At 39.2% G+C, this 60948-nt stretch overlaps 1 protein-coding gene and 1 long non-coding RNA gene across 2 annotated transcripts; one reads left to right on the top strand and one right to left on the bottom strand.

The window, feature by feature from the left end:
* Window positions 1-11784: 11784 nt before the first annotated feature.
* Gm31758 lies at window positions 11785-52806 on the bottom strand. Its single transcript, XR_385461.3, has 2 exons — window positions 52618-52806; window positions 11785-12980 (listed from the first exon to the last, which is right to left on the bottom strand). It is a non-coding gene; the product is annotated as a predicted gene, 31758 (long non-coding RNA).
* Window positions 31319-60202, top strand: Zfp820 (zinc finger protein 820). Its single transcript, NM_029281.2, has 5 exons — window positions 31319-31434; window positions 36364-36454; window positions 53187-53234; window positions 55882-56008; window positions 56890-60202. Exons 3-5 carry the CDS (start codon window positions 53205-53207, stop codon window positions 58380-58382), a joined length of 1650 nt encoding a protein of 549 aa, NP_083557.2. The 5' UTR covers window positions 31319-31434; window positions 36364-36454; window positions 53187-53204; the 3' UTR covers window positions 58383-60202.
* The last annotated feature ends 746 nt before the right edge of the window (window positions 60203-60948 follow it).

The raw sequence follows: 60948 nt of genomic DNA, 5'->3' as shown, positions 1-60948 counted from the left end.
GCTTGCAGATGGGAGCCTAGCATAATTTTTCTCTGAGAGACTCTATCCAGCAGCTGTCTGTAACAGATGCAGATACACAGCCAAACAGTGGACGTTTGTTTTATGCAAAAGTTGGGGGGAAGAATTGAGGGACCCAAAGAAGACAGAGATTCTACAAGAATACCAACGCAATTAACCTGGACCATTGTGGGTTCCCAGGAAGTGAACCACCAACCAAAGAATGAGCCCAGGCTGGACCTAGGTCCCCGCAAATATGTAGCAGATGCATAGCTTGGTCTTCATGCAGGTCCCCCATGGGGTTGTCCCTGCCTACAGGATCCAACCATAACTGTCCTCTGAGAGGCGCTACCCAGCAGCCAATGGAAAGAGATTCAGAGACCCACAGATAAACATTAGATGGAGTTCGGGAACTCTTATGGACAACTGGGTGAGGATTGAAGGTTATGGAAACTGACAGGAAGACTAACAAAGTCAAATAACCTGAACCCTTTGTGGCTCCTAGAGACTGAGCCACCAACCAAAGAGCTAACATGGGCTGGACCTAGGCCCCCTGACATATGTAACAGATGTGCAGCTTGGTCCAACAACTGGTGTTCCTGAATCTGTTGACTGCCTGACTGTTTGTCCCATTCCTCTAAATGGGCCTGCCTTGTCTGTCCTTAATGGGAGAGGATGTGCCTATTGGGTTTAGGAAAGCAGTGACTGGAAGTGCGGGTGTGGGGTGGGGGGGTAGGGGGTGGGGGGTGGCGCATAATGAGTATGTGAGTGAGAAGGGATGAAAGGAGGACAGATCTGTGTTAGGAGTTACTAGGAGGAGTAGGTTTCTAATATTGGGATGTAACATTAATATATACATCAAAAAATAATAATATTACAGAAAAATATTTTGGCAAGATTTTTTTTTGCTATTTCAAAGCTCTGTGAGTTTATTTTCATCCCTACTTTCTAATGCCTCTGTTCTACCTCTTGTATTTTCAAGAGAAAATGTCTTTTTCAAATGGAGCTTTCCAGAGACCTTGAACCATTTCACACCCATCATTCTCTGTCCAATCTCTGGGTCTCCAGATTTTATTCCACCTCTTGTTTCATGTATGTTTTGGGGTTGGTTTTGTGTGGTTGACCAGGCTGTCATGTATTCATGATTCAAAATGCAATATAAATGACATTATGGTTTACCAAAATTAACTCCAAATCCTGTAGCTTTCATATTTTCCCAACTCTTCAGTAATGTTTCCCACGATTCAGATGTTTTAATTGAATTTTCCCATTCGGTCATTTGCTATTTCTATCTTCTTGATGGAGAAAACACATACTGCAATGTTGAGCATAGCCATAGTGTGTAGCTAACACTTTCACACCATAGAATTTGAATCTACTGCAGGGCACTTTTAACTCTTTCCTAACTATATGAGTCCTTCAATTTTTCTTGTTATCTTTACTATTGTAAAAGTAAGCATCAAGTGCTTACTCTTCAATACTACAGCACAGATAACAAATCACCAATATTTCAACAATGAACATGTGACTTATATGGTGAGGTATTTGATGGATAGAAGGTGATATGCCTTTCATTGTACACCACTTTACAAATTTCCCAAGCCTTTGGAAATCTGTGAGTAGTTAGATAATGATATAAATGTCATCAAGCAGAAGGGATTGTGTTCATAAAATACCTAACACTGACATCACCAGTCTGTCCTAGTGCTTGCATTCTCAGTATTGTTAAGAGAAAGTCTACAAACTGAAGTTTCCACTGTCTTCTAATTTAGGTTCATTAGCCCAGATAGAGTAGCAATCGATGCCACAAAACTGTCATCAAATCCTGAAATTAAATGTATGTGTATGAGCCAGCATATAGATTCACTGCCTTAATCACTGCATTCAGGAGGCTGAGGCAGACAAATCCACTGTAAGATCAGGTTTCACCTTTATGGTGACTTCTGTGCTAGACAGGGCAACAGAGTGATACAGTTATCTAACAAAATAAAACCAAGACCAAACAATAACATTGAGCCAATTTGGCCATTCATTTATGAGAACAGTGCTTTTGTTGGAGCAAGATGAGAAAAGATAATTAGAGTCTTTGATTCCCATATAGTTGAGTGATATTATTTAATAGATGATTTCTAATTTAGTTCTCATTGATAGAAAATTCCTAACTGTAAAAATGTGTCACGATATCCTCCCACAACATGCATACATTCTGTGCTATTTCAGATGCTAAGGTGTAACACAAAGAAGTCAGAAAATTTGTAAATATAAGAAAAGATAAGAAATAGCAACTTTCTCACATTGTATTATATCCATAGCTTTCAAATTCAATATGAATTCCTACCTATGCATGCCATAAATATTTAACAAATAAAGGTTTTCCCACAAAGAAAAAAATAAATAAACATAAGTCATCATGTAAATCCAAATATGGTAATACATGCTTTTAATCCCACTACTTGGAAGTCGGAGGCAGGTGAATCTCTGGGACTTTGTGTCCAGACCAGAGTTACAGTGAGACCCTGTCTTAAAAAAGAAATAAATGGATGAATGAATGAATGAATGAATAAATAAATAAATAAATAAGTATCAAAAGAATGCAACATATAATGACACATTTCAGAATGCTGTGTTTACATTATCGAGGGCACTTGTTATGATAGAATATTAATACGCAAAGTTACTTTGCAAATATTATTGTTAAAAACAATTACTGTGTATTGAATAATGTGTATTTTCTGAATCATTTATATCTGCACTAATTCCTCATAGGACTAGTTTCCTAACAGCTCTCTGGGAATGCCCAGTCCTAAAGGCAAAGGCACTTTCTTGATTATTTTGGTGATGGAATATAGGTAAAAGGCACACACTTATTTATTTGTTCAAAGTTTCTTGATACAGTGGGTTAGAAATTGAACCAGGCTTGGTTTCATGGGGTAATAGCAAGACTGAGTCTATGACAATTTTATTGAGAACAATCAAACTTTTTATACCCTTATCAGAAATGGAATATAGTGGCAAATGCCAGGATCAATATAGTTGTAGGTACCAGGATGCAGTGATATTTACAAAGTTTAAAGGGTACAAAAGGTAATGTCTGCACAAACTGTTTTGTCAAGGTTTCACACTTTGACTTCTAAAAGAACATACAGAGGAACCCAAAATGTTCTGAAGGCTTCCCTTCCTGAGGAACTACCACAGTTTCTCAGGAACTTTAAGACACACAGTGTCCCAGGAGCCCAAAACTCTAACCTGAAAAAACAGTGATGCATATTCTGGAGGCAGGGAAGCCACGCCAACACCACAGTTCCATGCACAGGGTGGTTAATATGCATGTATGAATTTAAAATGTAGATGTTTGTAATTGCATCAATAGCATGAGGACCATCATTGCAAACAATCCATAATATCAATCCTCTAGCAGATGATTCTTCTTGGTACCCATACAATGAACAAAACAACAACAAAATACTCTGATTATTTCCAGTTCATATATTCTCAAGTTCATCAGATTTCTAATGGGTAAATACAAGAGCATATGAGGTGTGTCTCTCTTCAAAGGAACAGAACAATTAATTGTTCCAATGTTATGGTTCAATAAGCCTGTTTCTCATCCCTACACATCAGGTGAGACCATTGCACTACTGACTAGGTACTATTCAAAGACTGCCCCCGCAGTCATACTGATGTTTCTCATGGCTACTAGATATCATCACTCTCCTCTCTTTGGTTTTGAATAAAATTACTGGAGAGGTCTCATGGACCATCATGCCCTGGTCCCAGGTAACCTGACTCCTGTAATTCATCTTTCATCATGTTCAAAAATCAAAGCCATCAATAGCTGCTTGTTTATTATACATATGGATCCCAGAACTCAGGACAAGTAGAAAAGATAAACAGGACCCTAAAAGAGACCTTAACTATATTGACCTAGGAGACTGGTGATGACTGAGTAACTCTCCTCTTTGCTCTCTACCAGGTATGAAGGTTGTGGGTCCCTTGTTCACTCTGCCACAGGGCACAGCCACTCAGGGAGGCGGGACATGGGAGTTGACCATGCTTACCCCACACTATCACCATAGTGAAGCACCACTCTAAGGGTGGGAAGATGTAGTCTGATGTGCTGGACAGTTAGCGCTGGTTTAGGGGTCCCTGGGTCTGCAAGGAAGCTGGGGTCCTCTGGTTCTCAGGCTCTAACTTCACAGGGCTGCCACTGGAAGCTGCAGAACAGCTAAGAATGGAGTGGGGGCCTGCAGGCTAGATCTAGATTGAGCCTGGAAGGGGGGCGCCACTCTGGCTGTGGTAATAGTCCTTGGCTTGATAGCAGCAGGCTTGGGCTTGGGCTTAGTGACAATCGTGACTGAGAGTCTAGAGATGCCCTCTATGGAGATTAGAAAGCAGCTTTGTAGGCAAAAGCTGTCTCCATGACTCCCCACGGCAGATCTCGATGAAAAGAGGCAGTCCATGGTTCCAAATCGTGTATTGTTATGACAGAAAGTTGATGTGTAAAACCATACCTCTCCTCTCAGGGTGGGCCTGAAGTTTTGCAGGGAGGAATGTCTGGGAGGGAAAGTTTATTGGCTAAGCCCTGCAGGCCTTTAGGTACCTCATTAAAATTGAGATATGCCTTGAGCCTAAGTGACCATAGGTCACATTCTCTACAACAGGAGGGGCTTGGGGCATTGCCCTTACATGACTGATGGCCATAATTCCATCAGTGGGGGGGGATGTGGCTATTTACAGGGGCCTGGTACCTGGGAGCAAGAAAATCTCCTACAATCTCTTGAGGGTCTCTAGGGCTTTTAGCCTTAGCTCAACCAAGGACTGTGGTACCTTTCGAGGTCCCACAGGACTCACCCTTTTTAAAATCATGTTCAGGATACTTCCTCCCGCATTGTTATTAACATACAGGCAGAGGTCATTGCTGAGTTCGAATATTGTCAATTGCTATATGATCTCAAAGGTGTTCAATGGACTCCTAAACATGTTTGGCTTAAACCTCTTGTTCTCTATGAAAAAGGTTCCCCTCCAGCCAGGGGTCATTAGAGCCTCAATCAAAAGTTCTCCATGTTATCATCTTGACCACATCCACCAACCTGAAGGTTGACAGGGTTGCAGCATGAATCCACCCCATACCCACTTGCAGTTGAAGAAGACCCCAGGAGGAAACTCAGTCTCCCACCTGTCTTCCATTGATGAGACCCCCTACCCATGACTCAGGGATACCATGAGGACTGGATGATGATAAACTTGACCCCCTCTAGAATATAAGTCCAGTCCTTTCAGGTCACCAATATATTCAGGTTTAAATTAACTGAGTCATAAAGACATAGCTCTGTTACTAGCTGTTTTCATGGGATTAGTTACTGACACCTAGATAACTTCCATGGTGTTACAAAGGAAACATTAAAATATACTGGGAGAAACAATACACACTGATATAAAAGGACTTAAGGCTATTCAGCTTATGATAATTAAAAGTCACTAACAGTCCCTTCATAACAAAGGTTATGAGCTTCAGGAAGTCCCATGATTGGGCCTTCTAGTTACCAGAAAAAAAGGGGTATGAGAGGCCACACCTACTCTATTTTGGGAATGGACTCCATCTTAAAAAAAAAAATCCTGAGAATTTGACCTGCAGCTGAACCCAAGTCACACCCAAGTACCAGAAAGGACCCGATGACTCACCCTTGCCCTATATCCCAGAGTTATTTCCTAGCTACTTCCAAGCAACAGTCAATCAAAGATTAGTCTGACTATTTCAGATAAACTTTCAGACCATTTGTGATAGTTCATGGTCTTGTTTCAGAGCACCCACCAGTTGTCTTACAGGAGTCATTCTATTAGATGCTTGCCAGACTGGACATCCCTTCACTTGCTCCCATTTCCTATAAAACCTTGTCCCAAAGAGGGTTCGGGGGTTTCTTCACCAAACTGTCCTGTGTGTCAGTTTCAGCAGTGAGTAAGTCAAAATTTGAGATCATAATAAAGAGACCCTAATTTGATTAAATCAAAGTAGACTCCTGGTTAGTCTCTCAGGGCTTGTGAACAGATGCAACACTTCTAATGCTGCTGAAATTCCAACCAGAAATAGTTTCTGCTTTTTGATTTCATGACTCCTTTGATAAGGAGATTGTCTAGGTCCAATGATACCCATTCATCTCACTCTGTTTTCCTTCCAAACAGCTCGTTTTCAGGCAGCCCCTGGACTGATCCACATTACTTTCCCCTCCCTTCTGCCCCACATAGTTGTTACAATCCTAGACAGGAACTGTGTTTAGAAATGGTGATAGAATGTTGGGTGAAGGTAATATGCCTTTTCATTGTATATCACTTAACAATTTTTCCAAGTCATTTGAAATGTGTGATGAGTAGATAAAGATAGAAAGATCATCAAGCAGAGGGGGTTCAGTTTTTTATGAACTGAATACCTAAAATTGGCATTACCAGTATGTCCAACTGCTTGCATTCTCAATATTGTTAAGATGCAGTCTAAGAACTGAAGTTTCCACTGTTTTCTCGTTTAGGTACACTGGCCCTGATATAATAGAAATTAATGCAATTAATCACATGATCATTGGGCCAAAAGAATCAAAATTTATTCTTGATTGTAGTAAGTAATTGAGTTTGTCTACCTTCTTGCACTGCCATCCATGGAACATTTATGTAAATGTATGTGTTTGTTCACTGTAAAATACTGCCCAACTTCCTATCCAAAATATTCTAATAATGTGCTTAGCGTTCAGAGACATGCAGCAACACATCCCAGTGTGCATGATGACTCTGACAGCTTTGTAGTTCTATTTTCTTTGTCCCCGTCCAAAAATCTCACTGTCTTTGTTTAATGCAAAGAAGAGAACAGGAGGCTGGTTCGTGGTTTGAACAGCATTGCTCCCTACTGGCTCATGCATTTAAAATCTAAGTCTCCAGGAGTTCAAAATGTTTTGTGAAAAGTAGTTGCTGGAGAATCAGTGGGGAAAATGTGTCACTGGTGCAGAATCTGAAAAAAAGGGCCTCAAGACAGCTTAGTTCGATGTTTCTACCATAGTTGAGAATCTTATCTCTCAGCTTTCTGTTCCACCATGGTTGTTGCTGTCAAGGCTCTCTCCCATGATGTTATCTTCACCACTTGGAACCATTGGTCAATGCAGTCTACTTCTTTTTAAATTACTGCAGTCATGGAGCATTATGAAAAGAACAGACAAGTAACAATTGCACTAAAACATTTTATGACTGAATTTAAGGCCTCTTTTTTATTAGATATGTTCTTTATTAACATTTCAAATGTTATCCTCTTTCCTGGTTTCCCCTTTGAAAACCATCATCCCTTCCCTCCTCCCCCTGCTCACCAACCCACCCACTCCCACTTCCTGGCCTTGGCATTCCCCTACCCTGGGTCTTCTTTTTTGAGGAGAGAATTTATGTTACATTCTGAAAACAGGTGAATAACATGTAGTATGGTTATTGTGGTAGTCTGAATAGATTTGCCCCCTGAGGAGTGGCACTATTAGGATGTGGGGCTTTTTGGGGGGAAGTGTTTCATTAGGTGGGGGTGGGGGGATTGAGGTCTCTTAGTGCTCAAGTTCTACCCAGGATGGAAGACAGTGTCCTCCTGGCTGACTCCAGATCAAAATGTAGCATCAAGCATCAAGTCTGCCTGCACAGTGCCATGTTTGCCACCATGACAATAATGCTCTGAACCTCTGTAACTATAAGCCAGCCACCATGAAATGTTTGCCTGTATAAAACTTACCCAAGTCATATTGTCCCAGCAATGAGACACTAAGTGAGTAGGTCATGAGCACTATAAGGGAACACACTATTGTAATTTGCCTACAAAGTCTTGATGATCAACATACTTGAAAATAATTGCTTGCATTCAGAGTAAAGTGTTGTGCTCAGGCACCATCCCTAAATCTTATTGCTGATGGTATCAGTCATAAGGAAAGAATAATGGGGTAAATGATATATTAAAAGCTACCATATTCCCCTATGATAAGTAGAATATCTATATCATCCTGCACTCCAACGATCAAGGAATTGTTATGTCTAGAGCAATCTGAAGCTTTCCTGAGGCCCTAATGTATGGAGGGGAAAAGTGATTGCCATGAATATTCTTGGCAGTTTCAAGAATGGTCTGAGCCAAGAGACATTGAGAATGTGGCTTCTAACTTGGAGAACCAAATGCTCTGTACCATAATGAACTGTGAATAACTGTACCAAAATTGCTCTGTGCTTTTTTTCTGATGGTATTGAGATATCCTGTGAACCCGTTTAATTCATTTCATTTTCCTGACATATCCCATTTTCACTTCCAGAAAATGTTTATAAGATGTTATACTTCTTAATAAACTTGCTTGGTAAGATACAGTTTGTATAAGATCTCTGTATCCTAACTTTTCTATCGTTTTTACTCTGAGCCTCAGGAGAGCTTCCAACTCAGGAGCCTGTCACAGAGGATTGTCCTGCTGGTCTAGGACAAAGGAATGCCATAGATGAAATAGTAAAAAGAATGGTAGAATAATAATAACTAGAACATGAGAAAGAATGCATGGAAAAAATTGTACCAGATGTGCCACTCTTGAACAATGCCTAATGAAATCGGGACTATCAATATTTCATTATGGCTAAGAGAGGGATTGTAAAAATAATTTTTTCTTTCTGGTGTAATTGTTGTCTTGGAAGCTTTTGCCTCTGCTAACTTAGGCCTCGACCTGACCTGGAAGCTTTTAGACTTCCTTCAATCTCATCTAGGCACAGAATATCTTCACCCTTCCTGGAAATATTTGAGACTTACTGCTGAATGAGCCCATCCCTTCCCAGTTGTTTATGATTTCTGGTTGGCTGATTCAACTCTGCTGTTCTGCCTCAAACTCCTCAACAAGCTGACTGACTCGATCAGGCTTCTCTCAGCTTCTCCTGATTGCTCTGCTTGGCCTGATACTACCTTGGTCAGTCAGTCTGTCCTAATAGAACAGCTACTAAGTCCTTTCTGATGTCAAAACTGCAATGAGAACTCTGCCAGTCTTCAAGTGTCACTGGTTAATTGTTTCTGAGATAGAAAACAAGCATTTACAACTTACAACACATTCTAAGAGGTTGTAAAACAATCAATGGTCATAAAAAGGAAATAAACAATTTATTACATGCAAGTACAGAAGATGACATATTGACTGGGTTTATTCTGTCATAAAATAATACATGAAATAAACTGTTAGAGCATTTGAATTATCTGTTGTTTGCAAACAGGGTTCCCTTTGCTGTTTTTGTAATTCCAGTACTCCTGGAATTTACATTGATCCATGCTTTCTAACTCCCCATTTTCCCAGTTTCCTATTCAAGACAGTGGCCTTTCCCTTGGGACTAGGCATCCACAGATAGCTTTGTAGATGACAATTATTTATGAAATCAGTAGAGATACAATTAAATCAGAAAATATATTTTATCATGTGCCACAGATATGGTTGTATAATCATTAACAATAAAAGGTTTACTCAATAAACCTTTAATGCCCTATTAATTTTCCATCTGAAATATATGCACTGTGTAATGTAAAGACAGAAAATTAGAAATGTTTCTTCATGTGCTGAGTTCTTATTTTACACTTTAGTTCTATGCAAGTGCACTATCCATCCTGTGAGAGAGCATATCAGGCCATACTATTTCATAGCAAACTCACTTTAGGTTGAAACAAAATTAGAAAATATCCTTTGAATAATTGTGATCAGTCACCTGTACCAGAAAAAAATGCCTCCTTGATTCAAAAGAAGCACTCTTCCAATGCCCTCCTTGGCCAAACTGTTCACCTCCCCTAAACCTCCTGCCAGCGTTTATTGACATTCAGTGCTGTGACTTGGACTTGTAGGAGGACTAGGATTGCCTAGACCCTGTTGGCAGTGGTTTGTTCAGAGATCTCCTATTGGAGAAGGACAATCTCATTTATGAACCTATTTTCATGTGGGAAGCAGGTATGGCTGCATTGGCCGAGATGGCGCCCTGGCCCATTACCAGGCCCTATAAAACCCACATGTTTACTGCCTTGCCCGAACAACTGCATGCATAAGCTGCCTGCCAAGTTAGATTATTCCTTTTGACCCAGATCTCTCAGCCTATCTGTGACTGACCTGAGCTCGTGCCTGGAGCATGTGTGATTTTGATTGGATGAGGTGGTGTGGAGGGACATGAGGTCAGTTGCCACTACTGTATAAATATATCCCTGGCCCTAAGTAAAATAAGCTGCAAGTAAAGTGGAAGCTGCGTGAACCAGTCTTGGTGTCCGTGTCGTTCTTGTCTCTGCAGATCGGTGACTGTGGCATTTTCATACCAATATTAAATAGTTGTATTACTATAATTTTAGTGTAGTATTTTCCTAAAATCATTGATGCTTCTTGGTTTTTGTTGCTCTCAGTGTTTTTTGAGCACTTTGTTGTTCCTTTAGGTTCTGTATCTTTCAGGGTTAATGTTTCCATTTTCTAAAACAATAGCAGGAGGGTTTTGGTAAGTTTTGATTAACATCTCCGGAGAATATTAAACTCCATCTACATTGTATTCTACTTGATATGCCCTTTCATCTTTCTTTGTACCATCACTCCAAGATTTCCATCACTATAACTTTTCTATATTTTTAAATCACCTCTGGTATTATCCTTCTTTCAAAACTTTTGAAGTCTTTATAGTTTCTCACAATTTTATAAATTTAAGGAAGATTTTTCTTCTATTAAAATGACTGGAAATTCTTGGTACAAATTACTTAGAATCTTTACAGAACACAAATATCCTTTTATGTTTCTTCCTGCTTGAATGAGAACGTGTTAGTTGTGAGTCCATATTCATGTCTCATTTATGTAGTTTGTTTTCTATCTTCTGTTGATATGAGGATTTCATTTCAGAGACACTTTTAAAATTTTGACGTGTTCTATTTTTAAGACATGATCAAACTGGAGATTGCTGGTTGAAGTTTGAGAATATTGGGATTATGCTGTTGTGTGCATGTTTCTCTGGAGGCCTGCTAGGCATTATTCATGTTCATCTTTCTTGTTCATGGCCATCTTTCTCAATGGTGGGTGTGATAGTTTGTATATGCTTGGCCCAAGGAGTGGGACCATTAGAAGTTGTGGCCCTGTTGGAGTATGTGTGTCCCTGTGGGTGTGGGCTTTAAGACCCTCATTCAAGCTGCCTGGAATCAAGTATTCTGCTAGCAACCTTCAGATAAAAATGTGGAACTCTCAACCTAAATGTTATTTTTGACATTCTTACCAGCCATAGACCAGAGGCCAATAAAGGACCCAGAAAAAGAGCAGGATGTGGAGCCGAAATGTACATACTGTTTATTAATTTTTTTCAGCCTGGGAAAGCCTATGAACTCTGGGCTTTGGTGGCCCTGCCCTCCATTCTTATGCCAGTGGCAGTTAACTCCCCATACTACCCTGTTCTCTCCTCTTTCAATGTGAGTTTGGGTTGCCATTCATGGACTTAGTCACTACTACATGAGGATTAGAAGGCATCTGGCCCATGGAGGATGAGGGAACCTGATGAAGGAACCAGTTACCATTTGGATAAGTGTGGTAAATACCACCATCTTTCATGCTGGCACTCTGATGACCCAGACTCACTTATAACCCCTACACAGGGAAAGGGATTTTGGTATTACAGCTGTCATCATTGTGGCCATCATTACAAGCATTGCCAGGGTGACAACAGCTCCTGTTGCCTTGACGCAGACAGCCACTATGGTGGAGACTGTCAATGCTGTTGTAGTCTCTAAGTCAGCTGAGGCACCACAGGTGCAGGAGGTACTAAATCAACATCTTTATTAATCCATCCACAATTTACAACAACAGATTGACTTACTGGCAGAAGAGTTGGACCTTGTTAGGAACATGTCTCTATTGGCATGGGAACCATTTCACTTAATTTGCCTAGGTCATTACCAGGTACGTTACACCACTTAAGCCCAACAACAGTTGGCTCAATATCTTGAAGGTACCTGGCCAGACAAATCCCTTAATGATTCTGTACCCTTAAGGGAGCATATAGTCAACCTCAATGCAACTAGGGTATCTGTGCTTTCCCTAGTTGTGGTATTCTTGGGGAAAGTGTGGAGCAATATTAAGAGGCTATTTTGCTCCTTATAACCGGGAAACCTCTTAAGATATGATGGGAGGAATTGTCACCCTAATAATTATTTTCTTGAAGTGTCTTGCACAACATAACTCTAGGCAGCACTTCATAAATGGGATGACCTTCCAGGTGCTGATGGCTCTCAAAAGTCCTTATTATACCCCCTCCCAAGGAAGTGATCAAAGCTTGGATGGCAGAGATCCATGAGACCACCATGTAAGCTGTTCCTAATCCTCTTGTATGACATGCTTCCAGAGTGATATCTCTTTGAGGACTGGTAGTCAATGACAGGTAAGATCCTGGAAGACAGGACAACTGACAGCACAGTCCAGTATAGTGGGGATCATCCAGGGTGGGGTCAACAATCTTGAGGCAATGGCAGCACCCTGGCTGGAACTAGATTGCCAAAATCAAAAAACAAAAGGATTTCCAATGTAGCAGGAACTGGAGGGCCAACTGTATATAAAGGCCAGGGGGCGTGCAGCTGTAAAGAATCTCCTATAGAAGGACCTAATTGAGGACTGCCTGAGAGACCAAGGATTGCTGGCCCAGACAATATCAGTCCACCTGGAATTGCAGTTTAGAAGAGATGCTTTCTTGGGACCAGTGGAACACTGTGTAAGTGTATTAATGGAGCTTGCTGCAGCATTCAGATGAGCTTGCTGCAGCATTTCTCACCTGCTTGCAGAGTCTGTGTTGTTGCTTCTGAGCCACCTCACTTTCAACCTAAGTGCAGGTAGGGTCAGGCAGCAAGTAGTCCAGGGCACAGGCAGCACAACAGGACATGAAGAACACCTCTAGTTTGGCTGGCTTCAAGACCCTCCAGATTGGTAGTCCTCTATGTCAGGGGGAACTTCTGGGCCAACACTCTGAAATGTAGTACCAGGAAAATGTTAGTGATCCTGACAAAAAACAAAAAACAAAAACCAAAAACAACCAAACAGGAGCCTATCAGATACAACTCATATCAGGGTCTTATTCTATTCAATATTGCTCACGCCACCCAAAGCACACTGCTGTCATGCAGGACAGTTTTGCAGTTAGGGGAGACCCAAATATCTATCGGACCAAGGCTTTATAGTAAGCAGCAAGATGATGATAAGTGTGCAGGCATCTAATTGGAAGCTACTGTGGCCTTTAACATAATTGGCTGGTGCTGACAGTCATATTACAAACTTAATTTCTGCTCCCCTCTGCATTGGTTGTTGTTAAGCAGGTTGTTAGCTTGTAATGTGAGGGTTCCGGTTTGTTGAGAGAATACATGGAGACACTTGGTCTTGTTGAGGATGTAACCTGGAAATGCTGGTGTTCTTGGGGATTAGCCTAGAGACTGGAGTTAGGCTCAGGTTTTGTTGGGGGTAGGGGTTTGGAAACTAATGTTAGGTACCAGCCTGTTAGTTTACCTGAGTTCAAACTTAGGTCAGGTTCTCTAAAATGGAGTCTGTCTTTAAAGATTTGGCCTCTCAAGAAATAATGTATGAAATTAAATTCCAGGATCTTTGCAATTGCCACTGTGTCCAAGAGAACCGTGTTTTCAAACAAGAGATGAGGCAAATCCTCTACTATATCATTCTCATGTAAAGCTGAGCATCCTATAAACAGTTATCATAGCTGATCTGGTTTCCATACCTGTCACACGAATGCCATTACAGAACTAATTCCATCAAAGCTGTGCCTGCACGCAAAAGCCCTGTACAAAATTAACTCAGTTCAAAACCCAGCATAGGAGAAACCCAGCATAGGGGTTGTCTGACCACTACATGTTATTAGCAGCTCTTGGCCTTGGAAGAAGGACAGGAAGTTCTTTTCAGAGATGTACTCATGCACATCCACCAAGTATGTTGATTTAGTACTTTAAAAATTGTGAATATGGAGATGTGAAGAAGCATTATGGGAGTGGGTATATGGAGCTGAGGAAGATGCAGTGCATTTGATCAAAGGCAGGGTATATAAATAAACGAGATTCCACAGACCATAAAAACCAATACTTAGCACTGACTTGACATTTATTTCTTCAGTTTGGCCTCTTGAAATCACTTATCCAGACTTCACACTTACCCTCACACTAGCAGAGATACCTTCAAATTCTTCCTTGTACTGTTACCTTTAATCACTATGTATCCTTCCCACTCTGTCTCAGGCTGCCCTGGATCCTCTCTGCACAGCCTCCCCACATACTCTTTGCCAGCCTAGACCATAAACAGATCAAATAGGATGCTGTTCCCTCATGTCTGACCCCATCCTGTGTTCTAAACCCTTCAAATAAAGGTTATCTAGACTATATTTTCACATTGGTATGCCAGCACACACCCCCTCCCCCACCCCCCACCCCTGCTTGCCTGCAATCTCCTTTCCCCTGTGCTAAAAACACACAAAAAGGAGCAAATATCTTAAAATGTCATGCTCAGAACCCATTGCACTCCCCACCCCCAGAAAAAAAACCCTAAAACTAAGAAAATAATTTCACTCAAAGAACAAACTTCATCTGTATCTCCTAAGAAGAGAAATTTAAGTAATTCCCAATGTATGGAACTACAAAACCAGAGACATGTTCCAGAAGGTCAAAGCTCCTATAGTATGTGAATCGACTCAAAAAAGATGGAAACAAAATAATTCGGGACAAAAAACAAAACAAAACAATACCAAATACCTGACAGAAATGGAACAATGTAGGATATGAAAGTTAGGATTCATGAATAGAGACACAGAAAAAAATTGAAATTAATAGAAAAGAGAATAAAAATGCAATAATCCTAATAATCATAACTCAAAGAGATTAGGTTGCAGACAGACTATCAGGCTGGAAGACTAGGTAGAGGAGCTGGTTGGCTCAAAGAAAATGATGACTGAGTATGTTTATTATATTCATATTTTTCATATTACAAATTATAAATACAATAAATTGCTCCATGAAAGTAGCACTACTTAAATGTACAAGTGAAATTCCAGCTGCGCTTTTACATTTACATAAAATATTCTACATTTTGACACTGTAACTTACCCTGGAAAACTTTCTTTTAAGCTTGATAACCACATCTATCACTGGGAAAGTAGAGTTACACTAATAATCCATCTTTACCCTTCCCTAGGAGATGTTCACCACTGCCAAGGAGATAATCTGAAATTACACTGTCAGAAATATTGATTTGGGGCAAGACATTTCAGGAACTCATAATTTTGAAAGGAAATCAATGTTTCAGGAAGTCAGAGTTAATGAACATGTTAGTGGTATTATCAGTCCTAACTCTTCCAAAGTTAGCATGAGGGTGTCAGCTGTCCTGATACATATCCAGGCTCACCTTTACTCTCATAGTAGGAAGGACTCCTCTATGTTCATTCCTGTACTGCCTCTATGTTCTTTCCTGTACTATTTCTTGAATCCTTATGGAATATCTTCAGATCATTTATAGTGGTGTTTTAAATAAATTTTCTATTTTAATTTTATTTGGAGGGGTATCTTTGCCTTTATGTAGGCCTGTGCATTTCATGCATGCAGATCCTACAGCAGATCCAAAAGAGGCCAAAAGATCCTCTGGAACCTAAGTTCTGGGCAGATATAAAGTCCCAAGGCAGGTACAGGAAATTGAACCTGAAAACTGCAAGAACAGGGAGTCCTCTTAACAGCCAAGCCATGTGTCCTGCCCTTTAATTGTTCCTTAACGAACTACTGTGGACACTTATATCAATGATCAGACAGACAGAATTCATGGAGCAACAAGGTCATGTTCTTACAGTGTCAGGGTGAGTGCCAGATCAGGAAAGACAATCAAACAGAATTGGAGTGACAAAGATATACTGAGACATTTGGAAGCAGGAGACACTTAATGTGAAAATATTTACCAATCATTATGACAATGACGTCAGTGTTTCCTTATGCACTGCTGTAGAAAGTGGTACAAAAATAAATTGGGATTGATAAAGATATGAGTCAGAAAGCAAGTGGAGCTTGTGGGGGAAAATACTCATATCAGACCCTTCACAAGGTCCTCAAGTATCTACTCTCTGATGATAGAATTCATTGTGTCCAAAACTGCTATGTAGACCTTGACCGGCAGAGGGATTATCAACATCCATACCCATATTGGATACTGTGTGGTATAATGAGGGGCAAGACATTGCCACTGCTCTCATACTGGCAAGACTATTTTGTGGGTAACAAAGCCAGTTAGGCTGGGGAAAGAAAACAAACAAAACAACAGCAACAACAAAAACCCAAGCAAACAAATACAAAACAAAGAAACAAAAACCATATCTTTCACTGGGAATTTTTCAAAGCCAATGATAAGGAAGGTCACAATACTTAGAAGGGTATCCACTTGTGACATTTGCTACATACTCAATTGGTTCTTTTCATACCCCATGGTGCTGCTTTCAGTTAGGGTCAGTGATACTTTGTTTTCAATGGACAGGAGTTACTTTAGAGAGTCAAAATTAATCAAATACTGAGAACAACTGACTGCTTGCTGCAGTGCCTTAAGTGGGAAAGCAATATCACCACATCTGCTATTATTCTCAGTGACACTTTCCGAAATCAACATTGAAACAGACTCTGGCAAAACCAATTCCTTGTCCTCTTTCTACTGTCACATGAGCGCCTCCCCATCCCTTGCTTAATCCCTCTAATAGCATATCTAAACCCTTTTTTTTAAAAGATTTTATTTATTTATTTATTTATTTATTTATTATATGTAAGCACACTGTCGCTGTCTTCAGACACTCCAGAAGAGGGAGTCAGATTTCGTTACGGATGGTTGTGAGCCACCATGTGGTTGCTGGGATTTGAACTCTGGACCTTCAGAAGAGCAGTCGGGTGCTCTTACCCACTGAGCCATCTCACCAGCCCCCTCTAAACCCTTTTTAACAGTCTCCTGTCTTCACTATCCAAGGCTCTTGAAAGGAGTGAATTGGCCTGAGAAAGGCTGACTCCATGACTGGATTCAAATTAGCAGTTGAGGAAAACACTTCAGTTTCCAGAACTGGGCAAGTCAGTCAAAACCACAGGATTATGTAAAACAGACCCCCCCCCCCCCGCCCCAGCTTGTTAGCCAAACTTCTGGCCAAGAGGTCAAGAGATACCCCCTTACCAGCTAATAAACCAAAATCAAAACAAAAACCAAACAAAAAAACCCAGATAGCCAAGCTTGCTACTCCTTGATATGAAGCAAGAATGATTAGTCTGAATCATAGTATCACCCACACTCCCAGATATAGAATCCATCAATCAGGATATCACATACCCCCTCCCTAATGTTCCTCTGTTTGTCTTTAAAACTGAATCAGTGAATTCAGTTAAGTTCTTTCCATGCTGTTGGGATTGGGCCTCTGCATGCAGGAATTTGTTCAATACCTGCTCCTTGCTTTTGCATATTGTTTGAATCCTGGGTATTATTCTTCAGCAAATCATGTCGTTGACACTCTTAGTTCTGATTCACAGGTGAGCAGATCTGGTTGACCAGTGGGAGACTTGCTGGTCAGGAGATTTTTCAGAAAGCACCTAGAACACTTCAGGGGACAAAAATGAAAGATGCTCACACCTACCAAAAGGAAAGAGAAATTATTTCAAATCAATCTCTCTCTGTCTCTCTCTGTCTCTCTGTCTTTCTCTCTGTCTGTCTCTCTCTCACAGTCTCTGATTTAGAGCTTTATTGTAGAAAAGCAGAGAAAGAGAGAAGTAAGACCAGCCATAGCCATGTGCGGGGGTGTGGGGGGTGACAAATATCTCTTTTTCTCTGAAGATTTCACTTTTCTCTATGAGATGTGAGACTCATTCACACGCAGTTCACACACACATGCAAAGTCGTTTTCCCAGGATCACTGATGAGGAGCAAGGAAGACTACAAGAAAACTATTCTGACCTACACAGTCTAGACTTCTCCAGCAGGAGATCTCTAAAAAAACAAACAAACAAAACAAAAACAAACAAACAAACCCTGACTACAGGGTCTAGGCATTCCCACACCTGCAAAAATTCCACAGTCACAGAAACTACTAACAACAAACTACAAAATAAAAATCAACAGTTTGGTCACATGCACATGGACACAGTGCTTTTCTTGAATAAAGAAGACATTTTCCATCTTCCTTCTAAGCCCAGCAGTGGCTGCTGAGGGCTCCAGAGTGCTCTCCATGCCGCAGGACCTCGGGATTACCTTGGGATCATGGGTGAGTGGAACGCAACATCAGCTCCAAAGAATCATGGAGGGTCTTGTGCCAGCAGGAACAGGGACAAAGGAACCCTGCCCAGAGGCTGGGATCCATTCTGGTCGGAGACACCCCTGCCATCCTCCTTCTGAGCTGTGGCCCCTGCCATCCTCCTTCTGAGCTAAGCAGAGGCCGCTAAGGGCTCCAGAGTGCTTTCCACATCTCAGAACCTCGGGATCACCTCAAGATCACAGGTGAGTGGAACGCAACATCAGCTCCAAGAATCACAGAGGGTCTTGTGCCAGCAGGAACAAGGACAAGGGAACCCCGCCTGACCAGAGGCTGGGATCCATTCAGGTCCGGACCAGCCCTGCCATCTTCTGTGTGAACCCTGCCGAGGCATCTAGAAGCAACATAGCTTCTTGGTCAGGGTCCTATCCGGCCTTCATCCTCAGCCAGGAGGCAGAGCTGAGACCCAGACCCCTGGGCACATTCCTTGCCAGAGGAGAGTCAGCCTACAGGGAGGTTTCTGACCCCAGAACTCAGAAGGTGGATCAGAGCCCCAGACTGCTCGACTCCTGCCCTACAAGAGGAGAACTTGCCTGCAGAGAGTGCTTTGACAACTGGAACTCAGGTGAGAGTTGGACTCCCAGGAGTGCTGACAGAGGCTAACAGAATCACAGAGGATCAAGCTCCAACCAGAGACAGCTTGATCATTAATACCAGAGATTTCCAGATGGTGAAAGACAAACGTAAAAATCCTACTAACAGAAACCAAGAACACTGGGCATCATCAGAACCCAGTATGCCCACTACAACGAGTCCTGGATACCCCAGCACACCCGAAAAGCAAGACGTGGATTTAAAATCATATCTCATGATGGTGGTAGAAGATTTAAAGAAGGGCATTAATAAGTCACTTAAAGAAATACAGGAGAACAGTGCTAAAGAGGTAGAAGCCCTTAAAGAGGAAGCACAAAAATCCCTCAAGGAATTGCAGGAGAACACTGCTAAACAAGTATAAGCCCTTAAAGAACTACAGCAAACACTGATAAACTGGTAGAAGAAACACAAAAATCCCTTAAAGAATTATAGGAAAACACAACCAAACAGGCGATAGAACTGAACAAAACCATCCAAGATCTAAAAAATGGAAGTAGAAACAATGAAGAAAACCCAAAGGGAGACAACTCTGGAGATAGAAACCCTAGGAAAGAAACCTGGAACCATAGATGTGAGCATCAGCAACAGAATACAAGAGATAGGAGAGAGGATCTCAGGTGTAGAAGACTCCATAGGCAACATGGACACAACTATCAAAGAAAATGCAAAATGCAAAAAGATCCTAACTCAAAACATCCAGGAAACCCAGGACACAATGAGAAGACCAAACCTACGGATAATAGGAGTAGATGAGAATGAAGATTTTTCAACTTAAAGGACCAGCAAATGTCTTCAACAAAATAATAGAACAAAACTTCCCAAACCTAAAGAAAGAGATGTCCATGAACATACAAGAAGCCTACAGAACTACAGATAGACTGGACCAGAAAAGAAATTCCTCCTGACACATAATAATCAGAACAACAAATGCACTAAATAAAGACATAATTTTTAAAACAGTAAGGGAAAAAGGTCAAGTAACATATAAAGGCAGGATTATTAGAATTACTCCAGACTTCTCACCAGAGACTATGGGACACAATGAAAGCAGTCCTAAGAGGAAAACTCATAGCCCTGTGTGCCTACAAAAAGAAACTAGAGAGAGCATACACGAAGAGTCTGACAGCACACCTAGAAGCTCTAGAATGAAAGGAAGCAAATTCAGCCAAGAGGAGTAGACGGCAGAAAATAATCAAACTTAGGGCTGAAATCAACCAAGTGGAAACAAGAAGAACTATTCAAAGAATCAACCAAACCAGGAGCTGGTTCTTTGAGAAAATCAACAAGATAGATAAACCCTGAGCCAGACTAACTAGAGAGCACAGGGACAGTATCCTAATTAACAAAATCAAAAATGAAAAAGGAGACATAACAACAGAACCTGAGGAAATCCACAACATCACCAGATTCTACTACAAAAGGCTATACTCAACAAAACTAGAAAACCTGGATGAAATGGACAACTTCCTAGACAGATACTAGGTACCAAAGTTAAATCAGGATCAGATTAACGAATTTAACAGTCCCATTTCCTCTAAAGAAATAGAAGCAGTCATTAATAGTCTCCCAATCAAAAAAAGCCCAGGACCAGATGGGTTTAGTGCAGAGTTCTATCAGACCTTCAAAGAAGACCTAATTCCCACTCTCCTCAAACTATTCCACAAAATAGAAACAGAAGTTACTCTATCCAATTCGTTCTATGAAGCCACAATTACTCTGATACCTAAACCACAGAAAGATCCAACAAAGAAAGAGAACTTCAGACCAATTTCCCTTATGTATATCAATGCAAAATTACTCAATAAAATCCTGGCAAACTGAATCCAAGAACACATCAAAACAATCATCCATCATGACCAAGTAGGCTTCATCCCAGGGATGCAGAGATGGTTTAATATATGGAAATCCATCAACGTAATCCAGTATATAAACAAACTCAACGACAAAAAAACCATGATCATCTCGTTAGATGCTGAGAAAGCATTTGTCAAAATCCAACACCCCTTCATGATAAAAGTCATGGAAAGATCAGGAATTCAAGGCTCATACCTAAACATAATAAAAGCAAGATACACCAAACCAGTAGCCAACATCAAAGTAAATGGAGAGAAGCTGGAAGCAATCCCACTAAAATCAGGGACTAGACAAGGCTGCCCACTTTCTCCGTACCTATTCAATATAATACTTGAAGTCCTAGCCAGAGCAATTTGACAACAAAAGGAGATCAAGGGGATACAAATTGGAAAGGAAGAAGTCAAAATATCACTATTTGCAGATGATATGATAGTACATATAAGTGATCCTAGAAATTCCACCAGAGAACTCCTAAACTTGATAAACAGCTTCAGCGCAGTAGCTGGATATAAAATTAACTCAAACAAATCAGTGGCCTTTCTCTACACAAAGAATAAGCAGGATGAGAAAGAAATTAGGGAAACAACACCCTTCACAATAGTCACAAACAATATAAAATACCTTGGTGTGACTCTAACTAAGGAAGTGAAAGATCTGTATGACAAGAACTTCAAGTCTCTGAAGAAAGAAATTGAAGATCTCAGAAGATGGAAAGATCTCCCATGCTCATGGATTGACAGGATTGATATAGTAAAAATGGCTACCTTGCCAAAAGCCATCTACAGAAACAATGCAATCCCCATCAAAATTCCAACTCAATTCTTCACTGAGTTACGAAGGGCAATTTGCAAATTCATCTGGAATAACAAAAAAACTAGGATAGCAAAAGCTATTCTCAAGGATAAAAGAACCTCTGGTGGAATCACCATGCCTGACCTCAAGCTGTACTACAGAGCAATTGTGATTAAAAAAAACAAAACAAAACAACAACAACAAAAAAAAACAAACAAAAAAAACCTGCATGGTACTGGTACAACGACAGACAAGTAGATCAATGGAATAGAATTGAAGACCCGGAAATGAATCCACACACCTATGGTCACTTGATCTTTGACAAGGGAGCTAAAACTATCCATTGGAAAAAAGACAGCATTTTCAACAAATGGTGTTGGCACAACTGGCACTTATGTAGAAGAATGCAAATTGATCCATTCTTATATCCTTGTACAAAGCTCAAGTCTAAGTGGATCAAAGACCTCCACATAAAACCAGAGACACTGAAATTTATAGGGGAGAAAGTAGGGAAAACCCTCGAAGATATGGGCACAGGGAAAAATTCCTAAATAGAACAGCAATGGCCTGTGCTATAAGATCAATAATTGACAAATGGGACCTCATAAAATTGCAAAGCTTCTGTGGGGCAAGAGATATTATCAATAAGGCAAAAAGGCTACCAACAAATTGGGAAAGAATTTTTCCATCCTAAATCTGATAGGGGACTAATATCCAATATGTACAAAGAGCTCAAGAAACTGAAGTCCAGAAATTCAAATAACCCCATTAAAAATGGAGTACAGAGCTAAATAAAGAATTCTCAACCGAGGAATACTGAAGGGCTGAGAAGCACTTGAAAAAATGTTCAACATCCTTAATCATCAGGGAAATGCAAATCAAAACAACCCTGAGATTCCACCTCTCACCAGTCAGAATGGCTAGGATCAAAAATTCAGATGACAGCAGATGCTGGAGAGGATGTGGAGAAAGAGGAACACTCCTCCATTGCTGGTGGGATTGCAAGCTTGTACAACTGCCGCAGACCTACTGGGTCCCTGTGTCTGCGTGGAACGGGGTCTCTCGACACGGGTGGGCAAAGCGTGGATGAATGACAGACAGACACACACACAGGAGAGTTCGTGTGGAATCTGAGTGTAATTTTACAACTCGAGCATCAGACTTTTTATGCAGAGGACAATAAGGAAGTTGGGTGACATATTCGCAAGGTACAATTGAGGTAACCGGAATCTTACATAAAACAGAGGAATGCAAACACAAAAGGTCTAAAGGGAACCACCCAGGATAGAATACATTGATAACAGCTGGGATCAACAAGGGCTCCACCTAAAATTCACTAATCTTAGAAGCCAGGGTCAAGGGCTTCGCGTCCTTGCCACAGTTCCTATTTTAGTCTCTTGTATAGTCCACCTTCCCCTTAGGCCATTGTAAATACGTGTGTATGGGTGTAACTCTGCTATAGTATCTATTCTGGTTTCTCCTTTGGTCTGATACTTCCTTCTTCCTAAGTGATGGTAAATTCCTGTGTAAGAGAGTGACTTAGCTTTTACAATCTTGCTGAATTCTAAACCCTTGATCTTGGTCAAGGACGCCCTTAGACTGTTGGAACACTGGCGGAAGGCTTTAGCCATGTTAGAGCACTTATAATAGGAAAATACTGAAAGAGAGCACATGTATCCATACTCTAGACTAGCACGGTAATGGAACTTGGGAATGAAAAATTAATGTATGGGTAGAGAACACTAGACTCCAGGAGGAGAGCTTCCTTGAAACTCTTTTGCCTCATGAGTGACTTTTAAGCCTTTCGGCTTGTCCAGTTGACTTGACCAGAGAGCGTAACATACAACCACTCTGGAAATTAGTCTGGCGGTTCCTCAGAAAACTGGACATAGTACTACCGCTAGATCCAGCAATACCACTCCTGGGCATATACCCAGAAGATATTCCAACTGGTAATAAGGACACATGTTCCAGTATGTTCATAGCAGCCCTATTTATAATAGCCAGAAGCTGGAAAGAACCCAGATGTCCCTCAACAGAGGAATGGATACAGAAAATGTGGTACATTTACACAATGGAATACTACTCAGCTTTTAAAAACAACGAATTTATGAAATTCTTGGACAAATGGATGTATCTGGAGGATATCATCCTGAGTGAGGTAACCCAATCACAAAAGAAGTCACTTGATATGTACTCACTGATAAGCGGATATTTGCCCAGAAACCTAGAATACCCAAGATACAACTTCCAAAACACAAGAAAATCAAGAAGGAAGACCAACTCGTGGAAACTTCATTCCTCCCTAAAATACGGAATAAAAAATCAATGGAAGGAGTTGCAGAGAAAAAGTTTTGAGCTAAGACGAAAGGATGGACCATCCATAGACTGCCCCACCCGGGGATTGATCCCATAATCAGCCACCAAATGCAGACACTATTGCATATGCCAGCAAGATTATCCTGAAAGGACATTGATATAGCTGTCTCCTGTGAGGCTTTGCCAGTGCTTGGCAAATACAGAAGTGGATGCTCACAGTCATCTATAGGATGGAACACAGTGCCCACAATGTAGAAGCTAGAGAAAATAATCAAGAGCTGAAGGGGTCTGCAACCCTATAGGTGGAACAACAATATGAAGTAATCAGTACCCCAAGAACTCATGTCTCTAGCTGCATATGTAGCAGATGATGGCCTAGTTGGCCATCATTGGGAAGAGAGGCCCCTTGTCTAGCCAACTTTATATGCCCCAGTACAGGGGAAAGCCAGGGCCATGAAGTGGGAGTGAGTGGGTAGGGGAGCAAGGTGGGGGGAGTATAGGGGACTTTCGGGATAGCATTTGAAATGTAAATGAAGAAAATATCAAAAAAAGGAGACATTTTCCTGATGTAAGTCAGCAAATCATAATTATTCAAAAGGTGATTTCCTATTTTGTTTTAATGTATGCTGAGTTATCTATCTATGATAATAGTGTGGCCTGCTATCTTCCTCTCACAGTATGCAAACTGGGCTGCCCTATACATTGTTATGACTCAGAGAAACTCAAGAGGAATGGCTGAGGTGCCTTTTAACATATCGATGGTGACATCTTTGACTTGGTGCTTTCCTGGCTCTTGCTTCCTCTCTTGGCCCCTCTCCTCTCCTCCCTTCTCTTCTTTTCTCTACACCCACCCATCCTCTCATGGCCCAGTTCAGTCTGGCCCTTTTCAGATGGCTCTGGCTGTTTTCTCCCTCATAGCCTCAAGTCCCAAATTACTTATAAGCACCATCTGCCCAAGAACCAGGTACCTTCTTGGAATGCTGGGAGTTCTAGTGCTTGGGAAAATAGCAATGCCTCATGGGAAAATAAAGTGGCCTATTGGTTTTGTCTTTATGAACTCCTGTAGCAGGTGACCAGAGTCCATCTCTTGGTCGGTATTTAACAGTTAATAACCCTTGCTCAAATGGTGGAACTGGCTTTTTTCCAACAAACCTGAAAATTATCATGACCTACAACAAGCCTTCTCCTCAGTCACACCTTTGGGCTTATTTTCACACCTTATTTTCACACAGCCCTAAGGTATAACCTTAATAACTAAGCATATGAAGGCACACATCTGAATGCTGAATTTTTATCAAAGAGAACATGAATCTAAGACGAAATTTTAATAGAAAGTAAAACTTTGCTCAGTAAAAGTTAATTTTTACAGCCATAACTATGGTGCTTTATAATGTATATTTTCTGATTCAATCAAATGCGTACTGTTTCCTCACATGACTAATACCTACAAAGTTCTCTGGGGATGCCTATGACTCAGGCCAAAGGCCACTCTCTTGAATAGGAAATGGTGGGACAGGGGAGTTAAGAAAGTATGGATGCATTTATGTTTGAGGAGCTTTGTGACTGCTGTAGCAAACTGCACATACTACAAAGTGGTTATTTTGGGGAAATATTCTGGTTAGCATATGATAAATTAAAAAAAGATCCATTAAATTGTAGGATCTCATACTTCCCCACAATGATAGATAGCCACAACAGAACTGTGAGAGCAGCATCCTTAAGACCAGCTGCGGAATACACATTGCTGCTCTACCCCAACCCATTTCCCAGCCCTGCAACTTCTCTGACCTGGGAGGTTCCAGGGCCACCAGGCTAGGGTTCCCACAACTGAGGGGCTTACTGCTGACTCTCCCAAACCCACTGCCTGGAAACTACCTCTTAAAATAGTTTTCGGGTTCCTAGAGAACCGGGCCTGGGTAACTAGGCAGCAGTTAAGGACCAAGTGGCTCCCCAGGTACAGAGTGAAGGGTGGATTTTCCTGTTATTCTGGTCTGTATCTTTGGAGAAGGTCTTCTAGACTCTCTCACTACACCCCTAACAGGGTAGGTAAACTTTTTCAAGCCAGGCGCTTTCTCTTCCTCAGTTACTTTGGAGAGTCCATCCAACTATTTTCCTTACCCTTCACTTTCCTGGTTCTGTGGAATACTGCTCTGCAGGGACCAGTTCCTCCCACTCACTCTCAACCTTCCTGCCAAATAGCTCCAGCTGCCAGACTCTGCACCCCCTCTGCATAGCCTCTTCACATGCTTTCTGACAGCCTAGACCCCGAACTGGAAACAGTAGCGCCCCTATATCTGAGCCTCATAGTGAAATCTGAACCCATCATATAAAAGATTTAGCTCAGAATATAAGCCTCCCGGGCTAAAAATGCACAACTAAACACAACCAACAAACTTCTGATTTCTTTTGATCTTATTTCCAACATAAAATACTAAAAATAAGACAAAATGTACTGGACTCAAATCACAATCATAGCTGTGTCCCCTAAAAAGAACAATTTAAATAGTATTCCAAATCAAAACTCAGAGTCATGAAGGGCCAAATTATAGGCCAAATGATTGACAGGCAAGAAAACATGAGCAAACGGCTGAACGAAATAAGTATGAGGTTGGATAAGAAAACTGAAATGAATTAGTTAGAAATAGCACATAAAACAAACTAAGATGGAACAAGAAATAAAAAATACAATAAATCTAATAACTCAGAGATCAAGTAGGAGACAATATCAGGCTTGAAGATAAGGTAGAAGAGCAGGATGATTTAATCAAAGAAAATGTTTATTTAAAATGAAATGTTCCATACATTTAGTGCTTTGATTATTATGTGTCAGGAGGATTTTCATTTCTGCTTCAATGTATTTGCTATTCTGTAAAGCTCTTGTATGTTTATAGGCATCTCTTTCCTTAGGTTGGGGAAGTTTTCTATAATTTTGTTGAAAATATTTTCTGGGTCTTGGAGATGAGAGATTTCTTCTTCTTCTATTCCTATTGTTTGTAAGTTTGGACTTTTCATACTGTTCCAGATATTTTTGGATGTTTCCTGTAAAGAACATTTTTGATTTAACATTTTCTTTGGCTAATGTATAAATTTCTTCAATTGTATCTCCTATGTCTCCTTCTCTCTTCCTTCTCTTTTATTATGTTGACGATGCTTGTGTCTGTAGTTCCTGTTCTCTTTCCTAGGTTTTTCATCTCCAGGATTTCCACAGTTTGTGTTTTCTTTATTGCTTCAATTTTCATACCTGGGTCTTGGACAGTTTTATTCATTTCCTTCATATGTTTGATTGTAGTTTCCTGTATTTCCTTAAGGGATTTACGAATTTCCTCTTTAAAGGCCTCAATCCTTCTCATAAGATTGGACTTAAGATCATCTTTTTGTACTGTGGCTGTGTTAAGATATCTAGGGCGTTTTGTAATGGGATAGAGGCAAAGACCTTCTCCACGGCTCCCCACAGCAGATCTCAGTGAAAAGAGGCAGTCCATGGTTTTAAGGAAAGTGGATGAGTAAAACCATACCCCACTTCTCAGGGTGGGCCTGAGGTTAAATACATTTTGCAGGGAGGAATGTCTGGGAAAAAAGCTTATTGGCTAAGCCTCCAGGCCTTTAGGTACCTTCTTAAATTGGAGATCTGTCTTGAGCCTACATGACTACAGGTCATGTCCTCTACCTATGGAGGGGTTTGGGATATTGCCCTTACATGACTGATGGCCACAAATCTGGAGTGCTGTGGCTAGTGGCAAGGGCCTGGTGACTGGCAATCAGGCAAAACGCCTACGGTCCCTTCAGAATCATCTGGGTTTCAAGCCTTATTTCAACTGGGAACCAAGCTGCCTTTCATGGTCCCACAATTGCCCTAGCTCTTATAGTGTTCTTACCCTGTCCTTTAGTCATCCAATCATCCCTAGTATTGACTGGATATTCTTTTTTGTTTTGTTTTGTTGTTTTGTTTGTTTGTTTGTTTGTTTGTTTTTTGAGACAGGGTTTCTCTGTATAGCCCTGGCTATCCTGGAACTCACTTTTGTAGACCAGGCTGCAAACTCAGAAATTTTGAACTCAGAAATCTGCCTGCCTCTGCCTCACAAGTGCTGGGAATATTAACTGGATATTCTTGATGCCAAGAAAGCTCCTGTAGGAGACAGGTACAACCTTGGAGACTGAGAGTAGAATTCCAGAAACAGCTTGTGCTCACCTCAAGATGGAACTGAATGTTCTTGTGCTCCCAGAGGTGTCCTTGGCAATTGGTGTAGAGCCCTGACCCTGGTGATGGAGATTAGGGGGCAGAATGCAGCTCACCACTGCTGGCTGTGCCACAGGAAGACCAGGAAGGCAGGGATGGGTTCAAACCTAGGTGTTCCTGGGACCTGGCATGCAGGGAGACAATATCTACATTAACAAAATCAAAATAGAAAAGGGCAATATGACACCCAACACCAAACAATCATTAGATCTTGCTTCAAAAGACTCTACTCCAGCAAACTGGAAAATCTAAATGAAATGAGTGATTTCTTGATAGATACAACTTACCAAAGTGACATCAAGATCACTTAAACAATCTAAATAGTCTTATAACCCCTAACAAAATAGGACTAGTCAATACACGTCTTCCAACCAAAAAACACCCAGGGCCAGAAGGTTTTAGTGCAGAATACTACCAAACTTTCAGAGAAAAGCTAATACCAATACTCCTAGAAATAATTTTAAAAGTTCTGTGAGCCCACAATCACCTTGACAAACAAACCACACAAAGACTCACAAGTGAAGAGGATTTCAGACCAATTTACCTTATGAACATTGATGCAAAAATACTCAATAAAATACTTGCAAATCAAATCCAAGAACATATCAAAAGTATCATCCACCACGATGAAGTAGTCTCAGAAATGCAAACATGGTTCAACATAAGAAAACCCATCAGTGTATTCTACATGTAAACAAACAGAAAGAAAAAGACCACAAGATCATCATTATATTCTGAAGAGGCTTTGAAAAAATTCTATACCATCTTATGATAAAAGTCTTGGAGATATCAGTGATATAAGGGACATACTTAAACACAATGAGAGCAATATACAGCAAGCCGATAGGCAACATCAAATTCAATGGGGAGAAACTTAAAGCAATTCCACTAAAATCACAGACAAGACAAAACTGTCCACACTATTCTTATCTATTCAATATAGTACTAGAAGTTCTAACTAGTGCAATAAGACAAATAAAGTAGATCAAGAGAATACAAATTAGGAAGGAAAAAGTCAAAGTATCACTATTAGTAGATGATATGATAGTATACATAAGCGAGCCAAGAATTTCCACCAAGGAACTTCTATATCTCATAAACACTTTTGCCAAAGTAGCTCAATACAAAGATAATGCACACACAAAAAAATCAATAGTCTTCCATTATACAAGTGACAAACCAAAGGAAAGAATCAGCAATACAACAACTTTCACAATAGCCTCAAAAAATATAAAGTATAGTAGTGCTAACTCTACTGTGTTGGTGTTCTGTCTTTTGCTTATATTGTAATGCTAAATAGTGTCCACAAGGCCCGGTTGCCTCCTAGGAAACAGAGATTCTGCAGGTACCCAAGTGATGCTCTGTAACCTTGACTCCAAGTTATTCCTTATTGGTGAATAAAGATATTTACAGCTAATAAATGGACAGAAGAGAAATAGGCTTGGTGGGGAGGTGTGTCAGAGAAGAACCCTGGGGAGAAAGAAGATGGAAGTAGAGGAAACCACCATGGGCTAAGAGTCTTAGATAATGGCTATGTTGGCTGGCTAATTGTAGTTCAAACAGCCAAGATAAAACATGGCAAAATATAACAGGATTAATAGTTGGAAAATAGACATGTAAATAGCATAGATGATAGATACATTCCTAGTTCTGGCGCTGATAAAGGCGTATTGTAAAGATTGTGTATGTCGTTTACCTTTGAAGTGAATCATCAAAAGCTGGGCAGTAATAACAGTTGGAATTAAATATTTTCCACAACATAGTGCAAGCAAGTGTAAAACTTCTAGGATAAAAGATTCAAGTCTTTGACAAAAGAAATTGAAGAATATACTAGAATGTGGAAAGATCTCCCATGCTTGTGGATGAGGAGGATTCACATAGTAAAACTGGCCATCCTACCAAAAGAAATCGATAAATTCAATGCATTCCTTACACAAATACCAGCTTGTATGTTGCAGACCAGAGTGATAAAATGATGTGTCAGGCACAAATGCCCTTTCCCTTGAGAATTCAAGTATTACTACGTCCATTTTCCTTACCATTCTGATCCTGACCATGAATCCTGTCTGCATGGAATTTTAAGTACTATATACTCACGTCAGAAGGCATTTTATTTTTCCTGGCTATCAAAATTCTATTACATTTTCTATTACATTATGACTCACATGAACTGGGGCTGATGCTAATGTTTTCATTCATGTTATGATTGTTAGATTATTTACAGGAAAATATTTGTGCAAACTACTATTTGCATTATCTATTTTCTTTTTTTTTTTTTTTTTTTTTTTTTTTTTTTGTTTTTTTTTTTTTTTTGGTTTTTCGAGACAGGGTTTCTCTGTATAGCCCTGGCTGTCCTGGAGCTCACTTTGTAGACCAGGCTGGCCTCGAACTCAGAAATCCGCCTGCCTCTGCCTCCCGAGTGCTGGGATTAAAGGCGTGCGCCACCACGCCCGGCGCATTATCTATTTTCTTTGCTATTGTGGCCATGACAAATCTCTTGGAGTTTAACTTTATCAGTGCTTCCCACTGCCCTGTTGTACAGCTTGTTGTTTCTACAGAGTGACCTTTGTCCCTGGAGCTCCCCAGAGAGCTTGCAGAGCACCCTCCCACCATTCTCTGTCCCATCCACATTTTCACCTCAGTGGTCTCTCTTGTATTTCATGTATGTTTTGACACATACTTTGGAAGGGAGCCAAACTTTGTGACTCATATTTAGTTTTGTGTGTTGGGAATGAAACATAAGAAATTGGAATTTAGGGTGTTGGTTATATTTTGCTGTGCGTTTGTAGCCCAGAGTTTTATTCCAACCTAAGAAGTTAGGCTGCCAATCTATTATCTGAGGGTTTCAAAGCTCACTCTCAGATGTCAGAATGCAGCTTCCTATGGAACCAGTTTTTTCAAGTCCTTCAGCAAGCAGTAGGGAGGTTGTGCAGAGCAGGTCCACAGCTGGAGCTGTGTGGCAGGAAGCCTAAGACTGAGAGGGAGGGAACTGAATCCCCGGAGCAGGGATACTGGCAAGAGCAGGACCTTGACAGAAACAGGATAAAAGCAGGGAGGGGTCTACCAAAATGTTTAGGGGAACCACGTGACCATAACCAGCATTTAGTGGGAGGGTCTAGGAGAGCAGCCCGAAGGATCCAGGCCTGAGTGACAAGAATTTCTACCAATCGTTTTGCTACGTTTTGGTTTCCGCGTCCTAGCGCTCTCTGGCCCTGGAAAAGTCTCCTGAGAAGCAGTTCCTTTGCTACGGGCCGGGGGAGTCAGGATCAGCAGCGCAGCGGCGGGAACCGCGGTCCAGCGGACCTGGAACCTCCCAGGTAAGAGGAACTGCGGGGCTGGGGAACTGGCGGGAGCGGAGCAGGGGGGTGTTTTCCGCAGCTGCTCTTAAAGACGCTGCTCTCACAATTCTGTTATGGATATCTTATGGTTGTCAGGAAGTTTGAGATCCTGTGAACTGGGATTGATCATGACTTTTTTTTTTTTTTTTCATTTATCCTCCAGTTACCATCGTATTCAGTCGTAAAATAACTCATAAAAGAGCAGTTGCACTGTTTCCTATTTCCTAATGTGGCAATTACAAAGATAGTGGAAAGTAAGTTCGTTCTTGCTTTCTCACTACCTTGTTAGAAAGCAAGTATTGCTCATTCAAGAGAACGCCTTTGGCCCTGGTTAATAGGCTTCCCTAGAGAGCTTTGTATATAATATTTTATGAGGAACCAGTGCAGATTTATTGAACCAAACCAAAACAAAAACTTTGTCGAGTGCATTGTCATGGGTGTAAACACTAATATTTACTAAGCAGACTTTTTAGTGGCCATGAACTTTTTAATCAGAGTTGTATGCAGTTTAGGATGTAAGTAAAACATTCAGAAATATGTCTTCATATGCTGAGTTCTTATGTTACTCCTTGGGTCCAAGCAAGCCCAGTATTGCAGTGCGAGTGTATCAGACCGCACTATTTATATAATTAGAAAATCCACTATAGATTAAAATAAAGCTTAGAAAGCATCTTTTGAGTAATTATGATCATTCCCCTGTATCAGAAAATTGTCTCCTTGGTTGAAGGAAAGAATTCTGCCCATACATAGGTGGCCAAGCTGTTGTTTTTATTTTAGGATTTGTTATCATTTAGTGCTGTGACTGTGGACTTCTTGTAGGAGAAATGGGAATTCCTAGACCCTGCAAACAGGGCTTTTGGCAGAGATCTCTTTTGGACAGTGCAGCAGTTTGGTTTCTGTTAATGACAATAGTTTTCCTGAAGTCTCCCTAGCTCTTCCTCAGAGTTCAAGGGAGAATGACTGTGCATGTGTCTGAGCCTACATGCTTAGAGGAAAAGAGACATTTTTATTTCTGATATTTTCTCGCTCCTTCATGTTTATCCTTTTTTAGGTATCCTTTAATTTTGTTCCATGAAAAGTTTGGGTGCTTCCTGAAGACTCTTTCCCATGTGCAGGTGTCTCACTCCTCAGGTAGTTCAACTCACCTGTGAATCTGAGAGCCCTGGATGGTGAAGAGAGGAAACTAGCAAAGGATCCAGGTGTGTTAGAGGGAGTGAAGAAGGTATAGGGAGAGGCTCAAATCCCAGTAGAAAGAGGACATGAGATTTGTTTTGCCAGATTCTATTTCATTCTAAATATTTCTAGATAATTGCAGTGAGAATAACATCGGAATATTCCCACTGTAATTTTTAGAATACCTTTTATGTAAGAATTAATTTACAGAGGCAAATGTAATTTAATTGGTTTGTATGTGAGGGATATTGTCCCCCTCCCATTCACATCTCTGATCATATCTTCGTACCAATATTAAACATTTTCATTGTTACAATTTTAATGTATTGTTCAGTCAGAACACTTGATGCCTGTTAGTTTTTTTCTGCTCATAGAGTTTTGGAGCATTGTGTAGTTCCTTTAAGTTGTCTTATCTTTTATGGTTAATTTCTCAGTTTCCTAAAGTAATGCCAGCAAGATTTTGATAAGATTTGTTTAGTAACTTTGCATAGTATTAAACTCTGTCTATATTACCTTCCCACTGATACCCGCTGTTGTCGGTCTTCTTGTCAACTGTTCAAGATTTGCACTGTTATAATTTTAATATACTTTGAAATCACCCTTGGGTTTGATCCTTCTCTCATATATTTAAAATTTTTTTTGTGGGGCTGGAGAGATGGCTCAGTGTTTAAGAGCACTGACTGCTCTTTCAGAAGTCCTGAGTTCAGTTCCCAGCAACCACATGATGGCTTACAACCATCTGTAATGGGATTCAATGCCCTCTTCTGGTGTATTTGGAGTGTGTTCATATACATAAAATAAATAAATCTTTTAAAAAAAAATTTTGTGGTTTCTCATTTTATAAATTTTTGGAATGATTTCTCTATATTTAAAAATATCTGTGTGATTTTGGTATTTCCAATTTTAAAGACATCCTTTTATATTTCTTCACGTTTGACTGAGAACATGCTAACAGTGTTCCTGTGTCTTCTACTAATGTCAGCATTCCAGATTCTTAGAGAGGAACTTTTTTCAAATTTTTAATTTTTTATCATTATTATTTAATCTTTTTTCACAGTCCAGTCGCCAACCCCCTCCTCGTCCATCCTCTGAGCACTCCCCATCCCACTCTCCCACCCCCCCCATCTCCAAGATGGCATCCCTACTCCCAACCTCACCCCACTGGAAACCTTGAGGCCTCAAGTCTCTTGAGTGTTAAATGTGGAGAAGACATTTTAAAAATCTGTAGTCATTACTAGGTTTAAATAATTTTTTCTTTGTTAATTTTATTTTTGGGGACACTTTGTCTAGGTAGTCTTGGCAGTTCTGGAACTCCATAGATAAGGCTCCCCTTGAACTGAGATCTCGATCCACTCCAGTGCTGGGGTTAAAACCTGGCCTTGCTGACATGGTCCAAGTCCAGAATTCTGCATTAGTTTGAGAAGATTGTGCATCTTCTGCTGTTGTGTAGATGGTTTTCCAGAGGTGTGCTACTCATTACTGGTTTTCAGTGCTGGTCATGGCTGTCTTTCTAAATGGTGGATATTGAAGCTTATCTGCATCACCATCTATCTGCTTCCTTCAGTCATGTCATGATTGTTTAATGCATTTGGAAACTTTTGTGAAATGCATTCATGTTGATCATATAGTTTTCTGGGAATATACCATTTGATTATTTGTTAATATTCTTTGTTTTGTAAGTTGATTGATTTTGCTTTTCCTGTTACCTACCATAAATGTTTCCAACACTCTTGACAGAAAATCCTTAAAAAAAAAATTTATATGGGCCTTAGCAATTAGTGTTCTTCTTTATTTTTTAAATATAATTGGTGGCTTTGTAATGGGACATACTGACAGCCTCAGAGGCATTGGTGGCTCTGGAGATATGAACCATTATGTCATAAATTTTTTTTAATAGTAGAGCAATTCTTCTTTGTGTAAATGTGCCTCATGTTCTTTATTTATTCTTCTGTGGAGGGGCATGTGGTTTATTTCAATTTCTCGCCATTATGGATAAAGATGCAATGAACATGATTGAGCAAGAGGCCTTGGGTAGGTTGGAGTGTACTTTGGGTATACATCCTAGAGCATTATGGGTGGATCTTGATGTAGTTTGTTTCCCATCAATTTAAGGAATTGCCACACTGACTTCCTTGGTGGCTGTACAAGATTGCACTCCCTCCAGCAATGGAGGAATGTTTCTATTGTTTCACATCCTCTCCAGCATGAGCTCTCACTTGTGCTATTGATTTTAGCTATTCTGATAATTATAAGATGGGATTTCAAAGTAGTTTTGATTTGCATTTCCCAGAAGGCTTAATGTGGTGAACATTTTTTAAGTGTTTCTTGACCATTTGAGTTTTCTCCATTTAGAACCCTCTGTTTTTGAAACCCATTTTTAAATTGGATTACTGTTTTTTTCTTTTTCTTCACATCTAGTTTTTTGAGTTCTTGCTATATTTTGGATATTAGTTCTCTATTGGAAGTGGAATTAGTAAAATCTTTCCCTACTCTGTAGGCTGCTGCTTTGTCCAAATGATGGTGTCCTTTGCCTTATAGAAGCTCTTAGGTTTCCTGTGGTCCCATTTATTAATTGTTTTCAGTGCCTATGCTATTGATGTTTTTTGTTTGGTTTGTTCTTTGTTTATGTTTTTTAAAGGATGTCTTCTCCTCTGGCAATATGTTCACTTTTCTTCCCCCGTCTCTATCTTCTGTCAGATTCAATGTGTTTGGTTTTATATTGAGGTCTTTGACTCACTTGCAGTTGAGATTTGTACCAAGTTATAAGTGAATGGCTCTGCTTAGCTGCACAAATCCCATGCTACTTTTAGGCTCCATTTTATGATTAACTTGCCCCAGTGTAGTGAAATGCCAGGGCGGGGAGGCAGGTGTGGGTGGATGGGGAGCACCCCAAGAAAAGCAGGAGGCAGAGGGGATGGGATAGGTGATTTCCAGAGGGGAAACCGGGAAAGGGGATAACATTTGACATGAAAATGAAGAAATTATTCAATTAAAAAAAAAGAATACTTTGGTTTTGTATATGGAGTTGGATTCCTGATGGTCTTTGGTGATCTTTGAGGACCTTGAGATATGGGCATAACAATAAATATGGATCAATTTGCGTTCTTCTAGATGCAGACATATAGTTAGACCAGCACCATTTGTTGAAGATGCTATCTTTTTTTCAGTTTGTATTCCTGTTTTCTTTATCAAAAATCAGATGGCCAAATATATTTATGTATAGGTCTTCAATTCATATTCATTGTTCACTGTGTCTTTTTCTGACAATATTTTTGAGGATTTTATTCTATAATTTTGTAGAAAACTTGAAATTGGGAATGTTGAGAGAACTCTAGAAGTTCTTTAATTGTTCAGGATTGTTTTTAGCTATTGTGCATCTTTTATTTTGTATAAAAAAATTGTAATTTTAAAATTCATGAAGACTTATATTGGAATTTGGATGAGAAATGCCTTGAATCTGAAGATTTCTTTTGGTAGGATGGCTTCTTTTTTCAGTATCTTAATCTTCTTGCTCCATGAGCATGGGAGATCTTTCTATCTCTTAATATTGTCTTCAGTTTCTTCAGAGAATTGAAGTTTTTATTATACAAGTCTTTCACTTGTTCTCAGAAACATTTATCCTGGTATTTTTCTCTTTCCTTTGTGTTTATCATTTTGACAGATATGAGCTTCTTTCATTTTTGTTCCATGAAAAGTTCCCAGGTATTTTCAGAAGTATCTCTTTCTTATATGCAGGTCTCCCACTGCTCAGCGAGATCTGCTCACCTATGAGTCAGAACTAAGAGCCCCGGATGGTGAAGAGAGGAAACTGTAGCCAAGGAATTGGGTATGTTAGAAGAATTCAGGTGAGGGATTGTCTGAAGTGACAGGAGATTAATTAATGATTCTAGAAAATTTCACTGAGAATAATATTATGTGTGGTAATATGGATTTCTGGTTATAGGCTGTACAGTAAGCAGTCAGATATTCTCAGTATTTGGTTAGTTTTGAGGCTCTGAAATGACTGTTGCCCATTAAATAAAGTGTCTTTGACCCAGACTGAAAGCAGCACCAGGCTATGGTTGTGAACGGAGACATTTGAACATGTACCAAATATCAGTAGTGGATTCCCTTGTAAGGTCTATGATACTCTATTGTTGGCTTTTGACCTGGTTTCCATACTCTTTTTCTTTTATCTGTAGCTGGTCTCAGAATGCACCAGAAAATCTCCTGTGACGCACAGAATATCTATGACACAACTATTACACCAATGAATAGGCCTTGCCTTGCAGATTTGGATTGTAGCACACAGGATCCAAATCTGGGTATGGTCTTTGATATCTCTACCCCCTGCCCCAGGTCTGCATAGCAGTTTTTTGAAGGTATGAGTGCTACAAACAGGGTGTCCTAGGCATTTTTAGTCAGGATGAGTTGTCTGGTCTGAGTTCTCTTTTATTTTTCTCAAGAAGTTTCACTTGCTTTTTGACTAAGTTTTCTCTGACCTTGAATTGTTTACTAATTGACGCACTGTGTTGTGTTAGTCCTGGGTACAGTGGAATAATTACAGTTTCCTTTTTAGTACTGTTTGCTTTAGTGTCTCTTTGTCTTTATTATTCTGAGGTATGTTCCTTTTGTCCTCACATTCTTGAGAGCTTTTGTACTGTGCAAATGCCATAGTTTAGCACAGGGCTTTCATGTATCTATTGACATAGTCCCTTTTCTTCTCTCATTGAGTCTACTCATTTGGTGTCTGACATTGATTAGTTTGTAAGTATTGAAGCAGTCTTGCATTTTTTGGTGTGAACTTAGCTTTTCTTCTTCTTCTTCTTCTTCTTCTTCTTCTCTCTCTCTCTCTCTCTCTCTCTCTCTCTCTCTCTCTTAGCAGATATTTCAGTAGTCTTAGGAAATACTCCTTGGAAAACTAGATTAATACATTTGGTCAGGAAGTGACCAAAGAGTGTTTCTTAGCAAATTCTTTGCAGGCATATATACCAGCTCCCCTTGCATCTTGCATCTAGTCAGTAGTATAGGCCAATTTGTGCATGTTCAGCTTTCCTTCTATTTCAGTGGAATTTAGAACAGTCTGTGTCTGTAAATCATGGCAACTGGTTTGAGATTTTTCTCTTCATATGTTTGTTTGGGCTCACCTGCTTTGTGTGTCTAGATAACACCAGCTTTGTATGATGACTTTCTAATGTTCCTCTTCTTTGTGTTTATGGCAATATTCTGCTTTTGTGTTTAGGATAAGCTTTGTCTAAGGAAAGGAGAATTCCGTGCTAATCTGTCAGACACCATTAGAGAAAACCCTTCCTGGTTCAGTCTGTGCGCTTGCTTGATGGGGGTTCTAGTTTTATGATGTAGGAGGGTGATTTATTCACTTATTTCTAAGAACTCTTCAATTCTGATTCACTTGTGTAAGACCTTCCTCAGCCCTGCATATAGTAACACTGATGTCATTGTCATATATTGCAGTGTCCCCTTTTTTAGCTCTAGTTCTAATACAGAGTCACTTTTAATTTCTAGTAGGAGAACATTGCTTTGTCAGTACCTAATCTCTGCTGAGAGACATGTCTGTAATGTTGAACCATTGAATGATTTTTGAGTCAGTTTCATTAATTTCTATATAATCCTGGAAATATCTCTTTAAATTCTATTTGTATTTTTACTTTTTCAAAAAAGATTTATTTATCTTATGTATATGACTACTTTCTCTGCATGAATGCCTACATACATGCCTGCCAGAAGAGGGCATCAGATCACATTGTATGTGGTTATGGTGCTCCATGTGATTGCTGCTAATTGACGTCAGGACCTCTGGAAGAGCAGATAGTGCTTTGAACCACTGAACCATCTCTTCAGCCTCAACTGCATTTTAAAAGACATTACAGAATTTGAACTGGAGAGAAAACAAAAACTGTAATGATGGTGGCAAATCCTATATTTGCTGCTCAGAAAATTCGTGGTGAAGGAAGATCTTCTGAATTTATGCAGTGCAGTAATTCTGTGCATTGTTTATTGAAGGATGGCAGTGCTTAACTGCTGATAATTCTTTGTAGCACTTTTAGAAAACTTTGATCTTTGAAATAATGCCAGACCTCACCTATACCACAAACCTATCTCTAATATCTGAGATCTCTTTTACCTCAGAAACCATTTTGTGCTACAGTACATAATAAATGGATAATTATCAATTATAGAGTTTGTTAATATTCAGGAATGGGATTGTGGAATGCTCACAGGAAGAATCAAAATGTTTAGTCTGTGCTCAGAGGACATTGTACATACATGTGATTTGGAGAATTATATCAATATATTTTTTGTAGCTAAGAATGTTCTTTTATAGAATTCCTGATACATCCTTTGTTTTTACCTGCTTTGTATATATATAAACTCTCTGTACTGTCTAAAGCTTCCTGGAAATGAGGGAAATTGTGGTTATCAATATAATCCTACCAGAATGTTTCTTTCCTATTGCTTTGGTATTCTCTGGAAGTGGTACCTGTGTTAAATTCTGCTTGTTCTCTTCAGCTCTTTTACTTCTCCCTGGGCCAAGCATATTCAAACTACTACACTTGGTTCAGGTAACCTGGCTCCTGTAACCTGGCTCTCACCATACATGTCTGACGTGCTGCTGAATTTTCAAAGCCCACATTAGGCTCTGCTTCATTTCTCCATCCTTATTCTGATAAAGTGCTTGTCCGTGTCCCACTGGTACCCATCAGTCTCTTGTATTGCCTCACAGCTCCAGCTGTCAGGCTGACATGGACTTGCTCCATACAGACTTTCCATGCCTGTTGCCATCAGAGACTGGAATTGTATATAATAACAGTATATAAAAGGTACAGTTGTGAGCTGTGCTTTCAGTGTGCATGTTAACAAATTTGTGGATGTCTGTGAATAATTAGGAAAGTCATATAAATGACATCAAGCAGAGGAGCCTTGATTCATGGAACACATGAAATTGGCATCCCAGGAGTCTGTTCAGAGGGTTAAAAATCTCCAGATTTTTATGGGGCAGTCCAGATACCTAGATTTCCACTGTTCCTTATCTCTGGTTAATTATCCTTGCTTTGGCAGCAATTGATACATATTGTTATGGGATCATTGTATTAATCATTTGAGTTCATATTTCAACAAACTCTACTACTAAGAATACCTTAATGTTTGTAAACGGTACTTTCTTATGCAGGGCTTTTGAGATCCCTCTTGGATTTTAATAATAAAAAAATGGAGACCTTTATATATTGCAAGACTGCTGGCCTGGTTGCTGGGGCAATTCCTCAGCTAGCCCATCTAGCTTAGCTTGCCATTGTAACTCTCCATGTGGCTCTCACTGCTCTTCCTCCCTGCTCTTCTCTTCTGTTTGTGTCCAACTCTCCCTCACCCTTCATCTCCTTTAGCCTTCCCAGCTCCAGCCTACAGCCTTTCTTGCTCTAATGCCACACTTACTTCTCATACAAAACCATTGTTAGAATAGATGGAGAGATTCCCCCTCCATGGCAGGTTGCCTTTCTTTTGGGCAGGTGAGGAAGTAACAAACATTTACATATCCTGCTAGCCTCGAACCCCCAGCACAGTAATTAACAATTGAGAACACAGTGATACACTTTCATAGCCAATTGTTGCAATGTGTGGGTTATCCCAACATTTTCCTATTTGTTGAATATGAGTGTCCTCCTGCACTGAAATCCCGGAACATTTTATGTAATGGTATGTTTTCATGCTCTGTAGCACACTACCCTGTCTAAGGCCGGAAATTTCTGCGTCCCACTATTTTTAGTACCAAAATTCTAATTTTGTTTTTGAATAAATACTTCCTGAGCATTTCTCAGTATGTCAAAATGAGGTTCACACACACTCTTGAGTAGTTCTAAGCTGTGCATGCACATGTATACATTGTTTTGTTCATAAGTTATCTCTTTAAGTTTCATTGTTTCTTGATATTTGTATAGATGGACTTACAAGGAATTACGATGAAGATAATTTTCTTAAAACATTTGCATGAGTTTTATTTCATGATGAATTTCCTGCCATGTAATAATACTAGCATTGCTTAAAGAACTTAAAAAACATTTGAAATTTAATTGTTTTTCAGGGACTTATAGATCGGAATTTCTGAGGGGAAACAAGCCATAAGGACGTCATAAGGTGTTCAGTGGGCAGCAGTGTTCAGAGATTCAAAAGAGCATGACTCGATCATTGAGTCTTAGCTTGAGTTCAGAAGCCTGCGTACACATAGCCCAGTTTGGCTGATGTCTCTCACTGACAGTTTGTAGGCAGTTTCATTAATTTCCCTGTAATCTGTTCTCTCTCTCTCTCTCTCTCTCTCTCTCTCTCTCTCTCTCTCTCTCTGTCTGTCTCTCTCTCCTCCCTGAATGCAACCAAGAAACCAGCTTTCCCTAAGGCTCCCTAAGCCTATGCATTTTGTTTGCTTTGACTCCCTTTAACAGGACCAAGCACTACTGTGGCAGTAAGCCTGGAACAGTGAGCACCAAAAATCTATCCTAATTTAGTTGACGCATACATATATTTTCTCTAGTACCAATTTTCTGATGTACATGAAATTTGGAGAAAAAACAAATGGGGTCATCACATGTTGCATGAGGGTCATTTCCTGGGGAGATGCAAAATGCATATGCATCTACTCATCCAAAATTGGAACCGTTAACAGAACCAAATGTGCATGCCACTGAAGTCCATCTTATTAACCCAATGAGCTATACTGGGGTTACTTAACAGAAATGAGCCATTTTTAAGAACAAAAGGGACTCAAAAATCTTTAATTGCCATCATGAAACTCTACACTAGTATTAGATTCAGGTTATACATAGTGGAATCCTGGAGCACACTGCTCACCCGCAATCATACACACAGTCTAAAGGGCATCCTATCTTCCTGGCTTAGTCCTTTAAAGCCACATTTATGCAGACTGATTGGTGTGAGTTTCTTCATGGGACTTAAACATAGTGAATCCTATCAGACTGAGGGATTTTGTTGAAGCTATGTTTAGTGCTTTATTACCTATCTTAACCAGCTTCCTATCAGGATGGAATATTTCAGTCTCCTGGAAATTGCTAACCAACAGGACATTTTTCAGATTCTCCATTTTCTATTCATCATGATATATTTGACATTGAAAGAGTAAGTTATGAAATTTGTTCCACATTGTCATATTTTTGTGCCAAAGGCCAGCTTCAACAACACAGGGTAAACTGAGAAGTGCTGACTATGGAGTAAGCAGTTGATCACTCTGCCTACTTTTCTCTGAGCGACTAAAGGTTGATCACTGGTGATGGTACCACCCCCCGCCCCTCTTTTTTTTTTTTTTTTTTTTCCGAGACAGGGTTTCTCTGTGTAGCCCTGGCTGTCCTAGAACTCCCTTTGCAGACCAGGCTGTCCTCGAACTCAGAAATCCGCCTGCCTCTGCCTCCAGAGTGCTGGGATCAAAGGCGTGCGCCACCACGCCCGGCTGATGGCACCCCTTTTAACCAAGAAGTTATCTAAACTCTTTAAAATCTTTGGGGGCTGAAGAGAATTAAAAGAGAAAAACACTAAAAATTACACACACACACACACACACACACACACACACACACACACACACACTGAGTGAATGAAGCAAGACAAGCTCCAATAACTTTACACACATACATACATACATGGATAGATAGACAGATAGACAAACAGATAGATAGATCAAAGCTCCAGAAAGCTGGCTCCACCCATTTTACACACACACACACACACACACACACACACATGCATACATACATACACATTTGGAAGATGGAGCAAACTCTAAAGAGCTGACTGTAACAAGCTTATATTTTCTTTTAGCCTTTTAACCACCTAAGGCAGTGCTCTCTAGGAAAATGATTTCCTTATAGCCACAAGTTACATATTCTCTTAAAAACAATCACCACAAAACATATTCATCAAAAACAGATTAAAATCATTGCAGCAGAATTATTGACTATGTATTCCTCATTTGAAGCTCATACCTAACTAAACATTTCCCATCTATCTTTCTTTCCATAAGTTCATCATAACCCCAAAGCAGTAATTCTTTTGTCATTGACTAAGAAAGTTCAAGCAAGCCAGTTAATAGTAGCAAGTTTTCCCCTATGTTTACCAGACAATTTGTATTTATTTACCAACAAGCAGATGATCATTATATATTATATAACTTATTTTTGAAGTCCAAATCAGCTAGCCTGGCTAATTCTCTATTGTCTACTCTTATTCTCAGAATTTATTGCTTTTTATTCATAACAGGGTCATTTCATGGTACACACTGAAAACTTAGGGCCATCTCCTTAGATCACATGATCCATAAAGTCAGACCCAGAATAATTGCTTTGATCATTAACTTGTCCCAAGCCTATTTTTCCAATCCAAGTATAATTCCATGCTTGTAACTCATGAAAGCTCACTGTACTCCTGTTCCAACTTATGCAGCCCTTACTACAAGGGAGGGGGCACATTCTATTCTAAATTCTATCTTTATTATAACTTAAGCCATCTTAAACTTTATCTGTCATCTCCAACTATCAAAAAATATTAAGTCTAATCAGGAATTTTGTAAAATCATTAATTGATTTTACAATTAAAACAATATTATTTTATGAAAGGTCATAATCCTATTGATCTATAGGAAAGTTGTCCACTAGAGAGGGCTGTCTCCCAAGAAGCTCACTTGCCCACTGCAGCTCTTCCTGTACGGCACCCACCATTTTCAGAACTTTTCACAGTGTGAACTTTTGGTATTTCCTAAGATTTGATCATCACATAAAGGATTTCAAAAGTTTCATATGTTCACAATGATTCTCTAGTGTGGAGCCTCTGGTAGTTCATAAGGACAAAGCCTGGATAAAACCCATGCTACATTATTTACTATGGGCACTTTTCTTCATGCTATGAATTTTCTGATGTTTTCACAGGCATGAATGTTAGGTAAACACTTTGTCATATGCTTTAGGTTTGTATGGCTTCTCACCTCTATGAATTTTCTCATGCAATCTAAGACATGAGGCAGCAGTAAAGGATTTCTCACATTCTCTACATTTGTAAGGTTTCTCTCCCGTTTCAATTATCTGATCTTTTTAATAGATCAGGGATCAGTAAACAATTTCCCACATTCCCTACTTTTCTAGGGTGTTTCTGCTGAGTGAATATTCTGATGGCTTCTAAGACCTGAACCAACCGAAAGGACTTCTCACATCCAGCACTTTCATAAGATTTGTCTCTTGTATAAATTGTCTGAGGTGTCTTAAAAATTTTTTTATTTAATTTATTTATTATTATTTTTTAATGTATTCACTTTATATCCTGCTCACTACCCCCCCCCCAATCACCCTCTCCCACAATTCTTTCCCCTTTCTCCTTCCCTGTTTCCTCTGAGCAGGTGAGGGCCTAACTGGGTATCTTGCTACCCTGGTACTTCAAATCTCTGCAAGGCTAGGAGCTTCCTCTCCGGCTGAGATCAGACAATGCAACCCAGCTAGAAAAATATATCCCACATATAAGAAATATCTTTTGGGATAGCCTCTGTCCCAGTTGTTTGGGACCCACCTGAAGACCAAGCTGCACATCTGCTACAAATGAGTGAGGAGGCCTAGTCCCGCCTGTGTGTGTTCTTGGGTTGATGGTTCAGACTCAGAGACCAGCAAGGGTCCAGTTTAGTTGACTCTGTTGGTCTTCCTATCCCTTTGGGGCCAGCAATCTTCTTCCTGTTCTTTTATAAAAGTTCCCAAGCTTCATCCACTGTTTGTCTGTGAGTGTCTGTATCTGTCAGAGTCAGCTGCTTGGTGAAGCCTCTCAAAGGACAATATGCTTCTATTTGCAAGTATAACAGAACATCATTAATAGTGTCAGGGATTGGTGCTTGCTCATGGGATGTGTCTCAAGTTGGGCCAGTTATTGGCCATTCCCTCAGTCCCTGCTCCATCCCCAGTGCTATATTACTTGTGGACAGGATAAACTTGGGGTTGAAAATGTTGTGGGTGGGTTGGTGTCTCCATCACTCCTCTGGAGATCCTGCCTGGCTACAGGAGGTGGCCTCTTCAGGTTCTATATCTCCAAAATTGTGACTCACATCTGAAGTTACCCCTGTTGATCATTGGGTGCCTTCCTTTTCCAAGGTCTCTGTCTTATCCTGGAGATGACCCCACCTCTTCACCCGTGTTAATTGCAGATTTTCATTCACTTTCATGTCCACCTATCCATTTCTCCTATCCTTCTCCACAGCTGATTCTGAAGCCCCTATTTCCATCCTTGTCCCCCTTACATCCCAGTTCCCTCCCTCCATCTGACTCTTATAACTATTTTATTCTCCCCTCTAAGATTCAAGCTTCCTGACATGGGCCTTCCTTCTTGTTTAGCATCTTTGGGTCTATAGAATATAGCATGAAGGCTGTATTTTATGGCTAATATCCACTTATAAGTGGGTAGATATCATGCATGTCCTTATCGGACTGGGTTACTTTACTCATGATAATATTCTCAAGATCCATCCATTTGCCTGAAAATTCATGATGTTTTTGTCCTTTATAGCTGACTAATATTCCATTGTGTAGATGGACAACATTTTCTTTCTTTCTTTTTTTGAAAGATTTATTTCTTTATTTTATGTATATGAGTACAATTATAGCTGTCTTCAGACACACCTGAAGAGGGTGTCAGATCCATTACAGATGGTTGTGAGCTACCATGTAGTTGCTGGGAATTGAACTTAGGACCTCTGGAACAGCTGTCAGTTCTCTTAACCACTGAGCCATATGTCTAGCCCCCATGACATTTTCTTATTCATTCTTCAGTTGAGGGACATCTAGGTTGTTTCCAGTTTCTGGCTATTACAAATAAAGCTGCCATGAACATAGTTGAACACTCGTGTTTGTTGAATGGTAGAACATCTTTGGGGTATATGCCCAGAAGTGGTATAGCTATGTCTTGATATTGAACTATTTCCAGTTTTCTGAGAAACCACCAAATTGATTTCCACAGTGGTTGTACAAGGTTTGCACTCCCACCAGCAATGAAGAAGTGTTCCCCTAGTCTACATCCTAACCAGCATGTGTTATATCTTGAGGTTTTGATCTTAACCATTCCTAATGGAACCTCAGAGTTTGAGTTGCATTTCCCTGATAACTAAGGACGTTGAACATTTCTTTAAGTGCTTCTAGGCCATTCAAGATTCCTCTGGTGAGAATTCTGTTTATTTCTGTACCCCATTTTTTAATTGGGTTATTTGTATTGTTAGTGTCTAACTTCTTGAGTTCTTTGTAAAATTTGGATATTAGCCCTCTGTCAGATGTGGGGTTGGTGAAAATCCTTTGCAAATCTGTGGGCTACCCATTTGTCCTATTATCAGTGTCCTTTACCTTTCAAAAGCTTTGCAGTTTCATGAGATTCCATTTATCAGTTGTTGATCTTAGAGTCTGGGCCATTTGTGTTCTGTTCAGGGACTTGTCTCCTGTACCAATGCATTCAAAGGTATTTCCCACTTTCTCTTCTATGAAATTTAGTGTATCTAGTTTTATGTTGAGTTCCTTGGTCCACTTGGACTTGAGTTTTGTGCAGGATGATAAGTATAGATCTATGTTCATTCTTCTACATGTAGACATTGAGTTAGCCCAGCACCATTTGCTGAATATGTTTTCATTTCTACATTATATGGTTATGGCTTCCTTATCAAAAATGAAGTGCCCATTCTGTGTCTTCTATTCTATTACATTGATCAATCTGTTCGTTTCTGTACCAATAAATACCATATCGTTTTTATCACCATTTCTCTATAGCCTCATTTGAGGTCAGAGATGATGATTCCTCCCAAAGTTCTTTTATTGTTCAGGATTGTTTTGACTATCCTGAGTTTTTTACTTTTCCCAGTGTAGTTGAGAATTGCTGTTTCAAGGTCTATAAAAAATTGTGTTGGAATTTTGAGGGGAATTGCATTGAATCTGTTGATTGCTTTTGGTAAGATGGCCATTTTTACTCTATTAATCCTGCCATTCCATGAACATGGGCGATCTTTCCATCTTCTGATATATTCTTCATTTCTCTCTTCAGAGACTTGAAGTTCTTGTCAGAAAGATCTTTCGCTTGCTTGGTTAGAGTTACACCAAGATATTTTATATTATTCATGGCTACTGTAAAGGGTGTTATTTCCTTAATTTCTTTCTCAGCCCATTTATTGTTTATATAAAGGAGGACAACTGATTTCTTTGAGTTAATTTTGTATCCAGCCACTTTGATGGAATTGTTTATCAGCAGTAAGAGTTGTTTTGTAGAATTTTGGGGGTTGCTTATGCATGTTATATCATCTGCAAATAGTGATACTTTGACTTCTTCATTTCTGAATTGTATCCCCTTGATCTCCTTTAGTTGTCTTTTTGCTCTGTCTAGAACTTCAAGTATTAGATTAGATAAGGAGAGAGTGGGCAGCCTTGTCTTGTCCCTGATTTTGGTGGGATTGCTTTAAGTTTCTGTACATTTAGTTTGATGTTGGATATTGGCTTGCTGTATATTGCTTTGATTATGTTTAGGTATATTCCCTGTATCCCTGTTTTCTCTAATTCCTTTAAATGAAGCACTGTTGGATTTTATCAAGGGTTTTTCAGCTTCTAATGAGATGATCATGTGATTTTTTTTTCTCTCCATTTGTTTATATGGTGGATTACATTGATGGATTTTCAGGTATTGACCCATCCCTGCATCCCTGGGATGAAGCTTACTGATCTTGATGGATGATGTCTTTGATGTGTTCATGTATTCAGTTTGTGAGTATTTTATTGAGTGTTTTTGCATTAACATTCATAAGAGAAGTTGGTCTGAATTTCTCTTTCTTTGTTGAGCCTTTTTGGGTGGTTTATGTATCAGGGTTACTTTGGCTTCATAGAATGAGTTTGTCAGTGTTCCTTCAATTTCAGTTATGTGGAATAGTTTCAGGAGTATCAATATTCTTCATTAAAAGTCTGGTAGAATTCTGCACTAAAACCATCTTGCCCTGACTTTGTTTTGTTTGTTTGTTTGTTTTGTTTTGTTTTTTGTTTGGTTAGAATTTTAATGACTGTTTCTCTTTCTTCTATGTACCTGATCTTGATTTTACTTTGGTAAGTGGTATCTGTCTAGAAAATTGCTGATTTTGCCGGGCGTGGTGGTGCTCGCCTTTAATCCCAGCACTCGGGAGGCAGAGGCAGGCAGATTTCTGAGTTCAAGGCCAGTCTTGTCTACAAAGTGAGTTCCAGGACAGCCAGAGTGGTCTTTCCCCCTGGTGAAGTGGCATCCCAAGAGAACATTTTAGATACTAGCCACATAAGTAGCCACTGTAGATTACTAACCTAACAGCTATGGACTATGGTTGTAAACATTAATCTTTACTAAGGAAACTTTTTTTTCTGCAGTTAATAATATTCTGGGACTTATATGTGTTCTAGGATGCAAATGGCACATTCAGAAATGTGTCCTATGTTTAGTTCTTAATGTTGCTTCTCAGAGTCTGGAAAAGTGAGCATGTATCAGGCCACTCTTTTTTTTTTTTTTTTTTAAGTTATTAGACATCCTATAGGTTAGGCAGAATTCTCACTAAGAGCCCAGGAAGTGAAGAGGGAGGAGACTGTAGCAAAGGATCCAGGTATGTTAGAGCGACTGAGCAAGGGGTTAGGTGGGCCTCATATGACAGTAGAAAAAAAACCACAAGTTTGATTTTTGTCAGCTTCTATTTCATTAATGATTCCGAAATTTTTCATTGAGAATACTCTTAGCTGTGGTAATATTAATTTCTCATATTAACCTGTACAGTAAGCAGTCAGTTGTTCTCAGAATTTGATTAATTTTCAGTCTCTGAATTAAGCGTTGCCTATTGAAAACAAGTTTATTTGACCTCAACTGAAACAGCAACAAGATCTCTATGCATGTGATTCAACCCTTTTGAGCATGTAGCAAATGTCTGTAGCATATTGTCTTCTAAGTCCCTTTTCCTTCCTAATCATTGGCTTTCATCAAGTTTCCCTGTGTAACTTGTCTTTTTCTGACCCTCCCTGGGAGAGCTGGCCTCAGAATGAACCAGAAAACCTTCTGTTAACCCCCAAAATAGTCTTGCTACCATGGCACCAGTTGGTGCCCTGCCTGGACAACTAAGGTTGTAGCACACGGGATCCAAATCTGGGTATGGAGTTTGAGAACTCTACTTGTCACCCAAGTCTCCATAGATTTTGAGATTATGAATGCTACAATAAGGGAGTCCCAAGTTATTTGTAGACAGTGTGAGTGCTCTAATCTGAGTTGGGTTTTGTTTGTTTGTTTGTTTGACTTTTGCTTTTTTTTTGCCTCAGGAAAGGTCCACTTGTTTTCTGACTCTCCTATATTGAGCCCTTAAATTTTTCTCTGTCCTTCTTGACATGTGTAGTCACTGCTAGAGCACTGTCTTGGGTTAGTCCTGATTAGAGAAGTGTTCCAGTTGTGCTTTTTTTTTTTCCTTTACTGTTTTCTTTAGCTGTGGTTCTCTTTGTTTTTATGATTCTGACATATGTCCTGTCCTTTCTCACACTCTTGAGAGCTTTTATACTCAGCAAATGTCATATTTTGCCACAGGGCTCTTATGTATGTATATATTGACGTGATCATTTTTCTTCTCTCATTGCATCTATATCTTTGAAGTCCTACAATGATTAGTTTGTGAGTGCTGAAACAGTCTTATGTTCTGGTTTGAACTCAGTTTCGTGCCATGCACACTCCAGTGAAGTCTGCTTGCAGGCTGAGAGGCCTGGAAGCGCTCATGAGGCAGAGTTTCACGGAAGCTCACCTCCTGGAGTTCTGGCGTTCCCATTAACCCATATACTCATACCCTATTCCCGAGTTAATCTGGTGTATGGATCCACGTGCTCTCTTTTAGTATTGACTTATTATAAGTGCCTTTTAAGATTGAATTCTGACATAGCTAAGCCTTCACCAATGTTCCAACGTCCTAGAAAGTCCTTGAGCTGACCATGGGCTTGGAATTCAGGAAGAATGTTGCCTGTTCAGTGACATTCAGATTTGCCTCTGGTATTATACTATCACTTAGAATAAAAGCCAAGTTGCTCCCACATACAGGAATTTACAATGGTTTAGGAAGTAGATCGGGCTGTGGTTTTAGGGTAATGCATTATTCATGAGATTGTTAGCTAGAAAGGAACTCCCTAATTAGAACCATGACTTGGGTGTGAAAGCCCTTGCCCTGGGAGTGTCAAGAACTCACACCTGGCTTCTAAGACTATAGCTGACCTTAGATAGGGCTGACTTTGTCTCAGTTGTTTTATTGCCCAGTTCCTGCCAGTCTTTGTGTTTACATTCCTCTGTTTTGTGTAAGAGTCATTAAGCATCCGGTAACATCATTTGTACCCTGCCGATGTGTCACCTAACTTCCCTATTTTCTTCTGTATAAAAAGTTTGATGCTCAATTTGACAAATTACATTCAGATTCTACAAAACCTCTCCTGTGTGCATCTGGCTGTCAATCAATTCCCTCCAACTCCTTGCCCACCTGTGACCAGAGACCTGTTCTACGCAGACAAGGGGCCCAGAGGGTGTGCGGCAGTTTCCCTTCCATTTTCATGGAATTTAGAGACAGTCTCTGTGTCTGTGAACATCCTAACAACTAGTCTGTGATTTCTTTTCTTTGCATATAATGGTTTGAGTTTCCCTGCTTTGGGCGTTAAGAGAAAGCCAGCTTTGTATGATGACTTTCTAGTGTTCCTCTTCTTTGTGTTAGAGGCAGCATTCTCTTTTTGACATCAGTATAAGCTTTGCCTAAGGAAGGGAGAATTCCATGCAAATCTGTCCAGTCCTCAGACACAGAAGAGATTCTTCCTGCTTCAGTCTCAGCACTTGTTTGATGCATATTCTAGTAATATATTATAGGAGGCTGATCTATTCATTTTTTTCTAGGAACTCTTCATTTCATGTTCAGTTCTGATTTATTCTTACACGACTTTCCACAGCACTGCACAATGTCGCACTGACATCAGTGTCATACGTTGTAGTGTTTCCTTTTTATCTCTTGTTCTAATACACAGAGGCATGCTTTTAGTTTCAGTAAGTGCATTAGTCTCTACACAGACGAATCTGTTGTGTTGAATGGTTATATTATATTTGATTCTATTTCATTAATTTCTATATAACCCTTATAATATCTTTGTACATTCTTCTTCAGATTGAGTGCTGTACATACTTTTAAGTCCTAAGGAATTTAGTTATGGACTTTTCCAACCAGTGCTGATTGCTGCCAAACTTTTTTTTTCCATTTTTTATTAGGTATTTAGCTCATTTACATTTCCAATGCTATACCAAAAGTCCCCCATACCCACCCACCCCCACTCCCCTACCCACCCACTCAGAAGTGGATGCTCACAGTCAGCTAATGGCTGCCAAACTTTTTAATGTGTCTCTGTCACTTCACTTTTGTGTAATTGTCTTTCCTGAGCTGGCACTCACCCTGACACTGTAAGAAAGTGTCATTGGTGCTCCATGAATTCTAGCTCACTGTTCTTTAAGTCTCTATAGTAGAAATAATTAAGGAATAATTAAGAACAGGTGATGTGGCTCAGCACCAAAGGGTGCTTGTTCTTCTAGTTTCCATGTTCTGTTCCCTGCATGACATGTTTACCTGCATGACATTTTTAGACAATGTCTTCTGATTTCTCAGTATGTTCTCTAGAATGTATAAAGGCGAGTGATATTTTCTTGTATTTTATATAGCTTATTAAGAGTATAATCAGATGAGAGCTTTCTTGTGGAATGTTTGTAGTATTTCAATTTAAGAATCATGTTTCACAATTATATAATTTGAGAAAACATGAATCTTTGTTTTCATATTTTAGTCATTAAAATGTTCTCTAAGTCTTGCTGGGCAGTGGTGGTGCACACCTTTAATTCCAGCACTTAGGAGGCATAGGCAGGTGGATTTCTGAGTTTGAGGCCAGCCTGGTCTACAGAGTGATTTCCAGGATAGCTAGGGCTATACAGAGAAACCCTGTCTTGAAACAAAAAACAAAAAACAAAACAAAACAAAAAAAGTTCTAAGTGTTAATTGCTCTTTGTAAGCACTGATACACTGTTATGAGTTAGTGTGAAGCTATTGCACATCCTTTTCTTTCTTCTGAATACAGTGGAATGATGGAGGCTCTGTTCAAATTATGTAATGACGAGTTAGAATGTTGACTATATCTTGATTATGCTGAGGTATATCCTATTCTCATATTCTTCAGTGCTTTCATAGTGAACCAGTGTGACATTTTGCCCCAGACCTTTCATGGATATGTTGACAGGGCTATGTGTCTTCCCTCACTGGTTTACATATTTTGCGCCTTGATTTGTTTGTAAACAGTCTTAGATCGTTGGCAGGAAATCAACTCGTTCCCCTTCTGTATGCATTAGAGAGAATCTTTTTGTCAATATAAAACCTTGCAACTGCTCTATGATCCTTTTTTTCCTTTATAAATATTTTCCTATTCATCTGTTTTTTTTTTTAAGTCAAGATAAAGTCAGGTGTGTGATGACTATCTAACATCCCTTTTCTTTCAGTATTCTGAATATTCTGCAATATCCTCTGTTTAAGATTATTATAAGTTTTTTCAAAAGAATTGGGGAATTTATTGCTCAATCTGTCCAGTCCTCAGACATTGTTATTGGAGATACTCTGTCAGGACTTATTCATTGCCTGACCTAGTTTTATGACTAGGCCACTCCTCTGTCAATGTACAGATAGGCCTACCACATGTACATACATTAATTAATGAGTTCCTTGTACTGTATTAAAAGGTTTCAGCATTAGAAAGGCCTAGAACCACTGGCTTAGAACATTTAGCACATGGACATTCCATTTAAAGACAGCTGTGTCCTGCATTGTAATATTCTTCTTATAAATGCATTCATATGCATTTCAGTGGTCAATATTCCCCCACAAAGGTGTTCATGCAATTTAGAAAAGAATTTCACGTTTAAAGGAAGAGTTATTGGAAAGATACATTTTACCTCAGGAACAATGTAAAAGCCTTCTTAGATGATGATGGAAGTGGCTGTAACTCGACCTGATGATGATTTATCAGTTTGGAAAAAAAATCCAAAACATGATATTTGATGGATTGAATCTGTGTCTGTACATCAGGACAGCAGGATACACATGGAAAACAGATGTACTGTATCTGTAAGGTAGAATGACATGAAATGTGACCAAAGGGTCAGATACTGTGTTCTAGTGTGATGACTAATGAACCTCTAGTTAATGCTCAGCATCCATGTTAGTCCCCACTAGCTATTTGCCCCTGACTCTAGTCCTTGAAAACTTAGCAGTAATAACTCTGAGTAGCAGTGTTTTACAGCAGGTGTGTGTGTACTCTGTTTTTGCCTGGTACCTACTAAGGTTAGAAAAAGGCCACAAAATGTAGTTATTTTCCTTACCACATTAAATATATCATTCCATGCTCTCCTTTCTGTAGGAATGTTGGCAAGTTTTCTGGTATCATTTTCCTTTTTGTATGTTTTTATATGGTTTAGCATTGTTCATAACAGACTTGAATTTATTTTTGCTTTTAATTTTTCAGGTAAGAGTAACAAGAAGAATGAATGCTTCTCTCCTAAATGTTCCTCAGGTCAGTGTCTTGTCTACATTTCTTAAAAATTTCTATTTTTAGAGGTAGAGATTTTAGTTCTCTACCTCTGGTAATGTTACCAAACGTGTTTGGTTTCTGCAATTTATCTTTGTTCAAAATTAAGCCTTTAGATCTTTCACTTCAAATAAGACAAGCACGGCCTTGTGCTACTATATTTTCACTGGATTTTATACTGTAAGGACATAAATTTCCAAGGACTGAAGAAGACCTTCAGGTCTGAAAGGGAATCTATTGCAAATGATGCACAAAGAATATATTGATGGCTAATTTCTACATTGGATGAACTTGTACCCTTTTATATTAGTTGGGAATGAAGGTCGCAGGTGCTACATAAACTACATTTCAGGAATGGTCAGGTTTCTAGAAACAAGTTTGTGGGTGTGGATAGGCAAATATATGGGCGAATACAAGTTATGGGGAGGTAGAATTAGAATATACTCACTGTCTTGAATCTTTTTGTTGTTGTTGTTGTTGTTGTTTATTAGGTATTTATTTCATTTACATTTCCGATGCTATCCCAAAAGTCCCCACCCGCTCCCCCACCCACTCCCCCACCCACCCACTCCCACCTCTTGGCCCTGGTGTTCCCCTATACTGAGGCAGATAAAGTTTGCACGGCCAATGGGCCTCTCTTTCCACTGTCTTGAATCTTAATAGTAAATATTTCAGCTCCATAGAGGCACAGCTGATGGAAGAAATATGTGGTTCTCTCTTGCCGTAAAATTGATGTGTTTGTTAGGGGATGCAGATTGCAATATTCTGGTATCTCTTTTTGGCACTTTCTATCACAGAGTGTGTTGACAAATGAAATAAGTTTGTCTCTGGAGAGTCTGACCAGTGCTCAGTGTGGTCAGTTCTCAATATACAGATGATTATTTTCTATTTCTCCTTTATTTCACTTTTTAGAAATATTGTTCACACTACTGTGTGTACCTATTCATTGCAGCTCATGGACTATATTAGTAAGATTTTTCTGAAGAGTATTGCCTTGGTACTTTTTATAAGCAATGCAATTTCAACCATTAATTAATGTCCCTCTTAATTTGTTTTCTTCTATTCTTTAATGGGAGAATGTTCCATCCTTCGTATGTTTTCCCTCTCTTCTAAGCTATGTATTACATAGGGGAAAACTCTGAAGGGTTGTGGTGCTGTTTCTTTATACTAATTTTTTTTTTACGTGTTTAAGTATATAAGTTTTCGTCTGCATGTTTTTATGTATGCAGAATGACACATTATGCCCCTGAATCCAAGAATTCAGCATCGAGCTCTTGGAACTGAAGTCAGACATGGTAGTTAACTGCAATGTGTATAGAAAGAGAAGAAAAGATAATTAAAATTAGAAGATTCAAATGTTCACTTAAGTCAATCTCACTAGCAATAATGTATTTAAAAGAGTTAGTATAATTTTCTCAATTTCAAAACACAGTTTGATCAAAGAAAATTATTCTACTTCATCTTGTCACATTTATTTACACATTCATGTCTAATTATTCTGTAATAAAAGACCATATGGAATTTATGAAACTGTTAATATCTGTATTGCATATGTCAACTTTGAAAAAACTTTAAATAATATTAATGTTGTCTAATACTGTTTTTCTTTTATGTATTTTACTGTTGTGAATATAGTCTCATAAAATACCTTTACTTGATTCTGAGTGTCCTTTGAAATGTTGAATGTGTTCACTGATATCACACTCTTTTTCTGTCTAAAGAAAAATGTGTGGTTCTTAACTCATACAAAAATTCTGCATTTACTCTCTGCCTCTTTGTTCTGGAAAGGGTATAGCATTGTACCTAGGCCTCAGGATGTCAACTAAGCATTTTAGAGACTCAGCTATAGACAGGAATGATACAATGTACATAGTTGAGCAAGAGTGACAGCTGTAGAATTTAGAAGTACAGTTTTACTCATTGTAACTTGACCATCTGTGATGTGACACTGGGATTCTGGTTAATAACAACCCTATAATTCATAATGGTATATTCTTCCATGTAGACCTCACATGTGTATGATATATTACCTAAAAGCTTGCTGTTTATGACTCTATTATGTAATCCTGTTTCAGAGAAAAGGAAAATACAATAAAGACTAAGACTATGTTAGGTAACATCCTTTATTAAAATTAAATTTCATTTTCTTTTATGTATGTTGGTATATTTGCCCGAATATATGCATATGTGCTGTATATTCCTCCAGCCTGTTGAGTTTAGAAGAGAGCATTAGATTTTGATGGATTAGAAATAAAAATCTGCTGTATAGTTCATGTGGGTGCTGGGAAACAATTTAGAATTATAGGATCCAAACTGCATACAAATTTTAAAATGAATGATGGTGGCATCTTCATCTGTTGCTAAGGTCTTAGAAAACACCAGAAAATTCATGAAGGAGAGAGACCTTAGGAATGGACTCAGTATAGTATGTCATCCTATGCATTGCCTCATAAAGCAACAATGCTTAACTTCTGATACATTTCTATAGCACTTCTAGAAGATGTTGTTTGTCCTCAAATATTTCCCATGACTCATTTTTATCACAATGTGCCTCTTATTCTTTAGGTCTTTTTTATCCAGGAAAACACTTTTGTCCAGGAGCATATGATGAACAGGTATTTTTCCATTACAGGGTCAGTTAACATTCAAGGATGTGGCAGTGGACTTCTCACAGGAGGAATGGGAATGTCTTGATTGTGCTCAGAGGGCACTGTACATGGATGTGATGTTGGAGAATTACAATAATCTGTTTTTTGTGGGTAAGCATAGTCTTTTTGCAGAATTCCTGACTCATTCTTTGAATTTACTTGCTGTGTGTGCTTATATAAATGCTTTGACATGTCTAGAGACTCCCAGAATAAGGGAAATTCTGGATACCAACATAACTTGTTCGCTGTGTTTCCTTTACATTTCTCTCCATTCTTTAGAAGAGGATCCAGTGGTGTAATCTCTTAAAACATTGTATGTACTTTTAATAAAAACATCAGAGTTCAAAAACAATTGAATATTCAGAGCAAGAAAATATATTGCCACGCCTGTAATTGTTGTAACATTCTAATTTTACTGTTGCGTTAAAGTCTTTGGTTGCTTGTAAATTTTAAAAATGCACAAGTTTCTAAATAGAAAATGAGCTGTTGGTTTTGAGAATTTTTGTTGTTACTTATTTATTCAGTTTTAGACCTGTGATTTCTATGTTTAGTCCTGGTACAGCATAGGTTTTATATCATGAGTTCCATACCAATGTGGATTACATAATGACTTACTAGCTGACCCAAGCTAGACTGTGTTACTCTCACAAAACATAAACAAGAAAATAGAGAAACTTTTTTTAATGTGATCCTTCAGCGCGCTCCTTTCTCAACGTCTTTTAATGCTCCATAACCTATTCTTTTTACATTCTGCAAAGCACAGTGTTTAAATAAGAAATAGAGGCTATTGTTTATGGTCATTTGATATACATGAGATTTGAGGTTGTTCTAAGCATCCATGATGTGATTGTGAAACAGGAAAGACTTTTTTTTTTTTTGAGAGCTCTACTCTTGAGAATCACTAATTTACATTAAAATTTTTTTCAGGGACATGGGATATTGTCATACTCATCCACTAATCCCTGTCATATCTAAATACATTTTTTTTTCAGAGACCCATGGGATGTGTCCTAAATATAAGAACATCTTGGATCAAGACCTTCAGCATATTGTCCATGAGCATGTGAATATCCAAGTGAAATCTTATAAATGTCATGAGCTTGGCAAAATCATTCATGAATCCACCCAAAGTACACCTTATAAAACTAACCTCAGGGCTACATCTGTTGAATCATCAAACCTAAGCAGACATGAAACTGAAAACAACAGAGAACCTTGCAAATCTAAAAGCCCTGTTAACTGTTTAAATTTGTTCTCTACCATTAGTTTAACTCAGGGAATCCACAGAAGAAAAAAAGAATACTATGGTACAGAGCTTGTTAAGGTTTTTGACTCTAAACAAAAACTCAAGCTGAAGCAAACCAATAATAGAGAAAAACCTTACAAATGTAGTGAATGTGACAAATGTTTCACCAAGAAATGCAAGCTTAGACAACATCAGAGAATTCATACAGGAGAGAAACCTTACAAATGTAGTGAATGTGACAAATGCTTTACCCAAAAAGACAGACTTATTATTCATCAGAGAGTTCATACAGGAGAGAAACCTTACAAATGTAGTGAATGTGACAAAGGCTTTACCAGCAAAAGCCGTCTTAATATTCATCAGAGAGTTCATACAGGAGAGAAATCATACAAATGCAGTGAATGTGACAAATCTTTTTCTCAGCAAGGCAATCTTAGTATTCATCTGCGAATTCATACAGGAGAAAAACCTTACAAATGTAGTGAATGTGACAAATGCTTTACCTACAAAAGTGGCCTTAGAAGTCATCAGATTATCCACACAGGAGAGAAAGCTTACAAATGTAGTGAATGTGGCAAATGCTTTACCCACAAAGGTGATCTTAGAAGACATCAGAGCATTCATATGGGAGAAAAACCTTACAAATGTAGTGAATGTGACAAAGGCTTTACTCAAAAATGCCGTCTTATCATTCATCAGATAATTCATACAGGAAAGAAAGGTTACAAATGTAGTGAATGTGACAAATGCTTTATTCTCAAAAGTGATCTTAGTATTCATCAGAGAATTCATACAGGAGAGAAACCTTACGAATGTAGTGAATGTGGCAAAGGCTTTACCAGCAAAAGCCGTCTTAATATTCATCAGAGAGTTCATACAGGAGAGAAATCATACAAATGCAGTGAATGTGACAAATCTTTTACTCAGCAAGGCAATCTTAGAATTCATCTGCGAATTCATACAGGAGAAAAACCTTACAAATGTAGTGAATGTGACAAATGCTTTACCTACAAAAGTGGCCTTAGAAGTCATCAGATTATCCACACAGGAGAGAAAGCTTACAAATGTAGTGAATGTGGCAAATGCTTTACCCACAAAGGTGATCTTAGAAGACATCAGAGCGTTCATATGGGAGAAAAACCTTACAAATGTAGTGAATGTGACAAAGGCTTTACTCAAAAAATGCCGTCTTATCATTCATCAGATAATTCATACAGGAAAGAAAGGTTACAAATGTAGTGAATGTGACAAATGCTTTATTCTCAAAAGTGATCTTAGTATTCATCAGAGAATTCATACAGGAGAAAAACTTTACAGATGTAGTGAATGTGACAAATGCTTTACAAAGAAATGCAGTATTGGAATTCATCAGAGAATACATTCAGGAGAGAAACCTTACAAATGCAGCGAATATAACAAGTCTTTTACTCAGCAAGGCAATCTTAGTATTCATCTGCTAATTCATACAGGAGAGAAACCTTATAAGTGCAGTGAATGTGACAAATTCTTTACTCAAAAATGCAGTTTTATTATTCATCAGAGAGTTCATGCAGAAGAAAAACCCTACAAATGCAGTGAGTGTGACAAATGCTTTACTGACAAATATTGTCTTAGAACTCATCAGAGAATACATTCAGGAAATCGACCTTACAAATGCAGTGAATGTGACAAATCTTTTATGCTAAAAGCCAGGCTTAGGAGTCATCAGAGAATTCATGCAGGTGAGAAGCCTTACAAATGTAGTGAATGTGACAAGTGTTTTACCTACAAAAGCAGTCTTAATGCTCATCAGAGAGTTCATACAGGAGAGAAGCCTTACAAATGTAGTGAATGTGACAAATGCTTTTCCCACAAAGGTGATCTTAGAAAACATCAAAGAATTCATACAGGTGAGAAACCTTACAAATGTAGCGAATGTGGCGCAACCTTTACCCAAAAAGGAAATCTTCTTATTCATCAAAGAATTCATACAGGAGAGAAACCTTACAAATACAGTGAATATGATAAGTGCTTTACCTTGAAAAGCAGTCTTATAATTCATTAGAGAATCCATGCAAGAAAAAAAAACTTAAAAATATAGTGAATGTGATAAATTCTTTAGTCAGAAAAAATCTTAGCCCTCAACAGAGAATGTGAAGACAATTTGTTGTGAAGACAAATGAAGTGAATGAGAAAAATCCTTTCCCAAGGAAAGATCATCTTAGAATTTATCAGAGACTACATATAAGAGAGTCCTTACAAATGTAGTAAATGTACAAATCTTTTGGTATTGGCTTATTGATTAGAATACATCAAAGAATGCATATAAGACAAAAAACAAAAAAAACCCAAAACTCAGAAATGTAATGTATGAGGAAAGGTTTTTACCCAAATCTCAGATCTAAAAGAATACCTTGAAATTTATAGTCAGAAAAAAAGTATCCACTGGAAAAAATGTGGCATGGACTTTGTCCAAGTCATATTGTTTGCAACACTTGAAGCTCCACACTAGAGAATTATTATTTATTTTATACATGAGAAACTTGTAAAAGTGTTTAATTAATGCTCAAATCTTAGAAACTACTCAGGGTTTATGCTGAGAGAAACTGAACATGTGACAATGAAGGGAATCTTTCATAAAAAGTTTTACTTGTTCACTGTCAAATACGTCATCATGAAGACACAATGGAGAAGCTAGAAGAATATGGAATTGAGTAACGTTTCCTGGAGACTGAAATGATCTATTTCAAAGAGAAGCTGGTTAAGGCAAGAAATACATACTTCAGAATAGCTAATGAAACTGACAGCCTTCTGTGTAACTCAAAATAATTTACTCAGACAAATTATGCTTCTTAAAAGAGGATTTGACAAACTGAGCCATAAAGATAGGATGCTCTTTATCCTGTAGATATTCTTATAGTTATGTATTTTGCTCCCAGTGTCCAGTATTCATAATCTGTATCATATGCTGGTTTTAAGTTTCAGGATGGCAATTGTCTTTGAGTCCCTTGGGCTCTCATTTACTCTTTCCTCTTAGTCATGTATGTAACTCCAATAAAGCTCATTGGTTCAACAACTCGAACTTGGTTGTGCTCAATTTCCACTTGGCATGGGTAGATGAATATATATGTTGCATCACCCCAAAAAATGTCTCCCACAAAAAAAAAACACATGTTGAACCCATTAATATTTTCTGCAAACTTGTAACATAAAATGAGTATTAGAACAATGTTTTTCAGCGCATGGGTAGAAATATCATTGAGGGTGGAATGAAACTCTCACAGGGACAGGGGTTGTTTAAAACCATAAGAAAACACATATTTTCAGTGGTCTTAGAACTGAAACACCACTTTTTTTTTGTCTCCTCATGAGTCTGCCTGCATAAAACTGCTTTGAATTATATAAAAGTTATGTAGAGCTCTTCCAGCCAGCACCTTCTGCCAGGCAGGTCTGCAGCTTGTCTGCTCCCCTGAGGACATCACAGCCTGAAGGCATACCAGGAGTTCTGCTGAACACAGGGCAACTGGTAAGGGACCCTCTCAGAGGCCCAAAGCCTCGGGGAGCCCAGTGGACTTGGGACCCATAACCCCCATAAACCCCTTGCCCACAGAATTCCACTCACCTTCCGCCTGGGCAGATCACCAGCTTGTCTGCTCCCCTGAAGACACCAGAGCCTGAAGTCATTCTGGGACTTTCACTGCTGGCAGGGCAACTGGATAGAGACCCTCCCGAAGGCCTACAGCCACTGGGAGCCCAGTGCCATCATTGCCCAGGTAAGATTTATATTTTCAATTGAGACAATTTCTTGAGCAATAATATGTTCAGA

The sequence above is a fragment of the Mus musculus genome, chromosome 17 (assembly GCF_000001635.26).
Source record: "Mus musculus strain C57BL/6J chromosome 17, GRCm38.p6 C57BL/6J".
NCBI classification, from domain to species: domain Eukaryota; kingdom Metazoa; phylum Chordata; class Mammalia; order Rodentia; family Muridae; genus Mus; species Mus musculus.
The sequence above is the reverse complement of the archived record's forward strand: the minus strand, read 5'-3'. Positions and strand labels throughout refer to the sequence as shown.

Bases quoted from the DNA above. Each gene is read 5' to 3' on its own strand.
- Zfp820 (NM_029281.2), top strand. From the start codon at position 53,205: ATGAATGCTTCTCTCCTAAATGTTCCTCAG. The intron at 53,235-55,881 runs GTCAGTGTCTTG...TTTCCATTACAG, and splicing joins CTCTCCTAAATGTTCCTCAG to GGTCAGTTAACATTCAAGGA. The intron at 56,009-56,889 runs GTAAGCATAGTC...TTTTTTTTTCAG, and splicing joins CAATAATCTGTTTTTTGTGG to AGACCCATGGGATGTGTCCT.